We start from the raw sequence: 70,784 nt of genomic DNA, 5'->3' as shown, positions 1-70,784 counted from the left end.
TGAAGTTTGTTATATTGGCCTGAATATAGGATGGCCTCCAGCCTGAGGTGCAATCCTTGCATCGAGAACAGGAGTGAGAAGTTGTCAGAGTTGTTAATTTGACAGTTAAGCCTCATATGTTGTTCCACAGCAAACGCTGCTTTTGGCCTCACATCAGACCCTGCGTATCACCCTTCTGCATGGCCTAAGATCCTGCATCTCCACAGCTTGATGTTCAGTTCCTCCCCATCTTCCCCCAGTGTTACCAGCTCACCCCTATCCTTGTGTCCTTACATGTTCCCAACCCCCACGCAGTGCTCCCTGCACCTCCCTGGCCCCACAGCCCCATCCTAGTTCTGTCTGTCATCCCTCCCCACGGCAGCTCACCCTCCCTTCCCACATCCCACCAGCTGTGCCTGCTTCCCTTCTCACCGGCTGGGTACGGAGGCCACTTGCTGCTGAGCTCTGGACCCAGCATGGTCAAATTAACCGCGCTCCCCTGCAGCAGACTGTGGAGGTGGTTTCTTTGCCCTTTGCCGCTAATGCTGCCTGCCCCTCTCCGGCTAGGTGTGGATTTGGCAGGGAGGAGAAAGGAGCCGTAGTCTTTTCTTACCCCTTGAGACCGTAGGTGCCTTAGCCACGCAGTGAGGGCCACGGCTGCTGCGCTGTTGGCTCTGTGTGGCAGGTCTCACGTAGGTGCCTGTGTGGTATAGATACACCCTGTGTAAGCATAGAGTGGGTTGGATTTTTTTTCTTCCCCAGAACTTCATTTGTGAGGAGAGATGAGGCTAAAACAAGATTTCATTCTATATTCAGGCCAATATGTGTAGAAGACCAGTGTGTTCATTTACAAGAAAGCACAATTAATTTTATTACCAGATTCTAATTAAAGCATGTATTGAAAAATCTCTCAATCCACAAATTTATCACAACTTTGATGTGAATCAGACCCTCCTTTTGATTACCTTGGTGCCTCCGTTGAAGTCTTTGGAACTGGTCTTCATTTACTTTTATTGCAGAAACACTTTGGTCTCAAGTCTCCAAACAACTGTTTCATTTTTTCACTTATGAGCTAGAAAGCTGCTTATGAGACAGAAAATAAAATTAAGCTGATTCTTTGAAGACCTGTCCATGTTCCCACTCATGGAATTGATGTCTCCAGGCTTCGTCCCATGAGTGGGAATGAGTCAGAGACAAATCTGAAATGCTGAGAGTCCTTAAAGAAACACCTTTTCTGTCACCGGGTATTTTTAGAGGTTAGTGGTTGCATATAAAATTTGGGGGAGTAAAGGTGGTCTTACAAAACTTCCTGATTAAAGAAAGTAGCATAGTTTAACCTGCCATTTGAGGACTATAGGGTTGAAAGGCAGCAGATTGCCGTCTTGATGTGCCAGTCTTTCTCTCTTCTTGTAAAGACAAGGGGAGATTTTTGGGGAGGTGGGAGGAAGAGGCATAGACAAAGACATACTCTGTGTACACGTTTCAAATGGAAATCTCAGTCTGAAGCTTTCATAAAATGCAGACATTGAAGAGGCGCACCCCCTTCTCCCCCTCCCTTCCCCCCCACCCTCCTGTCCTGCCATGCATTGAGAAAAACGCAGGCTCTCCTTCCTCGCCGCTTTCTTCCAGGGCCACACTGGGCCTTTTGCAAGGACCCGTTTAGTTTTGCCCCAGCCCCACCTGGGTGCTGCTCTCCGCTCCCCTCCGGAGTGGTTGCCTCCCTCCGTCTCTGCTGAGCCTCAGCAGGGGAGAGAGGACAGCTGAGACCGGGGCCAAGCCGCCTCCAAGCTATCCAGCCTCCCCTCACTGCCAGCGGGGAAGAGTCCGTTTTGTTTATCGGGGAGGTGGCGTTAGGTTGGAGCAGCTGTGGCTTGGTGCTCCCTGCCCGGCTCCCGGCCGCCTGGCTCCACCTGTCCCAGCAGCTGCTGGCTTCCCCTGCCCCGCTGCCGGGGGCCGCGGGGGTGGCTGGCCAGCGAGCCACGGGCCTGGCCACTGCCCCCGTCCCCGGTGCCGCCCGGCCCAGCCGCCTTTCGCGCAGCTGCCCCGGCAGAGGCCGGAGCGGACGGCAGCTGCGAGCCGCGACACCCGGGCCTTGTGGGGTGTTGCTGCTTTTGAGGGAGAAAGGCCAAATTTTGGGGCTTTCCAGCCCTGCCCAACGCTTGCGTTGAGTGCCATCCTCCCACCATCCTCCTCCTCACCCCCGCTGCTGCAGACCTCCCACTCGACCCTTCCCGCAACCAGTAGCACTGGGTTTTGGTATCTAAAGTAGCAATTGTGCTCCAATGACAAAAAAAAGCTGTCAGCTACCCCTGACAAAGGAGGGCTGTTGAGTGCCCTGTCATGGCAGGCGCCCAGTTGCTACTATACGTTACCAGATGATGAATTTAAAGCTGCTTGCCCGCAAGACAGACGTGAGCGTCATGCACCTTCTTTAGCTGAAAGCCTCCGGTTTAATTCGCGGTTTGCGATGCCCCAGCAGGACTAAGAGCCTCCATCCTGAGCTAGCCTAAATCTCAACACTTACAGTCCCTACGTCTTGCAGGATAGCATGAGGAGGGTGGGGGTCTCCAGCGCTGCACTGATAAACCCCTAATCTATCTAATCTATCCTTAATCCATGGGATTTCTGTTGTTAATACGTCAAGTCTCTGTTAGCAGAGGGTAAATTTACAGAAGAATTTCACCTGGTGTTAGCAATCACTGGCAATGCCTACGTTTTACTAGGGTAGATACATAGATGTGCAGTAATCAAAACGAGGAGGTATGCCCGAGAGCATGAGTTTTGCCCCCCCGAGACTGTCAGCATGGGGATTGCTGCTTTTCACGCAGGTTTTCAAACATTTCGAGGCTTACAGATTTTCACTTTGATAACTGTGTGTGTGCATGTATGTTTGCATGTGTGCGTGTGTCCATGCAAACACCACAGGCACGGCTTTAGTTCCTTTGAAATCCAAAGCTGCCAAAAGCCATCTGGGTAGGTAGGCTCTTTGCCTGATGCCTCCCATAATCTGACAGAAACTTTGCTGTTCTCCATCAGTGCTTGAGGGGAAAGTTGTGAGGTGTGATTTCAGGGCATATGTGGATCTGTTCATCCTGAGCAATGCATTTTAAGAGTTGCAGCAAATAGTGTAAAGAAACCTACAGGTATTACATTAGACCAGCTGAACCTAATTTTATTTTTAAGTTTTATTCAGAAGCATCACATAGCAAGTAAACTTCAAAATCTAAGTTTAGTTACAAACTAGTTGTTTCTTATTTTTTTTTTCCAGTCCCCTTTTGCTTTCTTTTACGACCACATGAAACTTGAGAAGCCATCTAAAGCTAAATCATTTAGTGGAGTTGGGCAATTCCCAAGTGTCCAACAAGAAGGCCTGGTTTAGGCTGCGATGGCCACTGTCATTCCTGGTGATTTGTCAGAAGTAAGAGATACCCAGAAAGTCCCTTCAGGGAAACGTAAGCGTGGTGAAACCAAACCAAGAAAAAACTTTCCTTGCCAACTGTGTGACAAGGCCTTTAACAGTGTTGAGAAATTAAAGGTTCACTCATACTCTCACACAGGAGAGAGGCCCTACAAGTGCACACAACAAGACTGCACCAAGGCCTTTGTTTCTAAGTACAAATTACTAAGGTATTAAACTCTATTTATCTTTCAGATTATATTATCTATTTTATGTTGGCTGTGTTAAGCCGTGTAAAAGTATATATTTGTGTACGCCTTCAGCTGATTGCAGAGAGGATGTGTTAATTAAAGTAGCCATTGGATTGTTTCTAGAATTCTAAATTACCTAAGTTTGCAAGCTAATGTCTTTGATTTTGTTTCTTAATTTGTTTTCTGCTTTTGTTTTCTGTTTGTTTGTTTGTTGTTTTTTTTTTTAATGAGCATAGAATTTTCATTTGTATAAGGAATTGTCACAAGAAAAAAGAGTATGGACTGAAAATTTTTTGGCTATGGACTTTTACACGAGTACTTTCATACTTGCCCATATACCCCTGTTACAGTAGCTAAAACCCACCAAAACTAAAGTGTCGATTTAAGAGAAATGGCTCGCGTTTTGCTATATTTAAATTTGTCGAACTGTCTTTGTAGTGTCATGCTTTCAGTTAAAAGGTTCTGTTGCAAAGCAGCCCTTAGTGTAGTATTTAGCTGCCATTAAAAAATGAGCACGTGTGTTTTTTGATCAAAATAATTACTTACAGAATGTATCTGTGTTTAAAGGCATATGGCTACTCATTCTCCTGAGAAAACCCACAAGTGTAATTATTGTGAGAAAATGTTTCACCGAAAAGATCACCTAAAGAATCACCTACATACACACAATCCCAACAAAGAGGCCTTTAAGTGTGAAGAATGTGGAAAGAACTACAATACCAAGCTTGGGTTCAAACGTCACCTGGCTTTGCATGCTGCAACAAGCGGTGACCTCACCTGTAAGGTATGTTTGCAGACTTTTGAAAGCACAGGAGTGCTGCTGGAGCACCTAAAAACTCACGCAGGCAAGTCATCGGGTGGAGTGAAGGAGAAAAAACACCAGTGTGAACACTGTGATCGTCGGTTCTACACCCGAAAGGATGTCCGTAGACACATGGTAGTGCACACTGGAAGAAAGGACTTCCTCTGTCAGTACTGTGCACAGAGATTTGGGCGGAAGGATCACCTCACGCGCCACATGAAGAAAAGTCACAACCAAGAACTTTTGAAGGTCAAAACAGAGCCAATGGACCTTCTAGATCCCTTTACCTGCAATGTTTCTGTGCCTATTAAGGATGAGCTGCTTCCAGTGATGTCTTTACCTTCCAGTGAACTGACATCAAAGCCATTTACAAACACTTTGCAATTAAATCTCTACAACACTCAGATTCAGTCCATGCAGAGTTCTGCATCTGCACACCAAATGGTTGCCACATCGTTACCATTGGGAATGCCTTGTCCAATAGATATGGAGTCTGTCCACCCTTCTCACCAGCTATCGTTGAAATATCCACTCGGTACTACCTCATACGCAATTTCTATGCCTGAAAAAGAACAGCCATTGAAAGGGGAAATCGAAAGTTACTTAATGGAGTTGCAAAGTGGTATGCCTTCTTCATCCCAGGATTCTCAAGCATCTTCATCAAAACTAGGGCTGGATCCACAAGTAGGGCCACTAGATGATGGGTCTGGGGAGGTTTCCCTTTCCAAGGGCTCTGTTCCTATTAGCGAACCTCTAAACACCCCATCATTGGACTTTTCTCAGCTGTTCAACTTCATACCTGTAAATGGCCCTCCCTATAATCCTTCTGTTTCAGTGGGGAACCTTGGAATGAGTTATACGCAAGAGGAGGCACATTCTTCTATGACTCAACTTCCACCACAAACCCAGGATCCACAAGATCCTAGCAATAGTATAGGTCTTGGGTCTCTGCACTCGTTGTCAGCAGCTTTCACAAGCAGTCTAAGCACAACCACCACCCTACCACGATTTCATCAAGCTTTCCAATAGGATGTACAAAGCTGGCTTGTTACTGTCTATTTGTAGAAATGCCTTAGGTGACCATTTTTAACTTAGTGCCTATTATAAGACATTATAAATTCTCTGCTTTTGTACAGTACCAATCTCATGAAGCCAGTAAGAAATTTAAATTAACTTTTTAAAAATGTTTTGAAAGTGTTTATTCTCAGCTGTGTTTACTTTGTTTTTTTTTTAAAGTCTCATTGTATTGTTTTCATTTTCACTGCCAATTGACACATTTAAAATGTTCAGTAGAAAGTCATCCCAAGCAAACTCTCAACACTCATCCCTTTTTTAAAACTTTTTCAACCATACCAGCTATTCTGTTTTATTGATGTCAGTGGTGGAACTGCCACTTTTACCTTTGAATATATTTTAGTATTTGCAAAGAATCCAGTTAAACTATGTATCACAAAGGTTCCTGAAGATTTGGGAGAAAAATCCACCAGTCCCTTTCCAAACAAATCCTCTTCCCAAATGATGACACATCTGATCTGTTCTATAATGACAAATCTAAATTTTTTAAATAAATATAGAATTCAGATTTTTCTGAAAACTTGTGTGTGTATATATAGAAGTCCATATATACACATGTACATATATACAGCATTTTGACTTGTATTGAAGTCATTATAAAAGGTGTTAGGAATTTTGCCATTTTCTGGCTTAAATTTTTGTGGCCTGTTACGGATAATGGAAGAAAAAAAAATAGTTTAACTCTCTAAAATCATGGCTGAACAGAATTTCAACAGAGAATCTCTGCTTGCCTAAATGACAAATGTTTCAAGTTGAATTTGGAACTGTGTTGTTGTGCTTTCATGACTCTGGTAGAGGGAAACAGGCAAAATTAATGGCTGATCTTGAAATATAAAAGTGTTGTAATTTAGTAATGCAGAATATTTTGTCGCAGTTTTTGTTTTAATTCTTAACTTGCTGTTTTTTCTCTTTAGTAGCATAGAAAGAGTACTGCATAGGAATCTTCCAATAGTGTATTCACATTTGTAGGCATCAGTCTTCTCCCAGCTGCCACCGCCAAAGGGTGGATCAAGTCCAGCCAGAAAGTGTGTATCTATTTTCAGTTCAATACTAGTGTGCAGTCAGAGAGTGAATGTAAATTTGCAATTACCAGTTTTTGGTTTTGGTTTTTTTTTTTTATTGGAATGATCTTTTCAGTTGTGTTACATGGTGTGTTATGTCCTCCTAAGCAACAAGTTAGATGTTAATCACACTTTCTACACCTGGGTACTTGGTTAGGGACTTTTTGCCCATTGCCAAGATTTAAAGACAGGACTCTTAGGAGTGAAGTAAAAGCATATTGCTTACACCACTTTTACCTAATGCAATATATTCTATTCCCCAACCCCTAATAACCAAAAGAGGAAAAAAAAAAAAAACCCCAACCCTGTGATGCATGAAAGCAAACTAGATTTGCTGTAATTCAACAATAACATTCTTTTCCTTGTCATTTTTGTACAAGGAATTAAAAAATAGAAATCACATACATTAATATCTCTCAAACAATAATGAGGATTCATACAAGGTTTTAAGTGGTTAAACTAAATATACTTCACAGAAACAAAAGTTGCTCCCATTTAAGGAGCTCATGCTCCGGATGTTTTATCAGTAGCTCCTACTTTTTTTTTTTACTTCTAGGAGCAATATGCAGGTGTAGGTTTACTATTTTATACATATGTGTATTTAAATTTTATTACTGAAAGATAACATTTTTATAAATGTGTTTGTGTTCCAAAGGCATTAAAATAAGGATGTATTAATAAGGAAAATACCTTTTGAAATTCTGCAAGCTACTCCTAGATTTTGGGTTTAGGAGCACGTTATCTCAAAGTGGGCTTTTAGCTCTGCTTCATGACTGCTTCCTCTGGTTTCTGTGAAACAGATTGCTCGCTTACTTACATCTTTAGTTGAATGATTTGTTCAATATTGCTTTTTTTCTGTTCACCTTTCTAAAGAAAAACACAGATGAACAGAGCACAAGGTGAATGCAACTGAATGTAACTCTAGTTTAAATCAGCAACCGTAACGCATCTAGGAAGAACTCGGGTTTACTCTCAATCCTTTAAATCAATCTGAGGTGAAGATAAATGGTCGTAATTCCTCCGGTGGGCCATGTCCGGCTTGGAGCTGAGCATCTGCAACTGCCCCTGCAGCAGAGGGAAGTTGCGAGTGCTCGGCATCGTGCAGCTGGCCCAGCAGCCTGGCTGGGCAGCGCTGCTTGTCCTGGGCAGCCTCTGGCACACAAATTTCCAATCTGTAGCGACTGTTTATCAGTCTCAGTTGCTGATTAGACTTGATTAAAAAAACAAAACCCAACAGACACTTTGCCAACACCCATTTCTTAGTGCGTAGCCAGAATCCTTACTACTTTGTTCGTGCCTTAGCTTCCTGAAAAGGGATTGACATTTCATTTTGGAGTTGGGTGTACATTTCATTTGAGAAATAGGGACCTCAGACAAGATATTGAACCTCATTCAGTCAGGGTTTCAGTGGGTAGCTGTGCCGAGTGTGTTTGCCACTGAACTAGGATGTACGGTAACGTGGAAGCAGACTGACACTGTAAGCAATACTACCACCACCGGAGTGCTTTTGAGTATCACTTAGGCAGAGTTGATATTGGCTACTACTAAAATGTCAGTTTTTAAACCCTGTTTTCTCAATTTCAGATGGATTCTCGGCGGGAGGGGGGAGGGCTGGCTGATCATGCACCACTCTTTGTGCAACTTCTAAACTTCTAGTAAGGTTGTTTTTTTTTTTTTTTAAATATATATATTTTTGTGTACTTGTTGCTTGTGCTTTATTTAGTAGTAAATTTTGGAATAGAGTGATTTATTGTTAATTTGGCAGTAGCGGTTTTTAAAAACCATATACTGACTGAAACATGAGCCAGAGCTGATTGCTTTATTAAGCTAATAATGAATGTTAAGAGTACATATTTTCAGGATCATTTGCCTAGTGAGCTAAACATGTATTATAGGCCAATATTTTTTAAAATAAAGCTTGGTCAACCTCTATGTTACACATATTACAAGATATAGCACTTTCAAAAAGAAAACCTAAACCTTTTAAGAAAATTTCTTACAGGTTATGCTTTTTATTATAAAACCTTTTATTATAATTTGTTTCAAGTGCCATTAGATTACATATATGTAGGCCTTTGGTATAATGCTTTGTGTACAAAATGGTAGACATTGTAATTTTAAACAGGTACATTTTTACAGTGTTTTCTTATCAATTTGCTATATTGCACAGAACCAGTGTGTCTTTCTTAAGGGTTTTACAATGGTTTTTACTAGGTTTACATGTTTCAAACTACACTGTCTTCTACTGCCATTTTGAATACCAGTCAAAAAAAAATTAGGAGTTTGTCCTTACCAATTGCAAACTGTGTCCGCTGGAGTTCTGGATGGTAAACTATGGCAAAAATGTTTAACATGCAGTATTTGATACAGATTTTTTTTATCATATCTTATCATCGCTATGCTGCTGTCTGAAGTTAACTTAGGGCCTGATCCTGCATCTGTAAAGGTCGAGGGGAGCAGGATTGCATCCTTCGTCATGTCTGTCTCATACACTGGTTTAGCAGCTCATCCTGTATTCTTCTCAGTCTATAGATAAGCCTCTGAAATAAATGTACTTTTCTGGTATGTAGTAAACTGTATAGGCTTAGCTGCCCGTCCTGCATCCTCCCAGTGTACAGTTAAAAACCACAGCCTACTTAGCATCACGCTCAAATAACACCACAGTAGTTCAAAATGTGTTTGGATAGTCCCAAAGCTTTTAGGCAATAAGGGTGTCTTACTTTTGTTGGAAGGCAGTGTCTTTTGATAACAGTTATCTAGCCCTGGAAGTGACACAGAACTATTGCTAATCATATGTAAACACTTTTCAGTATAAGCTTCAGTGGTACAGTTGAACCAGAGTGAATGTTTATCTCCTCAGAAACACTCCTGCAATATTGTTATATTGGATCATGCTGCTAATGTAACTTGGGATACAACTCCTCTCATGGTGCTACAAACCTCCCTGTCTCATTCAGATGTATTTTTACCCATAGAAAAAAGGACTATACTAGACCTATAGTTGTATGATATATTTTTATACTGTGACTTAATTTGTCATTAATGAACTTTGTGCAACACCACGATGTATTCATAAGCACTTGCAAAAGTAAAATTTTGGACATGCAAATTTAAACGCTGACAAGCCCAGCTCTTGTTCACAAAAATAGGTGACTGCTAGTTCAAATTAAATGCGGGCTTTTTATATGGTGTGGAGTGAAGAACATACTATATATTACTAAAAGCCTTTGAATTTAAACAAAAACTGGGAAAAGTATATTGGGGAATGATGACACACCCAAACCTGACTTGGATTGCTGAAATTATATTTTTAGCTAGTGGAAAAATTGTTTGGACTTGTATGCTAAAATGTTTTAATGATAAAAGTTTTGAGTCAAAAATAGAGAAAAAAAAGAACAGAGAAAACCCTGCATTCCAGACTGAATTTGTATATGTTTCTTGCATTTAAAATTTGCTATCCTGTGATATGGGAAATCGAGTTGCTTATCATGTATATGTACTTTAAAATGTATTCACAAACTACTGTTGTATTTGTATAAAATATAGACAAAAAGATTGCATATATATTTTTGTGTATAAGCTCTGTAAAATAGCAATCACATTATGAAGCTGCAGCAGAACTTCATTTTAAACATTCACATCCAAAGAAACAGACTATTTATTGTCCACATACCCTGATTATAAAATATACCTTGCTGCTATTAAACAATAGTGCTGCAGCTTCTTGTGGCCTACAGTGTTATGTTTGCTGTACAAAAATATGTGAACTCCACAAAATATATCAATAAAATTACAGAATGGTTTTAGTTAATGAATAACTTATGCCTGGCATTTCAATAGATGATCTGCATGTTTGGGATTACAATACGTAATTACAGAATACATCCAGTTTTGCTGGGTGCAGTCATTCTGAGTTTGCAAAGGTACGACTGTCTTTCTAATTTATGACTGGGAAAATGTCAGTTTTTCAGAAAATCTTAAAGCATAAGTATCTGCGTTTCATGGTTTCACCAAGGAACAAATTGGATGATGCTACTGTGTCTGTGACAAGACAGATTTGAACTAAAGGAAGCAATTGAGTTCGCCATCATGTTTATTGCACTTTGAAACGCTGTGAGACACTGGAAGGTGAGTTTGGGGTTTCTGTAGTGGGACCGCTCGTTTGGGAGACGTAGGTGAGTGGTTCTGCATCACTTCAGATTAATGCAAGTCCTTTACATAGATTGCTATAGTTTGCAGGATAAACTGTAAGGGGGTGCCACGTGCTAGACACAGTATCTGGGTCGCCTCTCTGAAATATTTCCAGGAGGGACTCCGTTGCGTTGACCCCACAGACCTCCTGTGACTCTGCCCGTGACACTGCCGAAGAAGTCCGACTCGAATGCATGGGGGGAAGAGGTGCTACGCAACCAGGCGAGCAGCCCGCTCACAACCGCAGAAAGTTGCCTCTCTGCTGGTTCCACACAGTTGTTCCCTAGCGTAGATTGTTTGCCAGGAAAGTAAAAGGCTAGCATTTCACGTTTTCATTGCTTTTTGGAACATATTTTGTTAACATCCTCAGCATTCTCTGTGCTTTCCTGCTTTTGAGTTCCTCTCTTTTCCAAGTCTTGACTTTTTAGATTTCTTGCTGTAACCCAGTCTGAGGGAAATGATTGTTACAGAGAGTTCCTAGCTTTTGCCTTCTCCGTACATAGACATTTTTCCTGTCTTGTGATCCCTACCCCTTTCCTCTGAGCTGACTTATCACTTATCACAGGTTTCTAACTTGCTTGAGAGGGTTGGCCTTGTTACATTGAGAGTCAAAAGCTCTACAGATGCTCTATGATATGAAACGCTCTGCAAAACCATTTATTCCACACCCTCCCTGCCCTCCTCCCCCAAGAGAAAACCACCCCATTGTCTCACTGTCATAGCTGCTCTCACCCGCCATTACTGAATTAACACGTCCTCCTTCCAAACAGAAACCCTCTAGAAACTCTGTCAGCCTGTGTAATAAGAGGGATAGGGTTGCATGGATGGTATCTGTGAGATCTCTTGGTGCAGTCCCTCCAGAGCTTTCCTTGTTAAATTCAGAGCCACGGGCATCTTCCCCTCGCTCTCTCCTGTAACCACCTCTTTCCAGAAGTCACACAGGAAAGTACAGAAAAATGGTATTCTCTATACCTGGTCTCACTGTCCTTCAGAAGTGGAAGAGGAAGACTATTCCGGTTTCCCCCTTCACTCTCCTCCCTTCTCCTTCCCATGTATAAGCATGCTCTAGGATAAACAGTATTTTTTTTGACACAGCGATCTAAAACTGTGATGCAGAGCGGCTGCTGGACTAGCAAGAACTGAGCAGCTACATGCTGCTGGCTTCCCCGCTTTGCAAATCAAAGCATTGTATTAAATCGGATAGAAACTAAGTTTTCCACACTGGCAGTTGCTGTAGTTGGCACAGCAAGGGTTTGCCATCACCAACAGGCAGCAAGTAGGATAGCGAGATAAGCTCTGTTACAAAATTTAGTCTGTGCTTAAAACTTTGAGAAGTGTACTAGAGGATTAACTGCTGCTTATCATTATTAGCTGGGGCTGTTAGCAAATAGACAGCAACGCTGTATTTCTGTGTTTTGAATAACAGTGGAGATGGCGGTGGGGAGAATGACAGACCCCAGCAGCAGCATGAAGTTTCAAGTTTCTGCTTGTGTGCTATATCCCAGGTAATTCAGTATAAACTTTCTCAACTCCTAATAAAGGCATCACATCTTGCCCAGTATTTTTATTTGTACATAATTATATTTATTTGTTGTAATGGTCTGCATGTCTTCAAGAAATGAACGTTTTCAGAGAAATAAGTATTTAAAAAAATACAATTAACAGTTGGGTCCTTCAATGTCATCATCATCCCACAACCTTGTCTCCTTCGGGGATGTTTGTGTCACAAAATCACCAGCTACAAAGCTAGTTTGCCTCAAAGGGGAGTGAAGAGACATCAGCCATCAGCTGAGCACTCTGAAAACAGGACTCTAATAGTGCACACTGTGGCTGGTTTGGAAATCACTTGAATTGATCCTTGACAGTTTGCCCATGGCGCTGGTTTTCACTGTTGCACTGAACTGCAGTGTACAAAGAAGAGTGGTTTAGTGTCACTTTCATATAAATCGGTCCGATCTCTGCTTGACTTGTGTAAAAGAATGCAGAGTACCTGAATAGGCACAGTTTCTGAAAATCAGTATGTTGCTTAAACTTTTGTATATGTATGTATACATACGCATGTACATGTAGATGTGTATGTGTCTGTATGCATGGGGGGGGGAGCAATCAAACCTGGAGAATTTGAGAAATGAGTTTTGTTTTGGTTTACTTCAAAAAATTTAAGTCTAAAGTTTTTGTGTTGTACAAGTCCAAAATGAATCATGCAGCTTGTAAAGGTTTCTCCTAGTTAACAACAGTGTGTGGTTTCCCAGGCAAGTTGGAAGAGTTTCTTCCAAATACTTGATTAATCTATGAGAGCCAGCAATTTATCTCTGAGACGCACAGACTCCCGCAAGGAAGGTGTTTGTCAGCTATCCCTGTGTAGTATTAGATACGATTTCAGCAGAAAAGTTCTGTAGGCTGTGCCTTTGAAATTAAGCTCACCTCTGGCTTAGTGCCTTTGTGTTAAATCGTTACACACATGGTCATGGATAAATCCTTAAGTTCCCTCATTGAAAATGAAAATAAAATACAGGCTCTGTATGGTTAAGGGGCATGCCATAAATGAGCAACATCCAAGCTCTAACATAGGAATATCAAATATCAAACATGAATGACAAATAAACACAGGCTAAACTCCCAAACTCATTGAAGTCTGTCCTCACCTAAAAGTGGTCTCCTCTTGTTTTGTCAGTGTCTGGCTCCTTATGCCAATAAAGTATTACAGGATTGCTCCATAGTTTGTGTGCTCTGTTCACCTTAGGCGTATTTTTCTTCAGCAGTATTTTTACAAGAAGCTTCTGCTTATTCACTGATGCAAGCCTTGTGACAACATACTTGAACTGTACGACCCATTTTAATCCAGCAGGTTTAATACCCTGTAACTTAGGGCAACCTCTGATAATTTGCTATGGCCCACCAGAGCGCCCAGGCCATCATTTCGCAGCCACTGAATTTATTTGATCCTCTTGCCTCTTCCCCTCTTGGCAGCTCTCTGAAGGTGTGGTGTTTGCAGGGAGCCCCCACATTTGCTATGGCAGTGGATTTAATGCAGTCACAGAGCTGGGCGTTATCTGTGATACTGGGATTGTGCGAGCTGCTGGGAGAGACTGACCCTTTAATGCTTCACTCCTAGGCATCAGCATTAAATCTGCTGTACCTGGGAAAGCAGCTGTCACCGAGCAGTAGAACGGCGCTAACGTTACCCCCTGGGCCCTTTGCTGTGGGTGATGCATTTTTCTCATTGAAGCATTGGGGCTGTTTTCTAGTCCGAAGTCTCAAATTCCACCATTACTTTTTTGTCTTCTCCCCATGACCCAGCAAAGTCAGCTTTGCTCCAGGGGCAAGACTGCAAAAGCAATCTTGGACAATTTGGCTGAAAATACTGCGCGAGGTGCCTGCCATATGACAGCAGTAAAACTGCCAGGACAGGTACCTGTCTTTGCATGGCCAGAAGGTATTGCTATGGGTCAGAGCCTGTATTTCACACTTTTATCATTTTTATCCCTAAGTTTAGATTCTCTTAGCTTGTTTCAAGGTGCTTTTTTGCAACTGTGGTGTTAATCCACAGCAGCAGGTCCCAGATTGTTATCTCTGGTCCACGAGTGGTCAGTGAGGCCCTGGTAAATCAGCTGCAAAACCTCACCTGCTGTGCTAGTGCCTCCAGTTTAAAAGCTCAGTGTGTTCAGGTAAGGAGAGCCTTTGCTTCGTGCTCTTGAACACACGGAGTAACCTTACTGGGAAGGAAAAAAGCATCAAGCAGCTGTTTGGCAATGTGTGTTTGAAACTTGATCTTATTATTTATAAATTGGGGTTTAACCTTTTTAAATGTTTATTATTATTATGTCTCTGTTCCAAAGACCAGCCCTAAAATAGCATCACAATTCCTGCAGATGTATTTATTCTTTGCATTTGGGTTTACCTCTGACTGCTTTGATGAAAACTTGCTTGTATTTGCTATTCCAAGGTGTCATTTGTCTCACTAAAACAACCCAACTCTAAAACACGAACTGGAGCCTTTGTTGGCTTGTGCTTTCTGGTCAACAAATGGTTATTCAGTGGCCTATTTTCAGAGCAAGCCTGTGTATGGACTGGCTTCAAATAATGATACTGCTTACACCTGTGTGATTGATCCTATCACAACTGCTTTCAGGCAACTCTGAATATCATTTGAGGTCGCTGAGGTGTGACTGGAAGCAGCGTTTGGACCGTGAAACACTATATGCGTCAGGAAGAATATAGGTTCATCACCAAATCCTAATCTGAGATCACAGGGACTGACAGTGAATGAAGAAAAAAGAAAACTTTGATTTAAAACTGGGAAGAAAACCTCTCAGAAATCACTAAGGCACAGGCTAAGGAACTGTGTTACGTTGAGAGTAGGACTGTAATTTAAGTACTTAAGAGATAAATGTGACTCCTTTAGCAAGATTATAAAGTAATTCAGTAGAAACACAATGCTACCTCTATACTGTAAAGCAGTTCTTAGAAGCCACTGAACATCCAGGCCTTCAAGGGTTTGTTATATGGTCCACCAAACAAATACACAAAGAAATAAAGTAATGATTGTGGAGAAGAATATAACTATACAAACTTAAACTCTCTCAAATCAGTTCCAATCCCCAGTTCTGTCCTTCTCCTGGTTTTAATCAAAACTTTGGCTGTTAAGAACCACAGCAGTGATGCACCTTGATCAGAATCAAACTCTGGGATTTGGTATGCGTCCTCTGTTGTGGCGGGTTACATCCACGTCCGTCCTTTAAGGCCCTCGGTGTTGGGGCTGACGACTTCTGTCCAGCAACTCAACGAACAGCAGTAGTAACGAACAGTAATGGCAAACAAAGAATTCCTATATTCCTGATATACAAGTGAAATATAAACGGGTGAACCAAGCGAGACTGATTCTGTATTCCTTCTCAGCTGGAAGCACAGATTAGGGTGGGCAGCTGTTGCAGCATCAGATGCACAGGCACGGTTTACTTGTAGAAATATGACATACAAGCCTGAAAGAAAAGCATCGCTGCTGCAGGTGATGGCAACTGTGACATATTGCAGCCCTCAGAACACAGACTGCGTGTTTCCCTCTTGTCACTTGTAAAAGTTCCTGTGGCATTCTTTATTGATGACTTCTGGTTCATACAGCTTCCTTCTTCCATGTGGAAATAGCAGGGAAATGGGAACAGTGTGGTTGGAGGCTGCTGTGGGTGCCCGGTGTGATGCTGTGGGTACCCCTGGGGAAGGGTGGCTCGGAGGGAAGGGGCAGCTTGTCCCCAGCAGCTCTGCTCCCCTCCGAAAATGGCTCCCTGGGCCACACTGTGGTCCCCTCCTCCAGCCTGCGGTAATGCTGGAGCTAAACGGGGCTGTGAAGCGTGGCAAGGACGTCCTGCAGCAGTTGTGTCTCGTGGGAAGTCACTGGGCCGTGTCATCAACTAGATTACAGGAAAATAACGTTTATTAAGAATAAAAGCCTGCTTGCTTTTAAATCTGCTTTAATTTTGTTCACATTGAAAGACACTGGATGTCCCCCCTGCTCCAGTCCTCAGCAGTCAGCTTGAGACAAGACAGTAAGTTACGCTGTCTGTTTAGATCCCAAAATATGCCCCTCTTACTGTTCAAAAATTCAGTGTGTTCCCCAAGAACAATACGACATCCCTGCCGTGACAGGGGCAAACCAGAAAGGTCTCTAGCAGGAAAGGATAACAGGAAAATTACTAAAAAAGGTACAGCTGGAAGGAGTGGGGAGGGGACATGGAGTTCGAAAAAAATAGTATGGAAGGTCTGCTGTACCCTTCCGGATGAGACTTCAACCAAAGAAATTTGGGAACAGCCCTAATCCTAACCCTCTGTTTTATGAACATAGATTTTACTGCTGTGTTCTGCAGCATTCAAAATCTCTATATGTGCTCCTACAGTTGTCAGCTTAACTCAGACCCTTCATCCACGCATCCTTCTACCTACTCCTCTCCCTCAACCAACTTTCCCGTTGAACTTTCTCTTCCACCTTGGGGAGGAGGTAGAGAAAATCGTGAGTCGGGCCTGGGAAGAAGGGAGGGGTGGGGAGAAGGTGTTTTAAGATTTAGTTTTTATTTCTCATTATCCTACTCTGATTTGATTGCTAATAAATTAAACATTTCCCCAAGTCGAGTCTGTTTTGCCTGTGACGGTAATTGCTGAGTGATCTCCCTGTCCTTATCTCGACCCGCAAGCTTTTCGTTATATTTTCTCTCCCCTGTCCAGTTGAGGAGGAAAGTGATTCAGCAGCTTTGGTGGGCACCTGGCATCCACCCACCGCACTTACTCATCTAGAGAAGCAAACAAAAGGAACAGAGAACACCAGGAAAACTCGGCAGGAACTACCTGCAGAGCCAGTGCTGCCCAGAGGTAAACTCTGGAGAAACAGGCCCTGCCAATCTTTGAAGTCCCAAAGCAGAATCTGAATTGGCAAAGCTGACATCCAGAGGAAGGTTCTGAAGGGTGAGGAGGTGGGAAATAGCTTTCCAAGATACTTGTCAACATGTACAGAAAGATATTTACTGGAATATTCAAAAGCACTTAGCTGCATAGGTCCCATAAGGGTGCTCTGATGGAAGGGCAGTACAGCATGAGCATTGTGAATATGTGAAAGCAGGGTCAAAAGAGCAAAAGCCCCTCTGAAAAAAACATTGGGACCAGCAAGGCAAAATTACATTTGTTTGATTTCTGCCAGAACAGCTCTGTAAATTGAGTGATAAGTTCACTAAGGAGAAATAAAACACACACTTGTAGTAACTGTGTGGGGCATGATGGGAAGACAACCAAATCTTTATGTATAATTCTCTTTACTATATCCAATGGATGATACAGAGCAATCATTTCTCTTTATGCTGCTATTAAAGTTTCTGTCTGGCACGGGCAGAGTTGAGCAGCCAAACCAGTCCCCTTGTCCCAGTCATGTAGAAATGGCAGGTCTCTACGAACACACTTCTATATTCGGTTATTCCCACAATAGGCTCATTAAATGCTAGCACTCACCATTTCAGCTGCTCCCTCTGACAAGGACTTTGAGGTGCTTAATGCATCTGATGATCATCATCATCCTTGCCTGGAGCCATGGTGAAATGCATTTGCCAATCATTGCTTTATTTACTGCCGGGGCATTTTGTTAGAGGCATGCAACGGGCAGAACATCTTTCTTTTTTCTTGAGACTAGAAATTATGTGAAATACATGTAAGTTAATATTTTTTTTAGCTTTAAATCCATTGGTCTTGACTTTCTAGAGATTTACATCAGGGTTGGAGAAGAATGTTTCCAGGTGAGCCTGACTGGGTTCAGCTAGTTGTGACAGATGCAGTTCATTTGGGGGCAGGAAGGAGAATGGTGAAGAGAGGATAAAAGGCTTTGGAAGCCACTGTAGAGTCCTTTCTGTCAGGGAAACTTGCCAGTCTTCTGTCTTACTAACTGCCTGTTGGTTTTTCCATCTTATTATGCCATCACCCATTCCTCTTAATTGTTTTCTTCCTTTGGAGTTTTCCCCATCTGTGGATTTGCGACCCTGCAGCAGCCCCTTAGTTATCCCTGGCAAAGACAGCAAAAGCTTCTTGGGGGGAACTCCTTCAGCCAGGACTCGCCGCTTGCCTCCACGCCTGGCCTGGTGCTCCATTGATTGGGATCGGCTCTGCCTCCTGCAGCTCCTAGGCTCTGGGGGCTTTGGTTCTGTCTACAAAGCCACCTACCATGGTGAAACTGTGGCTGTGAAGCAGGTGAAGAAGAGCAGCAAAAACCGGCTGGCGTCGCGACAGAGCTTTTGGGCTGAGCTGAACGTAGCCCAGCTACAGCATGATAACGTGGTACGTGTGGTGGCTGCCAGCACGTGTGCCCCGGCCAGCCAGAACAGCCTGGGCACCATCATTATGGAGTATGTGGGCAACATCACCCTGCACCATGTAATTTATGGCACTGGGGATGCGTGGAGACAGCGTGAGGATGATGGAGGATGTGGAAGGAAGGCCCGGAGCATGGAAGAGACTGTGTGCTATTCTTGTGACATTATGACTGGCTTAGCCTTTCTTCACTCACAGGGCATTGTGCACTTGGACCTAAAGCCTGCAAACATCTTCATCACTGAGCAGGGAGTGTGCAAGATTGGAGACTTTGGGTGCTCCCAGAAACTGGAGGAGGGCTTGTCCCAGAGCCCCCATGTTTGCCAGCAAGGGGGCACATACACACACCGTGCCCCTGAGCTCCTCAAGGGCGAGAGGGTCACTGCCAAAGCAGACATCTACTCGTTTGCTATCACCCTCTGGCAAATCGTCATGCGCGAGCAGCCCTACCTGGGCGAGCGGCAGTATGTGCTCTATGCTGTGGTAGCCTACAACTTACGCCCTTCGCTGGCTGCTGCCGTTTTCCACGAGTCGCCAGTGGGCCAGAGACTCCAGGGCATCATTAGCTGCTGCTGGAAGGCTAATGCAGAGGAGCGCCTGAGCGCAGCCCAGCTGCTTCCCAGCCTCAGGGCCCTCAAGGGGAGCCTCTAGGAAAACTCAGGACTCTCACTGTTTCTTTTATTGTTGACTTTTCTTTCCCTCCGCCTTTCCTCCAACCATAATGAATTTAGCCCCTGGGTGATGTAAAGGCTTTGTTGCTGTTTTTTATGCTAAAAAAAAAAGAAACTGCTTTGTTATAAGAAGATTATAAATAAAGATATTTAACAAAACTGTGGGCTTTTACTGTGGGAGGGGATAGAGGTAAGGATCGAGACGTTGGCAAATATGACTTTCTGGTTGATCTGTTATGTGCTGCCTTTCTCAGAGAAACTGGGGAAAGTGATGTGCAGAAAAATAATTGTTTTCAAATAAGTGAAGTACAAAAAAGGGCTGCTTTTGGAAGGGTCTTTGTACATAATACCTTTTGGTATTTCCAAAATGTCAGATATGAGTAGTTCTTTACTAGGTTTGTGCGTTTGAGCTTTTCCTCTTCATTTACCAAGGAATGAGCATGCATCACAAATCAATGAATGCAGAAAAATAAATACAGAGTGTCAGTGCAGCTTTTTCTTGTTCTTAGATGTGCTTAATTTCAGTAAGTATGCTGTTTCTGAAATGGAAAATGTAAGCTACCTAATCTCCCCATTGAAATAAGGAATCTTTTTGTCAGTCTAAGGCTATGAAGAGTAAGAAGATAGATTAACAACCTATGCTTTTATAAGACCTCCATGCTACCAGGTGTCTTAGCTGCAACTTGCTAGTTGGTCTATTGTAAACTTTAGTATCTGAAATATTATAAGAGCATCTTGTGTGGAATAGGAAGTTCCCAGGCTTTGGAGGTACAGGGAGAGTTAAAAAAAAAAAAAAATTGGGAAAACGTGAAGGAAGATGTATAGGTACAAGAAAACCTCATAAATCAGGGTAAGAGGGGATTACTCACCCTTCATAATGCATGGGTCAGTATTAGACAAGATACTGGAAGTACTGAAAAGGAAGATTGCTTAAAGCAGTAATAATAATACTCTGCTGGTGCTCAAAGCATACACTATTGAACTATCCTCTGTGCTGCTTATGTCTTATCTACTATCTTTCCTAATCTGGTTGTAATGTGCCTGGGAGAGGAAGTGCTGTAGGCAATGCCAAAGACAAAAAGCTCTGATCCCTGATTTATCAGAACTGATAATTATAGAACTGTTGAGATTTCAATCCTTATCTGGTGCTACAAATATCCAAGTGCTGTAGCTGCTGTTGCCATTCTGCTCAAAGACTCTGCTTCTTTTTAAGACAGGAGAGTGATGTTTCAGTCAAATTGTTTTTCTTCTTTCCCCTTCCTCCCCCTTGCTTCCATTCTGGAAAAAAAATCCCAAAAGAATTGAGCCAGTTTCCTGATTTCTGACACGCATCTGTTCTTAGCCCCGTGAAATCCTGGAAATGAGCAACTATGTGAATTTGAGATGATTCTGTAGGTCTTTATGGTATTCGGGTTGGTCATTGAAATTAATGGTTTATAAAGCATATCTAAGCTTAACTATTTCTTGCTTTTCTGTCCCCCTTAAGTGGAACTGTAAAATGCTGGCTGGAATTAAAAAAACCTAAGGTAAATTCTGGTAATAGATTTCCTGTGTTTTCTCTGTCAAAATAATTACGCTATAGAACCAGAACTTATGTTTTTTCATGTTGTGCAACTTCTTTTAATAAATAAGAAATATCTTATAAAAGTTATCATGATAAGCCAGTTACCTTTTAAAATAAATAGCTGAGGGCATGTAAGATAAAATGTTGGGTAAAGCCATTGGCATGCCTCACCTTAACATCAAGCCTTACATAAAAATGTTTTTCCAGTCTTCAAAAGAATATAATAAAAAATGGAGTTAAAGTTTTTTAGTAGTTCCTAGATGCTTATGTGTTGTATTTATTTCGCCAATCTAGGTAGCTTGTTGCTTAAACTGCTAGAAACTTGATATTTCGTGCTTAATGATACTTTAGCATCAATAAGTGCTACTTGAGTCTCTGTGAAAAATCAAGCACCCTTCAAATTCTCTGTTATACTTGACAGAAGAATACTGGATGGCCAAGACCTGCTCTTGAAGTGTAATCAGCTCTGCAGACATCTCCGTCAACTTTATTGGATTCTCTTTCGAGAGGGAGTGAGAATTCTGCACAGCACTCAAAATGTAGGCATGTCATAGTCTGCTGTCATAATGATGATCTCTATTTTTAAGTAACTTTAAGATCTAATTTGCTTCTTTTGATTGCTAATAAGCATTGAGTTAATACTAATCAAGAAACACGTCAGGCCTGATAGCTCAGAATCCATTGTTTTATGTGATAAGGATTATTTTGCCTGTTTGCCTCACTTTACATGGATTTGTCTTGAATTTCTTTCTGCCAGTTTGTGGCTGGCCCTTGCACTCACTGTCCTAAATAACTCCACCATCAGCAAATTTGTTTATCTTATGGCTCACCCTCTTGCATCTTGTTTATGAATGTGCTGAGCAGCACAGAACCCTGTGAAACACCACTGGGCACTTTCTCTATCTGAGAGAACTGACACTTTGCTTTTATCCTCTGTTCCTATCTTTTGACTTACCCAGTCCAGGATTTTCTCTCTTAAACATGGCTGCTTAGTACCTTTAAAAAGTTCACAGTGAAGGATTTTTCAAATACCTTTGGAAAACCAAGGGAAACATATCAACCAGCTCCTTATCTGCATGCTGTTGCTCCTAAAGAATTCCAATACAATTCAACACAATTGTGAAGCACAACTCCTTCCAACTAAAGCAATATTGGCTCCTAAAGAAATCGTATCTCTCTATGTGTCTGTTAATTCCTTTAATATAGTGTCTGCTAATGTATCTTGTACAGATGTCAATCATATCATTAAGTTATTTCTTAAAGACTTCCATGGGATATGGTCCTGTAGAGAAGAGAGGCGCAGGACACCTGGTTGATTTTTAAGGATTGCCTCCCCCAAGCTCAAGATTGGCCCATCCCAAATGAACAAGAAATTGAGCAAAGGTGGCAGGATGCCTCCAAGGATGAACAAGGAGCTCCTGATTGAACACAAACATGAAAAATAAACATAAAAGAGGTGGCAGCAGGGTCAGATCACCCAGGAGGAATATAGAGACACTGCCCAAGTGTGCAGAGATGGGGTTGTAAAAGCCAAAGCCCATCTCAAATTGGATCTCGTAAGGGATGTGAAGAGCAACAGGAAAGGTTTCTACAGGTATATCAGCAGCAAAAGGAAGACTAGGGATAATCTGGGCCCACTGACAAATGGGGTAGGGGAGCTGGTGACGACATGGAGAAGGCCAAGGTACTCTTCTGTGGTTTCTTCACCTCAGTGTTTAATGGTGAGGTTTGCATTCAGGAATCTTGGGTCCCTAAGACCAATGAGAAGGCTGGAGCAGGGAAGACTTACCCTTGGTAGAGAAGAATCAGGTTAGGGAACACTCAACAGGATGAACACAAGTTCATGGGACCTGATGGGATGCACCTACAACTGCTGAGGGAGCTGGCTGCTGTCATTGTGAGGCGACTCTCAATTATCTTTGGAAGGTCATGGCAGTCAGGAGAGATTCCTGAGGACTGGAAGAAATCAAATGTCACTCCTATCTGCAAGATGGTCAAAAAGGGGGATCTGGAAAACTACAAGCCAGTCAACCTCACCTAAATCCCTGGGAAAGTGGTGGAACAACTAATTCTGGAAACCATTGCCAAACATATGAAGGACATCAAGGTGACTGGGAGTAGTCAGCATGGATTTATGGAGAGGAAATGGTGCTTGACCAACCTGGTAGCCTTTTGCGATGAGATTACTGCCTTGCTGGATGAGGGGAGAGCAGTGGTTGCTGCTCATTTTGACCCTAGTGAGGCTTTCAGCACTGCTTCCCATTACATCCTTATAGAGGAACTGATGAAGTACAGGCTAGATAGCGAATACTGAAAACAAGCTGAGCTGCTGGGCTCAGAGGGTTGTGATCAGTGGCATGAAGTCCAGTGGGAGACTGGTCACTGGTGGTGTACCCCAGAGGTCGATACTGTGCCCAGTACAGGTTAATATCTCCATTAATTGACCTGGGTGATGGGACAGAGTGCACCCTCAGGAAGTTTTGAGATAATACAGAATTGGGTATTGACCACTCGGTCAATACCTCAGATAGTTGTGCTGGTATTCAGAGAGACCTTACCAAGCTGGAGAAAACGGCCCATGGGAATCAACGCAGGGAAGTGTGAAGTCCAGCCCCTGGTAGAGGATAACCCCACGCACCAGTACAGACTGGGGGCCGAGCAGCTGGAAAGCAGCTTTGCAGGAAAGGACCTGGAGCTCCTGGCAGACACCAAATTGAACATGGGCCAGCAATGCACCCTTGCGGCAAAGAAGGCCAACAGCATCCGGGGGTGCACTACAAAAGGTGATGCCAGCTCTTCCAGAGCGTTGCCAGAAGAGATTATTCCGCTGCGCTCACTCAGCACCGATGAGACACATCTGGAGTGCTGTGGCTGGCTCAGGACTCTGCTGGAACAAGAAAGTCATGGATGTACTGGACCAGGAGTGCAGCGAAGGGCCAGTAAGCTGATTAGGGGATTGGAACCTCTGCATGTGAGGAGGGACTGAGAGATGGGACTGTTCAGCCTGGGAAGAGAAGGCTCAGGGGGCTCTTATCAGTTTGTATAAATACTGATGGGAGGCAGTAAAGATGGAGCCAGACTCTTCTCAGTGGTGCCCAGTGACAGGACAAGATGCAATGGACACAAACTGAAGGACAGGAAACTCCATTTAAACGCAAGAAAAAACTTTTTGACTGTGAGGGTCAAACACTGGACTGGGTTGCTCAGAGGGGTGGGGGAGTCTTCATCCTTGGAGCTATTCAAAACTCAACTGGACATGGTACTGAGCCAGCTGCTCTCGTTGTCCCTGCTCTGAGCAGGGGGTTGGACTGGGCAATCTCCAGAGGTCCCTTCCAACCATGAAAGTTCTGCAATTATAATAACATTTATAGATGCTTGAATTTCAGACAGCTCCCAAGTTCTCCTACAAAAATGTTTCTAGCATAAGCCTATTTTGTGTTTCCTCCAGGGACAACACACATGCAAGGTACACACTTCGATTCTTTGCAATGCCTTTGTTGTCTTGGGGTGGATCAGGTTTCAATGGTTAGAGGGGTTTTTTTGTTGTTTTGTTCTTCTTTTAAAAACCTGATGTCAGTAGATCTACCAGAGAGGCTTGACAGATTTCTTGTTCTTGATATTCTGAAAATTATAAATTACGGGGTTTATGTTGGTTCCTTAAAGGTTTTTTCCATCTAGTTTTATATTTAATCCACCAGAGTTTTATCCTTTCCGTTTTCTTCATCTGGACACAGCTTCAGGTTTTTAAAAGATGCCTTCTTGCTTCTAAAGCTGGCATAAAAGCTAATGAGTGCAGCTGCACATTGCTCTTTAACTTTGTCACACTTGCATACCTCCATATAAAATGTTAGCAGAAGGCACGTGATGCTAGCAGAGCAGTTGCAGACAATTGTGTTACAACTCTTACGGGATTCTATTGATCCAAATTTTTCTCTAAGTCTTCCTGGAAGCTGGTTTTGTTCTTTATCTCTCCTTCCCCATAAATATGTATGCAACACAGTTCCAGACAGTTAGCAAGACATAGCTGTAAGTCATGATAAACCTTAAAGGTTATTTGTACCTAGTTTATTTCTTCTTTTCGTTCCTGGAACTGATCACCAGCAGCTTGATCAGCCTAAACAGATTTGTTGAAGACCTTTGGAGAAAGCACTACAGCCAGGTAATTGTAGTTTATCAACATCTTGCTCTGTTTTCTGAGCGTGAAACATTTGTGAAACCGGTGCTGAGGATCCTTTATGACTGCCCCAATCGTCCAGCCAACCAAATATAAGGGACGTCACTTTTTCTTTCTGTGGACTAAATGCCTTGGCAGGGTATATATAAAAGCATAATGAGTTTGAAAGGCTGAACTAGCATTCATGTCCTGGTTGGCTCTGTAGGGCCTAGCAAATTTGGAACGATGCAGCATCAGCGTAAGTCTGGGCACAGTGGTATTGTAATATGTCTTTGGGCTGTGCCCTCCAGCCCTCTGCCAGCTGGGTATGCCCTGCTCAGTATCTGATGCTAAGAACAGGCTGGTACTCCTCAAATAAGAGCAACCATGCATCTTGACTGTGCTTTTAGGAAGGAACAAAGCCTCATTTGTCCCAGCTGATAAACGTCAGATCTCTCATGTCTTACCATCAACCAAGTTCCACAGCTTGATATAATTATTTTCCTTGGAAACTAAACTATTCTTGTATTTAGGTTTGGGTTTTTTTATAGCAGCAACTTAAGTACCATTTCTGGGACTCTGGGATGCCATGTTGCAGTGGCCATTTTCTCAAGGTGAGCTGTTTTTTTGGTTTTGTTTTATGTTCTCTGTTCATAAGTAGCACAAGCTGCCTTTCAAACTTCCAGCTCTGCAGCACTGAGAGCTAACTATTCAAAACCAGGTGGGTTAGCTCCTGCCTCACAGCAGTCTGGGGTAACCACAGCCCGCACAGAAACTTCAGCTGGTTCTCATCAATCTCCTAGTACCTAACTGCCAAATCTGGGCGCATTTACTAATTTCAGAAAGTACATATAAAGAAGATACTGTAAAGTGCTTGCATTCTCATGTCTGGTCATCAACAGCAGTAACTCTGGACATATTAACCATATTAGAATGTTATATTTTGTGCTTTCTTGATTATAGATATAGCATTGTCTACCGAGAGAAAGCATGAATTAAAAGTTCTAATTCTGGCCTTTATTTCTTTTTTTATAACTAATGGCATCCACCACCCCCAACCTCCCTGACGTGTATCCTCTTTTTCCTCAAATGGACATATGTACAAAACTTGACAGGATGCAGTTAAGAAAGAGATTTTATGTAATTTTATCTAATTCAAACTAAATCCCCAAATTAGAGCCAATACTAGTTAGTGCTGAAATGGTTTTAGGTCAAAATTAATTTTTTTCATGCTTTTCTTCATGAGGAAAAGCAACTTCCATGTGCTCTCTTGAGTTCTGTGAAGTTCAACAATTACTTTAGCAGTCAAGTGATTATAAGACAGACAATAAAAGACGGCTAGGAGCATAGGAAGTATACAGTTGTAATAAACAGCATCTAGGAAGAACAAGAAGGAAAAGAAAAGGCACAGAAGTGTAATTTTATCATTCTGTATTACTCTTCGCTTACTATAGCTATCACTGAAGGTTGAGTGTCCTTGGTTCCCAAATAGAAATATCAACAGACATTTCATAATATTTTTTTTTTAAAAGTAAGCATAAGCTACAATTCTGATGCTACTCTCTTTATTTGGGGGTGGGGTGGGTGGGGGGAGTATTACAGTTAAACATATTTGATAATTAAGCGGGGAACGGTTTTCTGTTTCTCTTTGACATAGCTTCTGGCTTCCCATCAACAAGGAGCCTCTGTAACCTTGCTCCTAACTTGTTCTGTTGTTTGCTTCTCTTTCCTCGGAGGCTTCTCCTGTGCTCACTTACTTCATATTCTTTTTTTTTCCCCCGCCCTTTTTTTTGGTGTCATGCTTTATCTCAAACCAGAAAGAGAGAGGTAACAATGCTACCTTCAAATGATAAAAATACTATATAACTTGGAGCTGGGCACATCCTTAATGCAGAAGGTATGATGGGAAGCATGAAGACGTAAGTGTGAAGATGTATGGGTTGCTTCTGTATTCTGTGGTAAGATATATCTGCAGCAAAGCAAACAAAACAAAAGATGTTTTACAGAATATACTGCATATATTTGTAAATTCAATGGGACTGAAGTGAATGCTTAGTATTTGACTTGTATATCAGGTTTTTTGCAGCATTAGCATCTGTGTTTATAAATTCATCCGCTAGAACAAAGATGAAAATAGGGGTAGAAAATGAATGGTTATTTTTAAAATTAGCTATACTTTGAACATTCTGCTTATACTTTATTTTAGCCATTTATCTGCTGCAAATACCTTAATGCAGTGCTCAAAGAGCCTCTTTCTATGCTTCAGTTAACCCAGCTGCCAAATATTTGTCTGCCTGTCAAATGAAAAGCCTTAAAACCAGTTAAAGGAGGCAAATGGAGCAAAAAAAGTCTACTGGCATCTATCCCAGTCTGCCATCAGCTAAGGATGCCATGGGACAATTTGATAGTAGAGGCACCATCCGCCCCTGGACTTCTCTGGGCACGAGGCTGAGTTACGCTCCCTACCCAGCCTGAAGTTCAATAGCCTGAGTGTTCAGCAGAGCAGGGAGGTGATTGCATTTGCCTTTGCAGGGCACCTGGGATAATAGGGTAATTCATAACTTAATAAATATTCTACTGCACATGTGCCAGGCTACAAAGAGCAAAGTAGGCTGCAAATTGGAAATGTAAATGTCCAGCTCTTTTTAAGTTACTCCCCCCAAAAGGGTGGAAGGAAAACCAGTTTTATTTTCGAGCCATTATTTTTCTCAACTGCTTACTTCAAAAATGGTGAAAGGGTTTTGATTCAGATATGGCACAAGTGAAGCTGACCCCAGAGACAAGTATAGAAAGGTGCACCTGAACGGAGATAGGAAAAAAAAGCTGACTGTAAATATGGGAATTGATAGGCTGGGGAGGCTGGATTTTTTTTTTTTAATAGTAGTTAATAGTATATATTATATAATACAGTAAGTTTAGAGAGATATCATATACTTTGGGCACATCCTTGTTTCTCTCTTATCTAACAGTTCCATTAAAATGTTTCGCAGATAACACAAAAGCCACAAAGCTTTTGAAGGAATGTATCATTGCACTGACATGCCACTAGATGAATGTCACCCAAATTTCACTTTGTATAGAAAGTGACAGAACTTCTCCAGACCTCCCTTAAAGTTGCCAATCCTTGTACAGCTTTTGGGAGTGAAATCATTGCTATTAGCTGTTTTCTAATTTAAAGGGGAGAAAAGGATATTCTTAAAATTTAATAAATCATTCCTGTTAACAGCTGACTTTCAGAGGAAATAAATGTCTTTAAATTTTTTGAAAACGTTTTCACGCTTGCATAGTTCATTTAAAAAGTGGTGTACTGAATTGCAAACGGCATTTGAAAAATTAGCACTACCTGACAAATCACAGCAAGAGTAGTATGAAAGAGCACAGGGAGATGAGGCAGGTGGCTGGAGGAGGCAGTGAGACAGTCAGAAACAGGGAAAGAGGAGACACCCCCAAAACCGAACCTATTTGCTACAACCCTTTCAATCAGTGAAGCTCTCATTGAAAAATAATTTTATGCTGGCACGTGCATTTCTGTGTTGTATGCTAGAGCTACCTGCCCACTGGACTGTCAGGACCCCATATGACTTAAACTAAGGTCTTGAACTTTAAAATCAGATGAGGACACTGATTCGGTTCAGAGTGGTCACCCACTACCACCAGGTTGCAGTAGTCTCTTGTTTAGTTAAAAGAAGCAGAGACTTCCCCTCACTCCCAGCCCCCCAAAAACGCAACTGTCCTGGCCCATCAAAATGAAAAACTGGCTAATTTTAAATGTTCTACAAACCATTACCAGCCCCAAAACTGTCTGTGAGGCTTTTTTCTTTCTTTTCTTGATGATTGCACTCTGCGCTAATGATGATGATTATTAGTTAGTGCTATACTTTGACAACACAAATGATTCAGCAATGTGTACTAGTACACAAGTAATGGTGGATTCTTCATTGGAAAAGAAATTTCTTTTATATACAGAAGATTTTAAGAGTAAAAAGCTCAGTTTTCTATATCAAAGGTGTGTTGGGTTTTTTTTTTTCAGGAAAGAGGAGAATCAATCCCTAGGTATTAGCATAAGCATTTGTGCCTGCCAGAACAAAGTGATTGGCTCTACCTCACAACAGGAACACTTCCCAGGAGTGTATGAGAAGCAGTTCTTCCTCTGAACATGTAAGGGACTCTCAAAAAAGAAATACACCTGCTGCAAGGGTGCGAGAAGGGGGCCATTGAAAGAACAAAGTACCTGCTGAGTGGTCTCAGAAATATCTTTCAACAGTCATAATTACTGAAAGATTATTTTGTAATATAGGTATTTTGCACTTTAAAGAAAAATGTGAGATCATAACGCTGAAAAAATTACAAGCAGTAATATTTCTTGAAATTTTTTCAGGAGGCATGACTACCATACTCAAAACCACCTTCTATGTATACCACAATAATTAATTTTATTTGCCTAAAAATCGAATGCTTGACCACAACCCCCTTAAGCGCTAATACTATCTTTTCCTCAGTTTTAAACCAGTAGACAATACTGTTCCCCTTGATCTGCATCTGGAAAACCTGTTGCTAGACTTTTCACTGTGCACAGAGGTAGGAACATTGGCAATGCAATTGTGTGCATCTACATATAGTTGCTCTTACATCATCTACAACATCTAAGTGATTGCTGCAGGGGAAAAAGACTTCTATTTTAGAGTATTTCCTGGGAGACGAACCAAACCATATTCCATATTTGTAACAATGACATCTTGTAGACTGGTGTGAAAGGACAGGTACAAGCCCTGTGTTCATCACAAGTGAAGTAGGAACAAGTTTAATAGACTTGCTTTATTCTCCTGTAAGTTGTTCTCTTAAACAGAACTGCTGGCTCTTCTATGAAAGAGCATTACAGACTCTACGGTTGTTGTTCCTGCCCCCCTACTGCAACCGCATCATTTCTATATAGTAGGCTGCAGCTGCTGCTTTGCCACATTAGCTTTTTAGAGAAGTTAGCAAGCCCTTTGAAACCAAAACTTCTTAATATTTGATGCCTCTTGGATCACTTTCATGTTACGTTGTGGATCTGACCAGCTGTTCTAAACAATCACAGTGTAATGATTTTGTCAGTGGCTAATAATTCCTGTTTCTAAAGCACATCTTTAACACCACAGTATCTCCTTTAGTTCCAGGTCCTAAGTTTTATGTTATTATTCCTGTTTCTGTCAGGTTTTGAGTAATTTAACTTGGCTAGTTCACACAGGGTCAGGTCACAACAGGAGAAGCATTACTGAATTGGCTTTAGTCTTTCTTTACAGACTCGAGGGTTGGGAAGGGCATCTCTTTGCAAGTCCCACAGAAGTCAATCTGACACCTGGATGTAATCTAGATAAAACTGTGACATGCAACTAATATCCTGCTCTAATAGTCCTGTACCATCAAGATGGTCATTCCCCCTTGCTTTAAGTCTCCTCATCGTCTATGGCAAGTATTTGCTAAATTTTGTGCTTGCAAACATTCATCATCTGAACACCAGTTGGATCAAGAATATTGCAAGGAGGAAACTAATCTTAAAGGGATGAGGAAAAACTTCTCAGAAAAAAAAAAAAGCAATGATGCAGTGATGCATTCTATATCAAGAGAAGTTTTTCCTTGAGTCATAAGGCAGTGTGAGGTCAGGATCATTCCTTAAATTATCCCTGCTCCATGATAGAGAGGCAGCACAAGCACCGTGAAACCATTCCCTCCTACTCTGTCTCGCCAAAGAATTAGATTAGATTAAACTGGTCTTTGGAAGAAAAAAATGTGACCAGTGACTTCATAACTGGGCTCTAAAACAGCAGACAGAGGGTCATGGGCAAAAATACATGTGGACTACATATATTGGTAAACATAACTGCTGCAAAATTAATCAACTTTTTCTTCCTCAAGGACAGACATCCAACCATACAAACACCCTGCTGCTGGTAGCTTCCCACAAAGTCTTTGCAGGAGACCGACATGAGGAAAGACAACTCCAAAGTCTTTATTAGCACAGTATTGCAAGAGCTTGTTTGCACTAGCGTGTACCACTAGTTCCTAAACACTCCAAGTACAAAGAGTCCGTAGAGAAGCCAGCAAGGTGAGTGTAGCAAGCCAATCTGCATCCCAGAAGCCATTTCCAATTCTGTTGGTAAAACAGCTTGCTATGTTCAGAGTCACATGGCTATTATCTGACTAGATGCAGCTTTTCAACATATGCTACAAACCATTGCAGTCTTCTTGAACTGTCTATTTTTTCAAAGTAAAACAGATCATAGAATCATAGAATCATAGAATCATCTAGGTTGGAAAAGACCTTTAAGATCATCCAGTCCAACCATTAACCTACACTACCAAGCCCACTCTAGACTAATCAAGGGTAGACCAGACTAAACCATATCCCGAAGTGCCACATCTACCCGTTTTTTAAACGCCTCCAGGGATGGTGACTCCACCACCTCTCTGGGCAGCCTGTTCCAATGCCTGACCACCCTTTCCGTAAAGAAATTTTTCCTAATTTCCAGTCTAAACCTCCCCTGGCGCAGCTTAAGCCCATTTCCTCTTGTCCTATCGCTAGCTACTTGGGAGAAGAGACCAACACCCACCTCACTACAACCTCCTTTCAGGTAGTTGTAGAGAGCGATAAGGTCTCCCCTCAGCCTCCTCTTTTCCAGGCTAAACAACCCCAGTTCCCTCAGCCGCTCCTCATAAGACTTGTTCTCCAGACCCTTCACCAGCTTCGTTGCCCGCCTCTGAACACGCTCCAGCACCTCAATGTCTTTCTTGTAGTGAGGGGCCCAAAACTGGACACAGTATTCCAGGTGCGGCCTCACCAGCGCCGAGTACAGGGGGACAATCACCTCCCTGCTCCTGCTGGCCACAGCATTCCTGATACAAGCCAGGATGCTGTTGGCCTTCTTGGCCACCTGGCCACACTGCTGGCTCATGTTCAGCCGGCTATCTACTAACACCCCCAGGTCCTTTTCGGCCAGGCAGCTTTCCAGCCACTCCTCCCCAAGCCTGTAGCGTTGCATGGGGTTGTTGTGACCGAAGTGCAGGACCCGGCACTTGGCCTTGTTGAACCTCATACAGTTGGCCACGGCCCATCGATCCAGTCTGTCCAGGTCCCTCTGCAGGGCCATCCTACCCTCGAGCAGATCGACACTCCCACCCAGTTTGGTGTCGTCTGCAAACTTACTGAGGGTGCACTCGATCCCCTCATCCAGATCATTGATAAAGATATTGAACAAGACTGGCCCTAAAACAGAGCCCTGGGGAACACCGCTCGTGACCGGCCGCCAACTGGACTTAACACCATTTATCACTACTCTCTGGGCTCGGCCACCCAACCAGTTCTTTACCCAGCGAAGAGTATGCCTGTCTAAGCCGTGAGCTGCCAGCTTCCCGAGGAGGATATTATGCGAGACGGTGTCAAAAGCTTTGCTAAAGTCGAGGTAGATGACATCCACAGCCTTTCCATCATCTACCAGGCGGGTCACCAGGTCATAGAAGGAGATCAGGTTGGTCAAGCAGGACCTGCCTTTTGTGAACCCATGCTGGCTGGGCCTGATCCCCTGGTTGACCTGTACTTGCCTGTGGAGTTCGCTCAAGATGAACCTCTCCATAATCTTCCCCGGCACCGAGGTCAGGCTGACAGGCCTGTAGTTCCCCGGGTCCTCCTTCCGGCCCTTCTTGTAGATGGGCGTCACATTGGCAAGCCTCCAGTCATCAGGGACCTCCCCTGTTAACCAGGACTGTTGATAGATGATGGAAAGTGGCTTGGCAAGCTCCTCTGCCAGCTCCCTCAGTACTCTTGGGTGGATCCCATCCGGCCCCATAGACTTGTGAGTGTCCAGGTGGCATAGCAGCTCATTAACTGCTTCCTCCTGGACTATGAGGGCTCCATTCTGGTCCCTATCCCTATCCTCTTGCTCAAGGGCCTGAGTACCCTGGGGATGACCGGTCTGGCTGTTGAACACAGAGGCAAAGAAGGCGTTAAGTACTTCAGCCTTTTCCTTGTCCTCGGTGACAATGTTCCCCCCCACATCCAGCAAAGAATGGAGATCCTCCTTGGCTCTCCTTTTATTGCTGATGTACTTATAAAAGCATTTTTTATTGTCTTTTACAGCACTGGCCAGATTGAGTTCTAGCTGGGCTTTTGCCTTTCTAATTTCCTCCCTGCAGGACCTAACAAGATCCCTGTACTCCTCCTGAGCTGCCCGCCCCTTCTGCCAAAGGCGGTAGACTCTCCTTTTTTCCCTGAGTCCCCGCAAAAGCTCCCTATTCAGCCAGGCCGGTCGATTTCCCCTCCGGTTGGTCTTACGACACACGGGGACAGCCCGCTCCTGCGCCCTTAAGACTTCCTTCTTGAAGAGGGCCCAGCCTTCCTGGACCCCTTTGCCCTTCAGGACCGCCTCCCAAGGGACTTTCCCAACCAGGGTCCTGAAGAGGGCAAAGTCTGCCCTCCGGAAGTCCATGGTAATAGTTTTGGTGCCCCTCCGCTTAGCATCACCCAAAATTGAGAACTTTATCATGTCGTGGTCGCTAAGCCCGAGACGGCCTCCGACCTCGACATTTCCCACAAGCCCTTCTCTGTTGGTAAACAGCAGGTCAAGCGGGGCACCTCCCCTGGTAGGCTCGCTTACCAGCTGCATTAGAAAGTTATCCCCCACATGCTCTAGGAACTTCCAAGACTGCTGCCTCTCTGCTGTGTGGTATTTCCAGCAGATGTCTGGCAAGTTGAAGTCCCCCATGAGAACAAGGGCTAGCGGTTGCGACACTTCTGCCAGCCGCTTATAGAATGCCTCATCTACCTCTACCTCCTGGTTGGGTGGTCTATAGCAGACTCCCAACAGGACATCCGCCTTTCCAGCCTTCCCCCTCATCCTTACCCATAAGCATTCCACCTTGTCATCACCACTGTCAAGCTCTATGCAGTCGAAACACTCCCTAACATACAGAGCCACCCCACCGCCTTTCCTACCCTGCCTATCCCTTCTGAAGAGCTTATAGCCCTCCAGTGCAGCACTCCAGTCATGAGAGTCGTCCCACCACGTTTCCGTGATGGCGACTATGTCATAGCCATCCTGCTGCACAAGGGCCTCCAGCTCCTCCTGTTTGTTGCCCATGCTACGTGCACTGCTGTACATGCACTTAAGCTGGGCTGTCGATTTCACGACAAACTGTGCCAAGCAACGCTGCCTCAAATCCAGATTGGGGAGTTGTGTGTAGTTTGGAATATATTTTTTATACTTGATGAACCTTTCCACACGTGAAGTCTTCCAAGGTGATTTCCAAAATGAAAACTGGATGCAAAAATACCAGTTTTGTTTGTGCATCCACTAGTTCTGCTTTCACTGGACCGACGCTGAGGATTTTTTGTACAGGAATTGCATGCCCCCCTCTTGGTACCATGGCCTGGATAACAACAGATGATACGGTAGGAATGTGACATGTTGCAGTGATGTACCACAGATTCGGTGTCACTAGAAATGCTGTAGCATAGTAGCAGTTAAGTATTTTTTGTCACTGTGATTTGTGTCAGAAGAACAAGGCAACAGACTGACAAAGAAATTTCAGGAAGTCATGCTCTAACCAGCTCAATACTAGAAGGCAAGTGTGTTATCTGTCAGGCGTAAAGTACACATTTAGAAGGAGAGAGCTTGCAATAATAATTACGAAGCTCATGCTGCCCACTTGAAAATGTCTCTTAATGATCAATATTTGTGGCAACACTTGTCAACAGTAAAGGAGTCCATCAAAGCACAATTGCTCTTTTCCCGAGTCATGGATCTAGTTCATGTTTTCCGTAGTTATATAAAAAAAAAGTTAAGGTAAAGAGAGCCTAGTATTTGGAGGGGGTGTGTGTGCATTTTTATATGGTGATCTTTATGCCAGAATTGGCACGAAAATTTAGAAAATTTAAAATGGACAGGCTAGGTGCAATATGAGAACTCCAGCTGCAGACTGGCACTCATGTACTGTGCATTCTGTCCGTCTGCTACCTGCAGAGAACATTAGTTGCCAGTTAGCAACTACCCAACTACACAAATCAATCTTTAAAAAGGGGATATTTTCAGTTCCAGTGGGTTTTCTGGAAGTTTCAATAGCTGAGGCAGCTGTAGACACAGTAAATACAGATGTTCAAAATCCAGAGAGTACAAAGGATATTAACAGGTACTACCTAACTGCTGAGCAAAGAACTTGGAGGAGAGTTCTGAGACATGATACAAGTGAATAACTTCAAGTTAACACAACAGGATCAACAGATACCTACAATTAAGACCAAGCAGATGCTGAAGCCTTTCTTAAAAGGCTTGGAAATAGCTTTCATTGGATTGCTGCTGACTGGTTTAGATACTCCACCATCTACTGATGATTTCCTGAGAAGCCCCGAGTATGATCCCACTTCACAATTATTTTATGATCAGAAGTTCAAACAAAAATCTATAAAAGTGTGTTCAGATTTCAGAGACCTTGGAGAAGGAAGTAATTTTCAAAGTAAATAGGAATATATTTTGGCAATACATGAATCACCACTGAAAGCAAAGACTAGAGGCATTAGGCTGGCATAACCCAGGTAGCTTGCCCACGTCAAATAATCACTATGAAAAATGACAAAACAGATTTAAGGAAGCTACTGTAAGCCCTGCCAAACCCATCCACAGGCCACCTGTGTGAAATAAGTAGAATAAATCTACTCAAAAGAACGGTGTTCACAAGCCAATCTGCAAAGCCTGGAGAGCATGTCTGTCCTTTGAACCACCCAAAGGTGCAGAGTTCAGCAATCACCAGAAGACAGCACAGGCCTCCATTTCGAGAAGTTATTACAATACTTTAGATGTTGAGTGACAGCAGGCACATGCTTGTTCAGTTAACTCTTCAGTCACACAGGTAGACTCATACCAGGATCTACTCTTGAATTATGACCTCTCTAGCACTACAAGAACATCTAGGAGATCTCAAAGATCCTGTTTGTCACACGAACAATGGAAGACAGAAGGTTAACTGATATCTAGACTAAATGGATTTAGATTTGTAGAATACTGGGACATCTTTTCTGGATAAAAAACTGTATGATTTAGCCTGTCAGAGGAAAAAAGTCTTCCCAGGCAAAACTTAGCAAGATCAAATACAATGGCATTAAGTAGCTAAAGAATCAGGTGACCATTCATTTAACACAAAGTAAAGATGTTCAAGCTAAAATTAAGCAAAGGACCAAAAACCTGACAAGAACCTAACTCCCTACACATACATATTTAATTAATAGGAACTGAATTACTAATTTGGAAGCATAAATTGAATCTAATTGGTTTTACTATAAGCTAGGAGAAAATATATGGATAACAAAATATTCAGATCATTACTCAAGACTGTTTCTGAAGGACAAACTGGTCAAAGGAAGGGAGACACCCTCCCTGCCAGTAATCTATAAAAACCAAAATAAAGTCAAAAAGCATCATGAATACACATGGAGCAATATTCTGAGTGATAAATCATGAAATTAGGTATTGAATCCTTTCTGCTACAGACTACTAAGTCATGTTAAAAGCATATCTTGCTTCTTAATAATTTACCTGCTTAATTATGTGACATGAGGAAAACACTCCTGGAAGATTCATCTAAAAAGCATATGCCAACAGTGTATTTATGTGTCCAAACACACAAGCTCATAACTAAACTGAAGTTAGCATTAGCTGGGGAGAAAAACCTACATTAAAAGCAGTATGTAACCAAAGGAAAAACAGACATAATACAAAATACAAATCAGAAGCTAAGAATGACAGAATATTCAGAAGGTAAGCAAAAGGTTGTATTGACAATGGATATCTACCCATGTGAATAGCATGAAGGAGGGTTGTTTGGGTTTTTTTTTAATAGTTTATTTCAGTGAAAGCAGGAAGTTCAGATAAATTTCTGTTCTATGTTTGTGGAGAACAACCAACATATTTATATCACTAAATTCTAACAATAGCTAAGGAAAGCCTTACACATAGGAACAGAAGTAAGGTGGTTTTTAAATCAGCAGCTCCAAATAGCTTGCATTCAAGAATTTTAAAAGCTGGCAAAGGGCACTTGTGTGCTGTTAATGCAGATTTTCCATAAGCTTTGAGAAACCCGGGGAAGCCCAGAAGGGGCGGGGCGGGGGGGAAGAGAAAAAATTCTCATAGAAAGCTGAGATGATCCCTATATTGGGGGGGGAGTAAGAAAGGAACAAGTTCAGGAACATACTGTCAACCTTGCGTTAATCCCAGGGAAAGAAAAAATCCTGACTTCTTTATATAGGAACAAGAAATAAATGAGGAAATTTTACTTAAATTACACAGCTTAAATGTACAGAGAATGTATCTTTTCAGATTGACTTTTTTTTCCTCATGCAATTAGGGCATACATTTGGTAGACAATAGGAACAGTGTTGATATAACATGCTTGTACATTGACTTGTTCAGTAGGACACTGAGAAACTGGCATAGTTGCACACACATAGTTCATAGTAACTTAAAGCTACAGGTCTGTGTCATCAATGAGGAATGTCAGACACATTTCTAATTGAATCCCACAGGAATTAGTGCTTGGCACCAAGCTATTCAATATTTTATCTGGAAATAAAGTTTACTAAGAACATTCATAAAAGCTCTGAGTAAATAATGTAGCAAGCTTGCTGATTGGGAACCATCTGGATTACTGGAAAATTGTTTCAGCATAATCAATGTGAGGTCATGCATTTAAGAGGAATGAATATAAAACACTTATAGATGGAAAACCTCCTCAGGAAGTAGTTGGAATAGCCGATAACAGAGTAAACATGGGTTCCTTATGCATAAGTGAGTTCAAAATTGTTAATATGATTATTAAATGGCTCAGAAAACAAACCACCAAAACCAAATGCTGCTTTCATTGCAGGGAGGAAGAGGCCAGAGAAACAGGACTATCACCAAGAGATTTGTCAAGTACTGATCTCCACTGGCAAAAGATACTGCTGCATTTCAGGAAGCAGTGACAGGATGACTACTTCTGTATCTGTGTTTATTGGAACTGCTGTATCAGAATATATCATCTAGCCCAAAAAAGTTACTAGTAAACCAGAGATTTCAAAGAGCAAGTGCAAGTGATCCAAGTGCAAAACAAGTCTAAAATTGAGCACCACAATGGAATAATTGGCACACACACATTATCTCCATCACATGAGGTTTAAGGACCATATGAAGACCTATTCAAGTATTTGGGCAGAGGGGTGGGGAATTATATTAAGTTCAGTGTGATGGCTGAAATTAAGTTCAGATTAAAATACCAAGGAGTCTTGTTTGAACTAGAGTAATTACTGAGTTTCCAAAGGTGGCAGTAGCATTGCTAACAGCGTGCATGTCTGTGATTACTGGACAGGCACCCCCCCCCCCCCCCCAAAAAAAAAAACCCTAGAATTAAAACATTATTTTTAAAAGATAATTGCAATGACCTTACTATAGGCCATTAATTTCATAACATATAGTATGTTCCTCCAGTCAGGCAAATCTCTCAGGTTGTGATGTAACTAGGAACAGGCACGCTCTCAGCAAAATGATGGGTTTGGGATTGACAGTTACCAGTGTCCAGGCCAAATCAGTGCCTGTTCTCATTAAAAGAACACCCTTCCAATGCCCAATCTGCATAAATATAGGGGCTTCAATAAATAAAATGAAGTCCAGTTCTTACACTCAGAAACGAATGAAACCAGCATTTTTACTTAATGCTGCTTAAAACTTCTGTTCTCACACCTCTGCTTTCAGTAGTGACTAAAAAGAAAAAAAAAAAAAAAAAGGCTTAGATGGGAATGGGTCTCACTGTCACTGGAAGCAACGAAGACCTGCTTGTATATCACCATATATTGTATATAATCATATGATTCTATATCAAAGCCCCGAAGAGAAAGCCGTAGTCTACCGGTAAAGGCAACGAGGAGCGCAGGACGCCCAGGGGGCCGGGCGCTGTGCCCCCCAGGCCGCCGGCCGGGCCCGCTGCAGGGGGTACGGCAGCCCCGCGAACCGGAGCCGCTCTCAGCTCTCTCTTTACTCGCCGTCAGAGCCACCGGGACCGGGACCGGGACCGGGACCGGGACCGGGACCGGGACCGGGACCGGGACCGGGACCGGGACCGGGACCGGGACCGACCTCACTGGAGGCCAGGCCTCCCCGGCCTCCCCGCCCCAGCGCTTCCGGGCCCCGGCGCGGGGGTGAAAGGTCCCGCAGTGCCCGGATGGAGGCGGTGCCGCTCGCTATATAAGCGCCCCGCCGCCGCCGCGCCCTCCTCTCCCCGCGCCGCCAGCCGCCGCCGCCTCCTGGCTCACCGCTGTTCGCTGGGCCCCGCGCCGCCCCTCGCCCGGGAATAAGTCGGTCAGGAAGGCCCTGCTGCCGCCGCCATGGTGAGGCGGGGAGCGGGGGGGAGAGGAGAGGGGCTGCCGGCAGCGCCGCATGGCCGCCAGGCCCGGGCGGCCGCGTGTGCCCCGCCGGTGCCGGGCCTCGGCCCCGCGGCAGGGCTGCGTGTCGGGGAGGGGGGCCGGGGGTGCCCGTAGGGTGCCCCGCTGCTGGGGCGGCTTCTGGAGCGCCTGTCCCGGGCCCCTGACAGCCGGGGGCGCGGGAGAGGAGCCCCTCGGGCCGGCGCCGAGTGCCCCCGGCGCCGGGCTGCGGGGCGGGCCGTGCCGCAGCCCGGCAGGCAGCAGGCCGCGGCGGCCGTAGCGCTTCCTCCCCGCGGAGCCTCCCTCCGGGAGCGGCGCCTGTGGCGGCGGGGCCGCCGCTGCCCGCGGGCGGAGAGGGGGCGGCCTCAGCCCGGCGGTGAGGTGGTGACGAGGCCTCGTGTACGGGCCCTTAGAGTCGGCTTTTATTAGAGGAAGGCGCGTCAGCTGATACGGCAGGTAGTGTCTCGTCGAGGTGAGAAACACCACGTTTCATCCACGGTTTTTTAAGACCTTTCTTCCTCCGTATTTTCACTTTTCTGTCACCAATTCACTTGGTCCGCATTAACGCCCAAGTACTTGCAAGCGCTTAATTGCATAAGCTCTTCACATCGGTCTCCTGAGTGGCCGAATGAGTCTTTCTGGCCAGATGCCCCTTTTTGTTCTCACCATTTTAAGCTGTTGCTCTTTTGTTGATGCCTTTGTTACTTACTTTGTGCTGAGGTTAATTTGTAAGATATGTGAAATCTGAAATGCGTTTATTTTTGAGGGCGAGGAGTATTTGGGGCTGGATGGCCTGCTGTATATAGGCAAACCAGGGAGGGATGTTCTTGCAGCTTCCCACCGTGAGATGCAGTTAGACGCTAAAAAATCGCTTCTCCTCAGAGCTGTTAGGACTTGGCCCTTCCTTTCTGTTCCCACCATTCCTTCCATGCCACCGTACCCTTTGGATATGTCATCGAGTCAGTAGAATAAAATAGTCCCATAGCTAAATTGTTCTTTATGCTCTAGAAGCCTGTTTGTAAGAGGCCGCAGATAGCGTTAGTTGGTGTTGACTGCAATGTCTGATATTTGTAACTTTAACATTTTAGGCGTTTAAAGATACTGGCAAAGCACCTGTGGAACAAGAGGTAGCAATTCATCGCATTAGAATTACTTTGACAAGTCGCAATGTAAAATCACTTGAGAAGGGTGAGTGATACCTTTTTTTTTTCCCTAAACTGGGGTAGCTTGTTAAGTAAGGAGTGATATATATGATATAATGTATTGCAAAATGCAATGTATTGAAACCAGTTGTGATTAAAGATGTTAGCGTTTGCCTGTTTGCATGTGACTTGGCTAACAAAGTCAACCCACAGTGCTTCATACACTGACAAGTAGATTCTAATTTAATTTTTGATGGGAGCTAGTGTTTGGGGGTTTTCATCATGCTGAAAACTTCATGCTGTAATGGCTAACTTATGAGACTGCAGCTTCTTCCCATTAGTTCTTGTGTGGGTTTTAATTGTCACTATTTGAATGTATAAGAACTGAAAGGCGCCAGTTTCTTGAGTGATACTTTCTTACTCTTGTTATGAAGAGTTTAGTTCAGAAGTTTAAGATTCTTTAGGAAATTATTTAATCCTGTTTAGGAACTGGCTTTGCCAGTGTTTTAATCATATAATGCAAATGTAGTAGAGTCGCTGTTTGATGCAGGATCTTCAGGCTGATAACAGCTTAAATAAACTGGTAGTAATGGCTTTTGCCTTCTGTTGTAACATGATTTTGCTAACCGTGGCGTAACGCTTCCACTTGTATGTGGTTGGCTATGAGGATAACCCTTAAAATGAATGGCAATGATCACTTCATACGCTATTCTGAGCCGACATCTTGTTTGAAATCTTCAGTTAAAAAGCAAGCAAAAAAATACTCACAAACCTGAGCTATTTTGTATTTTTGTTTTTTCAGTCTGTGCTGACTTGATCAGAGGCGCTAAGGAAAAAAACCTAAAGGTGAAAGGACCTGTTCGTATGCCCACCAAGGTATTTAACACTGTTTTCCTGTCTTAAAAATTTTTTTCTGCAAATGTGCACTTAAAACATCTTTTTTTTAAAAAAAAAAAAGTTGAGATGAAAAGCAGTACTACTAAATTGAGGGTGACCCAGCGTAAACAGATAATGACTTCACAAGTTGCTTTGACACTTGGGGCAGCTGTTTAGTGCAAAACACGTTGCATGGAAGGGGCTTTTTTGTCCTTCAATTTATTTTAATTGTGAAAATTTTTTTTAAAATTAAATTGAATGCAGGGGAGGAGTGTTAACTTCAGTAGAAATTAACTTAAGAAGTAACTTTCCATGGTAACATAGATACCATACAGTATTTTTAGGTGGGCTGATTTGATTGTAGATTAGTCATCTGTATGCATCAACTAAATACCCTGTGTTTATGCTCTTTCTTCAGACTCTGCGAATCACTACCAGGAAGACGCCTTGTGGTGAAGGTTCCAAGACCTGGGATCGTTTCCAAATGCGTATCCATAAGCGGCTCATTGACTTACACAGCCCTTCTGAGATCGTGAAGCAAATCACTTCCATCAGCATTGAACCAGGTGTAGAAGTTGAAGTTACTATTGCCGATGCCTAAATGATGGTCATCGTTGAATAAAGTTGGGTTTACAAATTTTCATCGCTGTTTGTTTTTCATATGTGTGCCAAGAGTCTTGGGTGGCCCTATGATGATTTTCATGAAGAAGGACAACAGAGATCATAATCAAAATGCTGTGTGAGGATTGTATGATATTTAAGGAAGAATATGACAGTTGTAAACATCAGGAAGATGAAACTTGGGTATCATAGTTTCATTGGAGGTTGGTGACTGTATGGATGTGCAGCACTGAAATTATGAAAAAAATATATTTTCCATAAAGGATTCAACTTTGGCTGAAATATGAGTGTATACCCAGACAAGCAATAGCATTAAAATTGATGTTTAGGTAAATTACCAAGTTTTCAGTTCTTAGTTTTTGCTATGCACTATGAACTACCACTTAGCTTACTCGGCTTCCCCCTGCCACCCCCCCACCCCTGCTTTTCACAGTCAATGGATCTTGAGGATGTTAGTTATAAAACTTCATAATTTGTGGTGAACACGTTGAATTTAGCAAGTTCTTTAGACTTCCATGTAGAGTCACAAAACTAAGCTGTGGAACTCTAGTTGTCTTTCTAGGTTTAGATTTCCATAGATATGAATATTAAACGTAAGCTTCATATGCAAAGCAATAAAACAGCCATTTTCATTGCTGCTACTTAGGTCTCTCAAGTTCAGTCATGGGTTTTTTTCTTCTCCAAACTAATCCTTAAAGGAACTGTGATTAATTCTTAAACCTACAAGACATAAAGCTCTGAGTGAAATGAAAGAACACTGTTTTCTTTCACCCATTTAAGATCAGGTTGCTGCTTCTGCTTCAAGCATAGGAGAGAACTGGAATTCTAGCAGAAGTGAGGAAACATGCAGTTGTGTAGACCTTGAAGTCCCATTTGTATTTGCTGAGACATAAAACAGTGGCCAAAACTTGAACTTTCTTGCTCAAGGGTTATTAGAGTCCCTCACCTGCCCACTCATCTTAATTTCATTAAATGTAAAGCCTTAGAAAGATTCTATCCCTCTAATTAGGCTCAAGAGCTTTGGTAGAAGGGAGAGGGTGAGGAACTTAGTTGCATTTACACACACGGATTGCAACAAAACTGTTTCTTTGGGAAATGTCTCAGAGAACTGTGTGAGCAGAGGGGAAAAAAATAAAACCCCCTGTGTCTTCCTAAAGGTCAGTTTCTGGTAATGTGTTATAAATATGAGCGGCCTGACAAATACTTTTAGCCTTAGTTTTAAAATTTTTTGTATTTTATGGGGTGCTTGTGAAAAGCATGGTAAGAACTTTGTGACGCTGGTCAGATTAAAAGGGGATAAACTGGGGCAGACAAGCAACAGACAGTAAGTGTTAACTAGCTGAGGCTGACTGACCTTTGTTATGATTAGTTGCTAACTTTCACCCAAGTCGTCTTCCCTCTGCTTAACCCAATAGCCTTGTGACGGAAAGCACTTTGAGGGATCTAGGTAGGGGAGAGCTGGCTAGCTTTGACATCATTTCTGTCTTTCGTCTTTACTCTTGGCCAAAACATAATAGCTTTTTATCAGCTTACAGCTGGCTGTGCCTCTGACTTACACGGTGCCCCTTAAACATCCCTGAAGTCCCAAAAATACCTAAAATCCCATCTACGTCCCTTGAGTAGCTGTGGCTCTTTAAAAACAAGTTGTCTGTGGTCTTTTGAGCGTGTTTCTCTCTCTTCACCTGCCTTCAACTTTTAAAAACAAGGACAAGATGCAACTTTGCATCTGGGTCTTGTACTTCAGTTTTATTTCTATAAGACCGTCTCCCTACTCTGAACAGACAGGCCCCCCGATGCAGGTTGTCCGCTCGTTCCCAGCAAAGCGGATCATTTGCTTCTTGAGGGCGATGGACCGCCGGCTCCTCTGGAGGACCCCTCGGCAGGCTTCACCCCTGCGGTACGCGCTTCGCTCCACCTGCCCCCGTTGTTCTGGCGCTCTGTAACCTGAACGTTTTGTCATTTATTTGTCTTCTACGCGGTTTACGACAATACCGCGTGGTGTCGAAACGGTTACGTAACAGGCATGACAACTTTATGTAACTGTTTTGATGGAAATACTGAGGTATCTGCGGCTCCTTCCCGGACACCCCCCCCCCCCCGCCCCCCCCAAAGCAACCCTCAGTCAGGCAAAAACACCTCTCCACTGGCCGCTAAACTGCCGCTGCCCGCGCCGCCTTACTTCGCCGTTGAAACCCGCATCCTTCCCCCGTCCCTTATTAAAAACGATAAATAAATCTGCGTCATCAGCACACGCTGCAGACGCTGCCCCCCCTTCCCTCCCCCCCCGCCGGCGGCGGCTCTCGGGCTGGCGGCCCCGCGGCTGCCGTGCGCTGTGCGGCGGCGCCCCCTGCCGGGCGGAGGCAGCCGCGCCTGTGCCCGCACGGGCCTGTCCGTCACCGCCGCTCCACCCCGCCCCCTCCCCCCCGTTCGACCAATCAGCGCCCGCCTTCCCCCCTCCGTCCCGCCTAAATGCTCCCGCCCGCCCCGGGGTGTCTGGCGGGTTCCCGCGCGCGGCAAGGTAGCGGCCGTTGGTGCCGCGCGGGCGCTGGGCCGTGGCGGGAGGCCTGGCACCGTCAGCCCGCCGCCGCCGGGCCCAGCGTGGAGGCCGGGCGGGACGGCCGCCTCCCCTCGGCCGCGGGCCCCCCCTAGGCCGGCCCTGCCCTGCCCTGCCCTGCCCTGCCCTGCCCGTGAACGGGGCCTTGTCTGAGCCGTCGGTTCGTTGAGGCAGGGCATGGTGGCTTCGGGGCAGAGCGCGGGCCTCGGCCTGATGGCCGAGTCCCTGACGCTTGGGGAGTGTTGAGCCTTTCGGGGGTGGGCGTTACAGGCGGTGGCCTGGCACTTGCAGGTGGATGAGAGTAATGCCCGACAGAGGCAGTTAGTATGCTTTCACTTGCGAGTTTCTTAGTATAACCCAATGTCACTGGTTTTTTTAAGGTTCCTTCATACTCCCAAACTCCTTTAGAGGACCTTACTTTCTCCAGAAGTGCTTGTTCATATACAGGATATGGTGATCTCTATTTTGCTCTCTGTTTTTGCCTGTTCTGTGAGAAAATGATGGACTTTTTTTTTTTTTCCCCCTCACAAGTCCCTTTGCACAGAACAATGGATGATGAGGGGAAAACCTATGTTTCTGCAGAAATATCTGATATGTTGGAATCAGTTTCTTTTCTGAATGTGGCAGGTAAACCCTCACCTATGGAGTCAACAGTATTACCTAATACAGAGGATCATGAGGTGTGGATTGGTTTTGTAGTCTGTCTTCTGATTATGCCTTTTTTTTTTTTTTTTTAAGCTTTAATTCTGGTAAATATTTCTTTGGTAAGAACTGCTGTATTCCCCTGCCCCCAAGATGTTTTGATTCTTGTGCTTACTTCTCATTGCTTACAAACAGATCATAGCCAGTAGGAAATGCAGGTGGTTGATGTTACATGATGTGTTGTGCTAAGCTTTTGAGAAGGAAGCAAAGGACTTCAGTAATTGCACTTTGAATGTAATATGACTGTACCGCTCTTTTTAGTAAGCTAAGAAAGGACATAGATCCTTGTTGAAAGCTTGTTAGGTGCTTGGAAATAAAAATCTATAATGCTGTTCTGCAGTACACTTTTGAAGCTAGTATAGCCATCTCTGCTTTTTTTAGAATGATAGGTTTCCTGATGGACTTCCCTCAGGTGACTTAATTTTGTATGATTAGGGGAGTGCTCGTCATGGGAGGGCTGTAGAGGCATCTGGTAAATCCATCTGCTGAATGAACAAGTTGTCCAAGTAGGGACTTTGAAGCTCTGTGAGGAAGGAAGGAATGCTGGGATCCCTCTAAAAATCTCCCTGCTATTACCACTTCACCTGGATGGGGAGACCTTTGTACAATGGTATGGGATGGAAAAGCCCGCCTTAGCAACTAAGAACTGTTTCATGGTTGTTACTGTGAGGAAGAGGAGGGGCTAGTGCCTGGATGGTGGTGATGAAGTGGTCTCTTGAGGCTAAGAATGTGTCAGTGTATTAACTGAGCATGCTCCATAGGAAATGGCAGTGCGGTACTGCAGAAGCAGCTGTTAGAAAATACAGCTCGAATTCAATACAGAGGGAGACCAGAAGGTGGAAGCAGTGCAGTTTACACCTCCAATAGTGTGCTCTTGCACTGGGGGACGGATGACAAAAAAGGGTTTACTTAAGGACATTAGGAGGTAAAGAAGCAAATAAAAGCTTAGGGTCTGAACTTTACAAGGAAGGAGAAAGTGAGGCAGTAAGATAAAATAGGAAGTACTGCATCAGAGATGTATGGTGATATGATCTGGGGGTGTTCTGTTTAAAAAGTGGCCAATATAACTCTGTATGTTTTTTTTAATGAATAGGCATATCAACCTTTGAAAGTCTTCTTGAGAGTGAGGCCCTTTTCTGTAGCGGAGCTTGAAAGCCATGAGTCTCAGGTTAGTTGGAGAACCTAAGAACTAAGTTTTTCTTCTCCCTCAAAGAACACCTAATATTGTAAGCCAGGACTTTCTTTTAGAAAAGCCGTGTACTGCTTCCAAATAGAATTAGTGGACACCTGGATAGACGTGATTTTTTATCACCATTTTTACTAATTTGCATGGTGCAGACATGCACACCTGTAGCTCAGGAAATGAGGGAGCTTCATGGAAAAGATTATGCAATTCTTGGAGTAATTCAGGTATCTGACCCTTGAGTTTGTTTGGAATGCCTGAATAGTCTGCTACCTTGTCTCAGTGACTTGCTGCTCATCCTGTCAAATTTTCTATAACCTCTACAGCTTATACTGTCAGTCAGATGCTTCAGCATTTTACACATACATACATGTGCACATGCAAACACACAGAAATACTCCTTTCTCCTACCCCCTCCTCCCCCGCCATCCGTTGTGAATACTGATGCAAAGAATTCATTTAGCTGTCCTTGGAGGACAAGGTCTCTGCAGTGCATCTCTCAGCCCTCATGTTTGCAGGGTCTCACAGGCTTTCTGATAGACCTCTTATTCCTGACCTGTTTGGAGAAGGATTTAATATTAGTTCTGACTTGCCTTTTTTAAATGTATTCCTGCATTTGATCTGCCAGAGTTGGAACCTTTGTATTTTTTCACTTGGATTTCTGCCCCCCCCCAACTTCCATTCACCTTTCCTTAGGCAGTTGTTGAGTGGTATGCACTACCACAGTGCTTCCGGTTTGGTATCATTCAGCAATCTGAGCTGGCTGTAAGGGTAAATTGATTTACAAAACCATATTGTTTTAAGAGTTGTTTATCTCATTCCTCTTTGGAATGGGAAATTTCTGACCACCTGACCATTGGTGAAACTACTTGTTCTTAAAGGCAGGGAGGGAGGAAAAAAATAAGTTTTGAAGTCTGTGCTAGATTTTTTTTTTAAAGCTCTTGTCTTCATGTAGTTCATGACGAAATAGTTGATCTTCCGATATATTAGCTGCATAACTTGTCTTGCATGCTATGAAGGCTTTTTCCTCAGCCTCCAAAACTATACGTGCTTGAAAGATCTTCAGTGTTTTCTGCTCTTAACCAGCACCTGAATCTGTGAGGAAGATGCTTGGCCACAAATGAAAGAAGAAAAAAAAAACCCAAAAACACCAACCAAACAAAAAAAAACCCTGCAAAAAACCCAACCAAACACAAAACCCTTCCCATCTCTATAATCAATGGGAGATCAACTTAATTTTTAGGTCCTTTTTTCCTTCCTGCCACACATAATTTTCAGGAAAGAATCTTTGTTCCAAATATGCAAGGAGAAAAGAAGAAAGTAGAACCCAAGCCCTATTTCTTACAGCTGTAGACTGATGCTTTAAACAGAGACGATCAACAGGTTAACTGATCTGTTGTTGCTTATAGAGATAATGATTTATGCAAGTAAAGCTTAAGAGATCTGGATGAAATTCTGTACTCTTGATGCAACTGCCAGTGATTCTCTAAAGTCACCTGCTGGAGAGCAGGAAGTTGTGTTCTTTGGGTATGATGTGTACAGTGCCAGAAATGGTCCAGCTCCTGCCAACTTGTGGGGTTAGCTGAGGGGACACAACAAGAGTGATGTGTTACCAGCTGGATTCCAGCTCTGCAGATCTGACTACTTTAAGGCCTCTGCTCATGAGTGTCTGTGAGACTGGTGGCAGCTGATGGCACATGCTGCAGATGTTGGATTCTTCTGTAGCTCTCTAGGATTTAGTACATCTGACCTGCATTTCTGTTCCTGGCAAGGTGGGAGGAATGTTAAAGAGTATATGGGTTTAGAGCCTGGCACAGGGAGCAAGTGATTGGTCTAAATTCAGTACCCAGCTTAGAGCTTCTATAGCAGTTGATAAACAGACTTGTTAATTGAGACTCCTAGGAAGAGCAGTACTTCTGTACGTGCTACACATGGGTTATTAGTCTTACCGGCTCTGGCCAGCCTCTGAACATAAATGTCAGATTTAGTTACAATCAATCCTTGTGGCTGATGAGCTTCAAGATACTGTTCAACTACATTGGTAGTTCAGTTTGTATTTTTGGTAGCCTGTCTGGTATAAAAAATTTTCCTGGGATACTGCATTCTACGTTTATCTAGCTAGAATGTGCTAGGTAATTGCATCTCACCTTTACTTAAGTGAGAAATAGCAATCAAAATACTTGAAACTAATTCAGTTTTCTTCATTACTGATAACACCATCTGTCAGTCAAAGGATAATGCTTCAAACTTATTTTATTTATGGTGGTCATAGCTTGTTTCACACTGAAAATGATTGAAGTGGAAAACCAGTAGATTTCTAGATAGCTTTGCTTTCGTAGCTAGGAATGTGCAAGCCACAATCACAAAATACCAGGGTTTAGAAAGTGTTTAAAAAAGAAAAAAAAGTTGCTGGAAGGAAACCTAGGAAAGTTTTATACCTCGTAGAAAACTCCAGATGATTGCCTTAACTTTGTCTACACTACGGCTTTCATGTGAAGTGGGTGTCTTTCTAGTTGTTGCACATATCAACAGAGATTATATGTAAATTTTGCAACTCTTTGTAGCTCTGGTAAATAGATGAAAACACTAATTTGTTAGGTTTTTTCAGATAGCTTTCTTCCTAAATAATTTTGTGTGGTGTTTTGGTTTACCTTGTCTTGTTTTTTAAGGGTTGTGTAACTATTGAAGATCCCCAAACAGTAACTCTTAATGCACCCAAAGAGTCTTCTGCAATGAAAAACAGTGAAAGGGGCATTGGCTATTCTGTGCACAGGTTCACCTTTTCTCAGGTAGGCAACCATTTTACTAATTGTTGGTTACAGTTCGGTTTTTTGCACTGCAATGATAAAAACTGAATTTTCTACTATATCATGCAATGTGATTTTTTTTTTTTCTTTGAATTACATGTGGTGGTAGTTGCCTTAAAAAAAAAAAACAACAGACTGCTTATTATTTACTGTTAGGCTGTCAAGAAAGCTGTATTACAATGGAGGTGCCTTTTAGATGAGACAAGGAAGCTTCTTCGGTAGCTCTGTTGTTTACTTTAATTAGATGCCACAGAAGCTTCTTGTAGGCACAGACCTATGGTGGTTCTGCTGTTCCTGCTGATGCCCTCATCTGGGAAGTGTTACAGGAAATCACCTGTTTAAAGGCACCTACGTAAGCATGTGTTTAGGGACTTACTTTTGAAAGGATAGCAGCCTAACTGCTTAAACCTTCTATACTGGAAGTAAGTTTCTCAACTCTGTTGCCTGATGCAAGAACTTCTGCTCTTGCAGTATCAAAACATAAACAAGCTTCAGGCATTGAGTCATCTAGACTGTTGTAATGCTGATCTTCTCATCAATTGTGGGTGACTGGTACAGAGTGAGGAGGGAGTTGTGCATCACTAGCAGATGATCTTGAAAGTATCCACTAAAACGGTATGTGCACAGTAGCATTCCAAGTAGTTTATTTTAGAAGTAGGAAAATATTAAAAACTAAGTGCAAGCCTCTCAGAATTAAGCAGGCATGCTATGAGTACCCAACAGAAAACGTGGAATCAGAAGGGGTTCAGGCAAGACAGAAAACTAAGCTAGTATCTCCTACTCAGCTTGCTCTGAAAAACTAGTCACTGTTAATCAGTGACAATATTTTGATATATTAAACTTCTTTGTGCCATTTATCACTCTTTTTTTTTTCTTTCTCTTCTTCCACCCCTCCGCCCCCCTTCTCCAAGGTATTTGGACCAGAAACTACTCAGAGTGAATTTTTTGAAGGCTCAATGAGAGAGATAGTAAGAGCATATGTTAATGGAGTGAACGGACTGGTGTTTACTTATGGGGTTACAAATGCAGGCAAGACATTCACTATCCAAGGTATAAAATGTTTGCCAAAAAGCATATATAACAACCAAGTCAAAATCCAATGAGAAATTTTTATGACTGTCTACATTTTATCTTTCCTTATTTTTAAGGGACTTCAAAAGATTTTGGTATTTTACCTCGCTCACTTGATGTGATTTTTAACCACATAAGGGGAAGACATTACCTGAAGATGAACTTCAAACCGTATTTGAGCAATGATGTTAAGAAACTAGAAGATGCACAAGTTAAGCAAGAAGAAGCCATAAAAACTGCTATTCTTGCGTCACTGAAAGAGGTCAGTGACCAAATACTTCCTTGTTACTAAATGAAGCTTCTTAAAAACTTCCTGTCTAACAGACTATCTTTAATAGAATCTCTGTTTCATTATTGAATCTTTAGATTTATCTAAATCTACAGTATGGATACTTGGTGAACCTTGGAATAATAAGGCAACTGGCTGTTTTTGGAGCTCAGGGTGAACTGGAAGAACTTTCTGCAGCAGGCAGCACACACTTCAAACCAAAAAACATTGCAAAGCCTGGATTTCCATAGAGGAGCAGTTCTTACACTGTGGTGACATTAGCCCTTGAAAAGGCTCTGAGAGCTGACCTATCTAAAACCCTCTTCTTGTTAAATTAATCTTTTGGGTCAGGTTCCCAGGCTAGATCTCTGGGCAGTTGCTCAAATTCCAGTACTAGCTCAGGAGAGTTGATGGCAACATCTCAGCAGGGGCAGCGAAGGATGCAGAAGAGTCCCTTTTGGTGGAAGACAGTCTTAAGGCAGATTAAAAAGCTGGTAAACATGTCATTTATGTAACTTCATAAAGAAACTTTGATGCAGCAAGTGAAGTGAGATGCCACAAAATGAATTTCCTAAAAGGATTACAGCCTGCTTAGAGGATTGTATGTATCTTGAACTCTGGTCTCTGAAGACTGTAGGTAGAATAGAGGAGTCTTTACTGTGGCAGCCTGATGTTTTCATTATCTAGTCATTTCTGTTTCCAGTGTAAGAAATGGGTCTCACCAGAAAATGGGCACCCTTGTGTGTGTGTGTCTTGTTCTATCATTCTAAGCCCAGCTGCAAATTGTCACAAGATGGCTGTCTCTTTTTACTTGCTGTTCAGAACATTTTTAACCTGAACTGTGAGCCTGCTATGTTTTGGGATTATCATTCAGAGCAACTCTGAATGAATTCTGGGAAGTATAGAAGTAATGATTGACTGGGTTTTCTTTTTTCTGTTGTCTTTAATGCCAATGTTGTTAAAGTACTACAGTTAGCTCTGAAAGAATATCCTTCTATGAATCAAATTCATATGTAAAGTTCCACTCTAAATTCTATTGCTTAATTTAAAGTCTGCAAACCGAACTTTGTTTAGTCTGAGTCTGGTTAACTTTTGAGGGAAGACCTCACGAAAAATCTAAAAGATGCTAAAGAACGCATATTTATTTTGAGAGTGTCTTAAAAACTCACTTGCACTGTGTGTATATGTGCAGGGGGTGAGGGTCTTAAAGAAAAATTGAGATGGTCAGGAGGATAATAGGTAAATATTTTTAAAAACTTTATGGAACCTGCAAGCTTGCAAGAAGGAACAAGCAGGAGCTCAAGGTCTAGAGCAGGAGGTCCAATATCTTATTTTGAAGATAGCTCTATACTTTACAAATATCCCTTTTTTTTTTAAATCACAATCTGACTTCATTAATAGTTTAGTTACTGAATGTTGCAGTAGGTGATCTAGATGCTGATGCACTATAGTGAAAATCAAGCAAGACTCCACCATCAGGAAGGAAAGGGAAAAATGCAGTTAGAAAATAATACATGACAAGACCTTGCTTATGTGTTACAATGCTTCCATAGTGATAGTTCAGCCATCCCCAGTAGTGAAGCTGTGCTTCTTGATAGCTTGTGAATAGCGTCACTGTTCAGATGTTCACTGAAGCTTGTAATCTGAGAGCAGATACGGTTTGGTGGGCTTGGTTTTGGTTTACATGGATTTCTGCAGGCCCCTTTCCCAGGCTCAGTTTACATGTCATGCAGAAAAAGCCTGCTGTTCCTTTCATTCTCTCAGTTTAAACTGCTCTGAATTACTGCAATACCCTTGTATTTAATGTTCTACTGTTTATGTTCTCTATACAGTACTGCTGCAAAAAATCTTGCTTGGCATGGTTCACACCCTCTCCTTACCTTTACTTGTTCTATTCACTGGATTAAATACTGTTTTTTACTGGATTAAAAGCTGCTTTACTTGCATTCCTATTCCCACCTGTCCTTGTATTTGCTATTAAATGTCAGTTTCTGTTACTGGCAAACAATGTCAGTTCCTGTTCCCACTTGTTTTCAGGCAGTCATCTTCATGTTCTTTTCTGTATTTGGCCATATGATTTGAAGAATGGTATAGCAATATAGCTAATTCACTCAGTTTTGTTGAAATACCTGTACAAAAACTTAACATGTGCACAAGTACTGTGGTATTGGGTTTTTTACATTCCAATACATTTTTGACATGCATAGATGTGCCATGCATGTCAGTCCCATACCCTGCTTTAGAATTCTGCTTTGTACTTTACAAATGGAAAGAACAGAATCCAATGCTTGTGGTTATACTTTTTGACTACTGGAGCAACATAAATGTATACAGTGCAATCTTTGCAAAATGGTCATTTATAAAATAAATGCTATTTATGCTATTTATCTTTAAAATGGAAGATCTGAAAGTATGGCTTCATACTTTTGTGTTTGTAAAAATTCTGGTTTGGATATACCAAGTGAGTAACATAGGCATCAGTAGATAATCCATAATGAACTGCATTCTAATAGCTAGAACATGAAGGTTTACTTCTTTGAATCTGTTCCCCCTCTTTTACTGTAGGATGTCCCTCTATCAGGATTGGGTTTTGGGAAATCAGGGTGAATGTCCTAATGAAAATTTTTATCAGCACATAAAATATGGGAAGTAGTATGTGGAGATGTTGGAATCTCTAAATAGTGGGAGTTGCTACTTCATTACAGCAGTTTTCCTAGTGGTAATTTGAAGCCTATGCTTTGACAAGTCTTGGCAAGTTTTTACATAATTTTGTTGATGTAAAGAAATTCAGCAAATGTGTATACTTAAAGAAACTGTGCTGTTATCTACACAGGATTTTTAATGGCCTTTTAATTCAGTCTGAATTAAACCGACATAGACTGTTGGTTTATCAGCTCTTTAAGTCCTTTATGAAGCTATCATTTCACTCTGTCTGAGGTCTTAAAGTATGTTTGACTCAAAATCTCACAGACCTGGCATAAGCCTGTGATTTATGAAAGTGATTGGCAACAATCAAGCAAATTAGGAATCTCTGCTGCTTTACTCTCTTGCCCACCACCCTGCCATCTGTCCCTGAAAGAAACTTACTTCTCCAGTTCTTTTGTTTGACTGAAATATTCTTCAGATTTGTCCAATAGTTCGTAAAGGCATTCTGGGCTGTCACAGTCTGACAGAGGATCTTGGTTCTCCCAGAACTGTAAAGTAAGTCTACTATGTTAGTAGCAATTGGCCTCCAAAACAGGTTGCTGGGAGTAGCAGAGAGCAGTAATTCTTGTGAGGGAAAGAGCATTTATTGATTTTTAGTTCAGTGTTGTTAAAAGCATTTCATTTGCAGCCAGAGTAAGGGGGGCTTAACACTTAATACTACTGCAATATTTAAATCTTAAATACTGGAATTACTGTCATTTTTTACTTCTGCTAATCTCGTAGTCTGTTCATGTGGATGTAATGGTCTCTTATTTTCTCAAGGAGACAGAAAGCATCTCAAATACTATTACAAACATGTGTGATGTGGAGTCAGCTTCTTTCAACTGTACTTCAAAAACTCTTCCTTCTGATTCACTAGGTAAAATAAAGTGGAAAAATTCGGGGGGGGGGGTGAGAATAGAAATTTAGGAATATAAGTGGGTAGTTATTGGTGGATTAAAAAAAATCTCTGTTCTATACTACAAAGTAAATATATATAGCTTTTAACCAAATTTTAATGGCTCAACTCGGGAGAAAGAGTAACAATGTAAAAATATTGATAGTTTTGCCCCTTTTGGGGGAAGGGGGGGCTTAGTTCTGCAAAGCTAATGTCTAAGCTGCTGGAAGGTTGTGGTAGAGGGGGACAATAGCTTAGAACGTAGGCATGTTCTGGTTACAGGTGACTGCTGAGAAGTTCAAATGTTCTTGGGTAAACTCAGTTATGCAGTGCTGTATATCTGATTGTACAACACAGATATATACAAGCCTCCTGCTTTTAGAAGGTTCTATATGCTGCAATTAAAATTTATCAATGAGTTGTTTGATCATTGAACTCTTTCTCTGTTTTGAGTTAGCAGAGAACAGCTTTGTTCCACTTGACATATATAGGAGTAATATACACCAAAGAACACAAGCGTCTGTGTGGATTTCCTTTTGTGAAATTTATAATGAATATGTGTATGACCTATTAAATGTATTATCTACATCAAAACCTCAGAAGCGCAGAGTCTTAAGAATTTGTGAGGATCAAGGAGGGAATTCTTATATTAAAGGTAATAATATTGTTTTATGACCTTGGCAGTTTCACAGAATTTCTTTCATCAGAAACTTATGTAAAAGGTCTCTTTTCACAGACTTAAAGTGGATTAACATTCAGAGCACTGAAGAAGCCTGCAAAATACTAAAAATAGGAAACAAGAACCGAAGCTTTGCTTGTACTAGAATGAATGAGCAATCAAGTAGGAGGTTTGTTCCTCTAATTATAAGCATACTATGTCTTTTTTTCTTTTAAGGGGAGGGAGGAGGGGAAGGGAGGAGAAGGCTTTAGAATATGTTTGAAATGAGCCACTCTTCAATAGTAGCTTGACTTTCCTTGATTATTCTGGTTTTATTATGAAAGTCTTCCTGGAAGAAAGCTAGGAGAGGCCGTATGACTTTACTAATATGTGGACTTGGGTTCTTATTCATGGCTTTGGACAACCAAAAAGACCAAGTCACATTAATTTGAGTGCCAACGGGGCTATACACCTTGGCAAATGCTAGTGGTGCTGAGTGGAAATGGCTGTGTGAGGATGTTGAAAGAAAAGCTCAATAATTCTTCATCACTGGCAGTATAATTCTTGGAAACCTGGAATCTGTCAGTAGGGGATGTAGGAAGGAGCAAGTCATGCAGTACCTTTCAGTGCTGCTAGATTATCTAGGTGCTTTTAGATTGCTGTGTTCTAGCTGAGTTTACTTGGTATCTTAAGAATTAAGCCCCTAGCTTTTACCCAGCTCTGGAAGATGGATCAGGGAGAGTCTAGTTTGATGGAATGGGTTGAACTAAATAAGGAGGTAGTAAACTTTCTGTTGAAAGTGCCTTCTTACTTGATTTTAATGTCCTCTTATTAATTTGTCCTTTAAGTGTGGAAGGGCCATGTTGTATATTTAGCTAATAGTAATCATAGTGTTACTAAGCCTGCTTTTTATCTGATACAGAACAGCATAACTCTTGGTTTTTAGAGAAAGACAGCTGCCATTAAGTTTTATCATAGAATCATAGAATGCTTTGGGTTGGAAGGGACCTTGAGAGATCATTGAGCCCAACCCCCCTGCACTAAGCAGGGACTGAACCTGTGAACTTGGCATTATTAGCACCATGTTCTAACCAACTGAGCTAACCTGGCTGGTCATGCTGTGATTCCACCTGAATTTCACTTGAGCCTAAAGCAGTGCAGAAAAGAACTGTGTTTTTCTGGCAGAGTTTTGTGCCTAGAATGTCCTCCTTTTGCTCTAGGGAATATGCTGACTTCCACTGAGCTTGTTTCTAAATTGTGGCTTTGTTTGGTTTTGCGTGGTGTGTTTTGTTGTTTGGGGTTTTTTTTTTGGTTGGGTGGGTTTTTTGGGTTTTTTTTTTTTTTAGAAATTTCATTCTTAAAATTTCATTCTTAAATTGTGGGTTGGTGCTGAGGAGTAAGGCACTGCTTTAAATATATACTAGAGAAGTTTGTCTTCTGTGTGTCCTGATTTACTGGATAAACTGGGGACAGGGCACTTGTGGTTCTGGGATTTTCTTTTTGGTTTCATACAGCATGTCCACTGCCTTTGTAGCTTGATGTCTAAACCAGAATAACTGGATTTTCAAGTGTCACAAATTCAACCTTTCTAGAAAACATAATAATTTCAAAACTGAACAAATAACTGTGTATGAAGTAGGAGAAATTACAGGACTGTCGAACCATAACTTATTCCTCCCACCCATTTATTTGTAAGAAGTTAGTTCCTCAGATTTACTGAGTTCAGATACTGTCTAAAGATTGTATACAAAGTGACTGCCTGAGTACTCATCTTCTGATCAGTAGACTTAAGTGAACCGGCTTGTTCTTTCTCCAAGACAGCTTGTAGGCTTCATGTGATATTTTTCCCTTCCCTGTATTGAAAGAAATGGAAAGTCACAAAATACAACTTTTATTGCGGCTTTTTGCTGCTAAATGAATGCATTGCGAAGGTAACTAATGTAAATTAGTGAATTAATTCTTGTTCTTTCTTCAGCTCTGAAATTTCTGTAGCATACAAATTTTACTTTGCTTCAGTGACTGCTTAATTTTCATAATTGTGGTTATTAAAAAGGACTTCTTTCCATTCCAGTCACAGTATATTTTCAATCAGGCTACTGAAGCTAACTGATGAGCATCAGCCGCATGTTCTTGGAGTTTCAGAGTAAGTGAATGCTTCAGCTGATTACCAGAATGTAAATATTTTAGAAAAGTTGATAATGTATAAGCATGCTGAACTGGTGAACTTTCTTTTAATAAGTCCTGTGAGAGCTGAGAAGGAAATCAGAACTCCACTGGTTGCATAAAACTGACTGGAAACCTGACAGGGACAGCCACAGAAGTGTTTCCCCATCTTTTATTCTGTTAAGGTTTGGCTGAGGGAATCTGTTAAAACTCTGTCAGTAATACATAAATTGAGGGAAATATTTGTATATTGTCTTACATAATGGGGAGGTGGGGACAGAGTAGTACTGTGTAATACCACACTATATGTTCCGCTAATCAGAATTCAAATGGCTGGCTGATAGATGCCAATCTCTAAAGTTGGAGCGCAGCAGCTAGTGCTGAAGACCCAAGGTGCAAGCTATGCCTGTGTATCTTTCTACTTTGGGACCGGACTGGAGTTTACAGGTTGAATGTTTCTAGGAGCACATCAAATGTGCTGCAACAACACAAATTCAAGTCTGTCATCCCAAAAGAATGCAGGTGACATGCTCTGGCACTGATTCATGCTACAATCTACAGTAAGAAGTGATTTGCTTAAAAACTGTTCTCCTGATCTAAAATGCTAATGTAGGCACACCATGTGAGAGCAGTGCTAAGTCCTTACACCTCTCTGTTCTTTTGTGATTTAGGGGAAGTGGCTTGGAGCTGCTTGAAGCCATTTAGATAGCTTTTTTGTTTCTTTTTTCCCTGATTAATTTTCCATTTAGCTTGATATGGAAAAATGAGGACAGTCCTGTAACAGTGTTTTAGTTCAGTCATAGCTCCTACTGAGTTTTCTCTTGTCTCTGATAAGCAGAGTTGGTAATAAATATACCTCACTGAGATAACACCTTTTAATGTCACATGTTATGGTGATAAATACTCTAAGGAAAGATAACTTGAGGAAATGACTGCATCTGTATTCCTTGCTGTTCTGTGTCTTGGTGTATTCCCCTGGCAAAGCTTGCAGCAGCTGTTAGATGAATGACAGAGTTGGTGTGTTGCTTAAGGAAGAAAAAAAGCTTGTATCTTTGTATCTTGTACTGAGAAAGATAAAGATCATAAGATCATAGCCTTTCACACAGTTGAAATATGTGCCTTATTAATATGTATAGTATTAATATGTACTTATTTCAGCTGTGTGAAAGGCTGTGATCTTAAAAAGATATTATTTTATGTAAATAAATGTGTAAGTGAGTAATAGTTGGGTTACATAAATTGTCTAACTTTCAGAGCTTCCCATATTTCAAGGGCTTTCTTTATATTAAGTAAAAGTGATGAAATTCCTTGATTATCCAGGATGATTGTCTCTGATGGTAACCTATTGTACCACAAGGGATAGCTCAGTGGCCCGAGTTTAGCAGCAGTTAATTGCTATAGCCAAAGAGCTTTAAGGTGATCTGGGAAGGACTTCTGGCCTCTTATTTGCAATAGGAAACAGTGTTCTATATCCAAAAGAGGCAGACTGGAGTGTATTGAAGTCTACTACTATCTTGCAGTCCTCTTAATGCTGGAACTGGTGAAGGTGACAGTCAAAATGCTTCTGTAGTATAGTCCCACTATGCAAAACTATTTCAGAAGTTCCTCTTGTCTTGTCTGGAAGCACTCACTTTAGGATTGCAACAAAATTTGGGTTTCTAAACTGGATTCTTTGTCAGAAGGCTTCCAAAGTTTTAAATGAACCCTACAAGCAGACTTCTTCGAATGTGCCAAATAGACTGTCTTAGGAGCAGCCACCTTGTTCAAGTATCTTTATATACAATGGGAAGATAGGTTAGTGCTGTTATCCTAAATACCTTGCATAGTGCATTCCAGACAAAATGTCAATGTTAAAGTACAACTTATTCTGTGATCTAGGTAGGCTGAAATGAGTCACTCATTTACACTTTAGACATATAAAGAAATAAAAAGACATGCAGTTCTATTTTCATACTGTTTAGAAATAAGTTTGTATGTGTATTCTGGATAATTCTTTCATGCAGGTTGTCTTTCTGTGACTTGGCTGGATCAGAGAGGTGTAATAAAACACAAGCCTTTGGAGACAGACTAAAAGAAGCAGGAAACATTAATAATTCTCTTCATATCCTTGGAAAATGCATTGCAGCATTGAAGCAAAACCAAAATCCGAAGTAAGTGACAAGTTGTAAACAACATGCTAAGTTTTAGGTTGAAACCCTAAGGATCCCTTTAGGTTTCTGCAAAGTGATTCACATGGTCAGAGGAAGATACAAATCTAGATGTCACTGGAAAACTTGAAATGAACATTCTTTCTCTAAAACTGGGTTGTGTGTGGGGTTTTTTTTTTTTTTTTTTTTGGAGAACAAGAAAAGGCAATTAGGGGCAAACTACCAAGCTCTTTTCAGTGTGTGCATATGAGCAATAGGCTTTGTGGACAGATCTCCTGTTTTGTCCTCTTCCCTTCTACCTCCAAATTACACAGGTGGACTCATCTGACAGTTGACAGGTAATCCTGTACTTAGCCTTTGGCTTGTTCCAGGATCTGTTTTTCAACACTAGGGAGCTGTGATACAGACACTCTTTACTTCTCTTACTTTTAAATACTTTAACTTGTAGAGCTTATGAGATCCAGGAAAGACCTTGCTCTTTGCTGTGAAATAGCTTAGGCTTAAATATGAGCATCCTACTGGATCTGTTTCCTGAAAGAGAAACAGAATTAACCTAAGTTACAGTATTGCAAAGGCCTCTTACAATTTTTTTGTTCCACAATTTTTTTTATTCTTTTCTCCATGAGGATGAAGCCAAGCTATATTCCGTTCAGAGAGAGCAAATTGACTCGTCTGTTTCAGCCATTCTTTTGTGGAAAAGGCAAAGCTTGTATGATTGTAAACATTAATCAGCATGCTTCCACATATGATGAAACACTACATGTAATGAAATTTTCAGCTATAGCCAAACAGGTAAGAGTGCATCTACTTTCTCTGCTATTCTGCATTCTTTGTTACTGTTGGTTTGTGAAATGATCAGGTTGTATGCGCTTCAGTGTGATTAGGACATTGATGCATCATATTAATTCTTCTGCATGTAGCTTCCCTCTAAAAGGCCTCTAGTAGTCTTGCCCATCGGCAAACTTACTTGTGGTAAGAAGTTAAGATAGCTGCAGCTGTCTGTGGCTTGTTCAGTTCTACACCACGGACATTCTGTGTTTGTTTTTGTTTTTTTTTTAAATAAAGTTAGGGCACTTTCAGATATGACTGGTTATACCATATATCTGAGAAAATGCAATAATTTGGTTCAAGCTTTTGATGAATTGTTCAACCTGTGTGCAGTTAAGCGTCTGTTGCACAAGATGACAATTGTTCAAAACTTCTTGGACAGCTAGTAGTGGTAGTAGCCTCTTACTCTGTAGTCTGAATGAGATCTCTTGTGCCTGCATTGCTCCTATCTGGCTAAGTGCAAGTAACCCATAACAAACAAAAACAGAAGACTTTTTTTGTAAGGTAATGCTTGAAGGTAGTGTCCTCCTCTCCTTTGAAGGCAAAAAACCTGCTAAATCTACATGCTTTCGTGCTGCTTCTGCTAGCTCTGCTTGTAAGCCTCCCATTAAGTTCAGGACTTGGGGTCTTGTTTGGTCTTAAGTTCATTCAGCTTCCCTAGAAGCTGCTTCTTGCAGAGAGTGGGATGATGAGCTATACAGTGTTTCGTGGCATAAATAAAGTCCATTTCTAGTGTGGAACCATGGATTAGTTCTGACATGTTCCAAGTTTGTAATGGCATGTCTAGTATGATCTGAGAGAAAGATTTTTCTAACTCTGTTCGGCTGCAACTTTCATCATAAGACAAGAGCATGCACTGAGGATCAGCTTCTCTTATATGTTGTCCTATGACATACACACTTGAAATCTTTATGTAACTAGCACAAATTGTTGATCCCTGTCACAGTATTTCAGGAAGGAGCAAATGTTTTGAGGATTTGCTGCTTTTCATTAACTTCCCAGGAAGCTACTCCAAAACCTTGTGTTTTAGGGGAAGAGAAAACGCCTTTCTAGACAAGCATGTTAAGTTTGTTAGTAGATAATCTTTCTCATTTTCACTTTGTTAGAACACCTAAGTCTTATATTTGTATTGATAGAGGGGTTTTTTGTCTGCTGAAAGCCATGTAAAATTTCATTAATGTTCTTGTAATCATTAAATATAGTGTAAATACAACAATGCATTCATGCTCCTTCTTCCTAGTATTCTGATATCTGCAATATTGACAGCATTGACAAATCAATGCATTCAACTCTGGATTTTCCAGGTAATCCAGACAATCCTACCCAAAAGTTTTGGTTACTTTCCACCCAAGCTAGTTGGAGACGATGGCAAACCTATCATACACTTTGATGCTAACACATCTGTAGATGACTTTCCTGACAGTACTGAAACCTCCGTAGAAGAGGAAGTGGACATCACCATTCTGAGTCATGAGGTAGATACACATCTACTCAAAACTGTACCCAAGAAAGCCATTGCTATTAGTCCTAGTATTAGAATCTTTTACCATGAGAGATATGCTGGAAGCTGTGTCAAATGAGAACTGTAAGCATCTGCTCAGTGTCTGGCAGGCCTAGACTTAAAGTAGTCTAGTTCGGAGGGAACAAGTGTGGTTGTGGAAGGCTGCCTGCAGCTTTCTAGTTAGGTCAAGCGCTAAATTTGGAATTGAACTGATTGCTCAACGAGAAGAGTAAGGAAGCAGTATATGTGTTCAAAACAACATCATTTAGTGGTTTGTGCTCTTTTGGGAACAGCAGGAACAAGTTAAGGTGTGGTATTTTAAAAACAAAGCTACACAAGCTAATAGCAATGAACTGTAAAAATCAAGTAGGCTTTATGCTAAATGGTTGTACAAATTAATGTTTAAATGCCAAAACAGTAGTAAACTTCTTGATAGCAGAAATCATCAAGATGGAGAAAGGTTGTCTTTGCAGTAGAAATTAATGTTTGAAAATATTTTAAGCTTTGGTGCAGCCCCACTGAAAGTATAGGCTTGTAGAAATGCCCTCTGTGGATGACTGTCTCTGAATATTTCATTTGACATACATCTGAATATATGTTTCTAGCTTGTTTTCTGAACTGAAATATGTTAAATTTAGGATCTCTTGAAAACTGCAGAGAACCTAAAGGAGAAGCTAGTTGCAGAAAGGCAAAGTAAACTTCTTCTGGAGGTGAAGATACGTAGAGAGATGGCAGAAGCAATGTTCCGACAGCTGTTGGAAACAGAGGAAGCCTGGAGGCAAGTCATATTGCAGTCCTTTTCAAGACTGAAAGGATTCCACATATATAAATGCATACATTTTTATATATATACACACACATGTATGTATATACTTATATATGTATATGCAAGACATGCATACTCATGTTATTTAGAGAAGTTAGGGCTGGACAATTTCAAAGCTTCTGATGAAAAGGGAAGAAGGACCATTAAAATAAACTCTTCCCATGTACACTGAAAAAGTAATGCGCTTTCTGTGGAACTGTTTTATTTGTAATTACTGGAGATTGTCCTGACTTGTTATTAGTATTTAGCAGATGTGGAATACTGTTACAGGTATCCCACTGAGGCTTGTGATTGTTCCAAAACTTACACTTGGTCATGTTAATAAAGCATGCATGTGTTTAAGGTAGTTTGAATTGTATCTCCTTGAGCTCTCCTGGATTCTTGCTCCTGGATGACTTATGAACCATTGTTAGTGTACTATCTTATAAATTACTGTGGCTGCCTGCACTGATGTTACTAATTTGGAGATTTGTTTTCAAGTGTGCCCAGATTGCTCAAGCTGCTTTCACTTCCTCTTAACTCTTCTCTTCTTGAAATCAGTTTCCTGCTGTTTGAATTGCTAACAGAGACTAACCCCAAGTTAAGCTGCCAGCTGAACACACTATGGTTTAACACCTGCACTGACTTAAAATTGTTTGGGTGCCTTTGGCCAAACACATGAAACAGTAGGGATGCCTTTTCTCTGAGGTGATGTTCTATGTTGCTGCTGGGGCATTTTTTTAAATTGTGACAGGAGTAATGTGTAATGTATTGAAATAATAAGGCAAAATGAATTTGGTATTTATCTTTAATGGAGAAAAAAACCCCAAAACCCAATGTGAAAGACATGTCCCAGAAGTATTCTTCAAATATCAGGTCTAATTGGGTGTAGTCATATCTATCACTACATGTTGGTGGATTTTTTTTTTTATAAAACTTCTGTTTGACAGATCTTAAGTATGTGTTCTTCTATAGCACTTTCCTTGGTATATGCCAGGTAGAAGTTATGCTTTGGTGCAAGTCTGTGGGATCATCGAGAATAAAAAGGAGGAAAAAGGAGAAAAGTACTTCTCGGTCTCTTAACTTCACAATTTATGATTAGATTAATAACTTTGATATTGCCAGTTGAACACATGTAGTCAAATTGTAATAGCTGGAATGCTCATATATTAAATAAAACTAACATGTTCTCCTCAGCAACCGCTTGGAAGATATGAAAGACAGTTACGAAGAGAAACTGGAGAGCAAATTTGAAATGTATAAAGAGGCCATTAAGAAACATGCATATGTGTGTGCAATGGAACAAATTGAAGATCATTATGTTCCCATAGAAGAATTTCTAGCTGAACAAGAGAAAGTTGAGGTATGACTTGACTGCTGCTACAAAATGTGTGCTGGCCTCTTGACTGTAAATTTTGCTTTTCCTTAACAGACTCATTCAGGAATCCTAAATGTAACACTGAACAGTCAAAATAACTAGCAGTTCAGCCTGGCTGTTCTGGTGTCCAATGCTAGCCATAAGGATAGAGATGTCTTCTAACACTACTGTAGCGTATACCTAAATGTCCCGATCTTTGAGGGCACAGTTCAATTAAATCCAAGTCATCTTTATCTCTGTAGTGCAATGATTGGAACACCTAGAGGGATGGTGTATACACCAGTCTGGCTTTGTGGAGATCATTGGGATTGTAGGGTGTAGAGTAAAAAGCTGGTCTTGAAAGGGCTGGTGGGGAATTCAGTACAGGGTAGCTATTGTAATCATAATGGATCTCTACTCTGAAGGTCTAGAGGAAGGATTGTGGGATAAGAAACTGTAATGAGAAATCAAACTTTATGCAGGAGAGAACTTAATCTCCTGAATATACTTATACGTAGAGCTGCTCAGAGTTGGCATCAGTAAGTTCCTTTCCTTTTGCAAGTGAGCCATGTGCAACTCTGTCAGTCTTTACTTCTAGCCTCTGTGGAGATAGTCTCAGTCTTCTCAGAAGGTCTGTAGTGGAAGAAAAGAACAATTGTGGTATACACCAGAGGTGCTTTCTCGCTGCGCTCTCCTGTCCAGGAGCCAATAAGACATCTTGCTCTACTGGTGGGCAGGTTCCTTTCAAGACATGAGGGAAGTGGGTTTCTGTGGTAGTCTGTGATATATAAACACTTCTGCTTTTACAGCTCTCCATTCAGGTGCTGACAAGCAACACTGTATTGTGTAATGGCCTCTATTTTTCCAGCTCCTTCGTGCTTGTCTTGTTTTTATGTTCACTTAAGCCCTAGTTACACACTGTGTTGGGGTGGAGGAAAACAGGTTTAATAGTGCCCTCTGTATTTATAGCGGCCTCTTACACTGGCCACAAGGCTGCATAAGGGAAGATTCAAAGAACAAGATGGTCCCTAAGATGTAAAATTCTTGATTGACAAAGGAGAGCACGACATGAAATATGAGTGGAAGCTTCAGAGAACCATAATTAGATGAATAACTTTTCTTGATGGTGACTCTTGTTTGATTTCTCACTCTGAAATACCACCCTAGTGATCTGACAGGTACTAAAACAGAGATTGAGATTAAAACTTAATTCTATTAAATATATTCTTCCTTATTTAGCAAGACAACTGGCAACAGTGTTTAACACAGATGCCCTAAAGTTTCCTTTCTGCTGTATGGCTACTTTTAATACAGTTTGGAAATCTTCAGACTGGAAGAGTTGACTCCTGTGTAAAGTAGCTTCCTCCTAGAAGGTCTTGTGATCTGAGTGTTACTCCTTACTGTGATTTCTCAACCATAACTATCACAACTTCCACCTGAAACAATTTTAAAACTGAATATATATGTATAGTATAATTGAAGGACATGCAGTAGTGCATGAGGTTAAGCAGAAATTTAGACAGATTCTACTATGTGTCCTTTTTTTCAGGATAGAGAGAGTAAAATACTGCAATTGGAAAGGCAACTTCATGAACAGTCAGGGAGGCTGTTGGCTCTGGGAAGTCCGAATTCAGATATACTACCTGCTGAAAATAACCTGGAACTAGGTAGGAATCTAATCCGGATATTCAAAGTTCAGTTTACTTTTGGTATTGTGTATAAACAAGCAAACTTTTCTTTTGCCTATAGATCTTATGAATAAGATGATGGAGAGAGCCAATGAAGGACTGCAGAAACAATGCAAAGAGAAAGAAGAGGTACCTCTTGCTTAGTATTTAACAAATCTGGGGATAATGGTCCTTAACTCTGGCATGGCTCAACCCTTAAAGATCTGCACTGTAGACAAAAGCATGAAGATTCCTGCAAATGGGCATCAAGTTCACAAAAAAGCCCTTGTCCCATTGTGGATGACTTTTGCCAGAGATTGGCTGCGTTCTGGCTTTACTCTAGTTTGTAAAGGCATCTACTACTGTAACAAGTCACATGGTGAACGTGATGCGAGTTGGAAGTAGGGAAGTATGTATAACCTCGTATTGGAATGTGTTGTAAATATTGCTGCCATAGCCTCAGTGCTTTCCTTCCTGAAATGCTGCCTGCCCATGCACAGGGGAACAGTTACAGAATCTGGTGATACTTTAGATCTAAAGCCAAAGTAGTGCCTTAAACCAGTCCTTTCTGTAAGTACTGAACTCCACTATCCCCTTAAACTTAAGTAAAGGGTAATGTCTCTGTTCTTCAAACAAACAAGATCCTCATGTTCTGAATAGCATATAGAGGTGGAAATTAGGAGCTTCAGGCTGTGTTATGGAAAACAAATACTAATTATTTTTAGGTATGCATTTTTAGTCTGTACCTTGAATGAACTTGTAAGGCTACAGTTAGTTTCCCATGTTTAAAGAGGTTGGGGAGGAGGGAAGAGACAAGCCTTGTTCCTTTCACTAACAACAAATAGGAGTAGGGTTTGGAGAAACAGTTCCAGCTGGTTCTAATAAACCATGTAAATGGAAAGTGAACTTAAGTCATTTTCTATTGAGAAAGGGTACTCCAAAAATAACTTTTTCCTTACCAAGTTTAATGTCTTGTGTTATGGCCCTGGCATTTGTTTTCCATTCCTGTTCTTGAGCTCTACATCATTTTCCATTTCCTATGTCAATTTCAAATTTTGATGCTAGAAAGAAACTTTGGCTTTTATGCTTGATATGGGGATACAGTATTGACTGTTTTGTGTGGCTAGAAAGTGGTACAATGATGGGATTGCTGCCTGACAATAACTGAAGTGAGAGCAGTTTAAAGCACTTGGTTCCATCAGTGCCCTTCTGCTGCTTTGCCTCACATATCTGTGCATGTATGATGAGTAATTCACTACTTTTCTTCCCTCCCATTCAGCCATTAAACATGGACAAAGGTGGGTTTTTTAGCAGTCTAATTATTGTTCCTCCAACCTTGTAGAAGTAAATTAATGATATAACATTAATTTTGCTGGTTCAGAGTTCTTTCCCTCTCAAGACTTAATCACCAATATTCCCATCAGAAAGGTGAGGTCTTCTGTTGTAACTGTGCTCCAATACATTATATGAATAGTGTTAATGAGATGAGAGCATTCTTTTAACTACCCTTACTGAAGAGGAGCAGACTGTTCTAGAAGTAGCTTAGTATGTGTGGCTGTTCTTTGATTGACAGGTCTATGTAAATCTAGTAGCTTCAGCACAATAGCCCTTGAATGCTCCAGCTGTATTTTATCACCAGAAATGATGGGTTGGGACACAGGGGGTTGAGAGAAGCAGGCTTAGCCTTCATTGCTTTGATCTTGCAGTTTGTGCTGTTCAATATTAAACACAAATGCTTACAGTGTCTGTATGAGTTTTAGTCATAAACAAAATTCATGTAAAACATGCTGTCTTGAACTTCAGTGTGTATGGGGTTTATTTTCAGCTTATAAAATCTCTGAAGTTTAAAATACAGAAATTAAATGAAGCCCTGCTAGAAGCTAATGAAGGCTACAGAAAAATGGCAGAAGAGAACAGTCAACTGAAGCATACAATCATGCTCAAGGTTTGTCAACAATTTAAAAGCAACTTTCATATGGCTTTTATCTATAGTTGTACTGGGTGTTTTTGCATCTTTGTACATGTAAAAACACTGCTCAGTCTTGAGGGATGGGATGCCATCCAGAGGGACCTGGACAAGCTTAAAAGTGGGCCCATGTGAACCTCATGAGGTTCAACAAGGCCAAGTGTAAGGTTCTGCACCTGGGTCAGGGCAACCCCTGATATCAGTACAGGGTGGGGGATGAGGGGATTGAGAGCAGCCCCGTGGAGAAGGACTGGGGGGTACTGGTGGATGAAAAGCTGGACATGAGCCAGCAATGTCTGCTCACAGCCCAGAAAACCAACCATATCCTGGGCTGCAGCAAAAGAAGCATGGCCAGCAGGTCGAGGGAGGTGATTCTGCCCCTCTGCTCTGCTCTGGTGAGACCTCACCTGGAGTACTGCGTCCAGCTCTGGGGCCCTCAGCACAAGAAGGACATGGACCTGTTGGAGCGGGTCCAGAAGAGGGCCACCAAAATGATCTGAGGGCTGGAGCACCTCTCCTATGAGGCCAGGCTGAGAGAGTTGGGGTTGTTCAGCCTGGAGAAGAGAAGGCTCTGGGGAGACCTTGTTGCAGCCTTGCAGTATTTAAAGAGGGCTTATAAGAAAGATGGGGACAGACTTTTCAGCAGGGCCTGTAGTGGTAGGACAAGGAGTAATGGTTCAAGGGGTAATAGTTTTAAACTAAAAGAGGGTAGATTCAGGTTGGATATAAGGAAGAAATATTTTACAATGAGGGTGGTGAAATGCTGGAACAGATTGCCCAGAGAGAGGTGGTAGATGCCCTATCCCTGGAAATATTCAAGGTCAGGTTGGACAGGGCTCTGGGCAACCTGATCTAGTTGAAGATGTTCCTGTTCATGGCAGGGGGATTGGACTAGATGACCTTTAAAGGTCCCTTCCAACCCAAACCATTCTATGTTAGCATAATGTTTTTACTTAAGTTGTTTGGTATTTTTCTGTGCCTAACTTCCTGAATTATGGGCTCGGAGCCCTTGTGTTTCACTCCTTGACTTTGTATCTTGTAAGACAAGACTCATTTTTCAGTTTAAGTGAAAGACTTGGTCAATAGGGTAACTCTGTGCTGTCAACTCTTGCTAATCTAAAGATGCCACAAATTATTCTCAAGCAAAGAAAATACTACTTGGAACTGTAGTCATGAAGTGTTTTGCTGAGGGCAAGCAAGCTGTCAGTGCACAAATGTTAGTGCAACGAGACCTAAGTTTCTGTGGTTTTAAAGCTATGCTGACACTCCTGCAGAGGTGGCAAAAGCTGGATAAGTGATATGGGCAGGTAAACTACTTAATACTGAAATAGAAAAAATCTTTCCTTCAAAAGCAGGGACTTCATAAATTTGACAGCATCTGACCTCAGACATCAACTAGATTCCTAAATAAAACACGAGAATTTTGAACTCTTGACAGTTTGCATCTATGTCTCATTTGTAATCTGCAAATGAAGCAAGGCAGGTATAAGACTGCTTAGTGAAGTTTTTCTTTGAACATCAAATTACCTTCTGCATGCCTTTTAGTCTAAGTCGGAGACTTAAAATTGTTCATCTTGAACTTTGTTTCTTCATTGGTTCTAAGACATGGGAAGGTGGCTTTTTGTTAACCACAAGGATTAGAGAGCATCTTTAAGACTGCCCACATCTGTATTCTGCCCACTCAAAGCATGTACTCAGTCCTAGTTAGCAGACTTATGACTATGAGAGTTTTCATTTGACCAGTTTTGCTTTCAGTAATTGCAGCTTAAGACAGGAAAGCCTTCTTTATTTGGTTCTTAGAACAGCAGCAATTCTTTGCATAGTGTGGCTAAGCACTTTAGTATCAGCTTCTTCAGTCAGACTTAAGTCTCTAACTAGATCTGATGGCCCTGTAGTTTGCTGTTCTCTAAATTACATAGAAGTAATTCAGAAGAAATTCTGGAGCCCTCAGCACAAGAAGGACATGGACCTGTTGGAGCGGGTCCAGAAGAGGGCCACCAAAATGATCTGAGGGCTGGAGCACCTCTCCTATGAGGCCAGGCTGAGAGAGTTGGGGTTGTTCAGCCTGGAGAAGAGAAGGCTGCAAGGAGACCTTATTGCGGCCTTTCAGTACTTAAAGGGGGCCTATAGGAAAGATAGGGACAATCTTTTTAGCAAGGCCTGTTGTGACAGGACAAGGAGTAATGGATTTAAACTAAAGGAGGACAGATTTAGACTGCATATAAGGAAGAAATTTTTTACAATGAGGGTGGTGAAGCACTGGGACAGGTTGCCCGGAGAGGTAGTGGAGGCCCCATCCCTGGCAACATTCAAGGTCAGGTTGGACGGGGCTCTGAGCAACCTGATCTGGTTAAAGCTGTCCCTGCCCACTGCAGGGGGGTTGGGCTAGATGGCCTCTAAAGGTCCCTTCCAACCCAAAGCATTCTATGATTCTATGAAATGGGTACTGAATAGCCATTTGGCATAATAATAACAGGGGTGTTTACTGGTATAGTAAAATAATCTGAAACAGAAAATTAAGTGAAAAAGACTTTGGAGTGTTCACATACCTAACACAGCCTTATCCTCATAGGATCAAGAAATGAATAGTCTTCAGAACTGGGCTAAACGTGTTCTGGAGCTTGAAGAAACAGTGTCTTCCCTGCAAAAAGAACTTGATGAACGGAAAAAGCATTTCTCTATAGAGGAGCCAAAACAACAAAAACCCAGGCGAGGTTTGTTGGCTAACCTGAAATCCACAGTAGCAGCCACTACTAGTACCCCTCTTGGTAAAGGCTGGGGGAAGTATGAAGATGCTTCATCCTCTTCAAGAAAACAAGTACTGTTGGCTCATAAAGCAAAAGAATAATATTTGATTAATCAGTGTGCAGTTACTGGGCTTCTTTATCGATCTTAAACTGTTGGTAGCTTTTTCTCACTCTTGGATGCCATCTTTACTGTCATGTTAACTGACAGAAAAATGTTTAATACAGAACTGTTTTAATTGAATCAGGGTTGAATTTGGAGCTATGTAAGTATAGACCTAAACTTGTGCTTTTACTGTTGATATAGGGATGTGATTTGAGAAATACATATATATGTGTATATATATATAAAAAAAAATTAATTCTTGAGTAACTGCTATCATGGTCATCTATACTGATGAATGTGTGATTCATGCAAAGTGGGATGTTCCTCAGCTCCTGCTTATTACCTTTTTAAATAAAGGATTTTCACTGTTGGTTCCTAGAAATCAGATGGCTTGTAAGCTTAATCTCAAGTAGTTAAAATAGCTTGGTTCTTCAGTTAATATTCTGGCTTTGACTTGGAAACTGCCATCTTGGGACATAACTGAGCAAATTGCTAAACATAAGGCCTCAAAAGAGGCAACAAAATGAGGTCTTATCTGGCTCCTTGCTATTTTTCAGCTGACTTGGCTTTGTAAAGGAACTTGTTTTAATATCATTTGAATTTCCCCTAAGAATGTGCATTAAACTTTGAAAAATCT

General features: G+C 41.9%; 4 protein-coding genes and 1 non-coding gene across 5 annotated transcripts; all 5 read left to right on the top strand.

Annotated features, from left to right (window-relative positions):
• Positions 1-3,364: 3,364 nt before the first annotated feature.
• On the top strand, positions 3,365-5,493 carry PLAG1 (PLAG1 zinc finger). Its single transcript, XM_009482864.2, has 2 exons — positions 3,365-3,606; positions 4,195-5,493. Exons 1-2 carry the CDS (start codon positions 3,365-3,367, stop codon positions 5,456-5,458), a joined length of 1,506 nt encoding a protein of 501 aa, XP_009481139.1. The 3' UTR covers positions 5,459-5,493.
• Positions 5,494-18,198: 12,705 nt separating this feature from the next.
• On the top strand, positions 18,199-19,245 carry MOS (MOS proto-oncogene, serine/threonine kinase). The gene has a single exon (XM_009482865.1). The coding sequence runs from the start codon at positions 18,199-18,201 to the stop codon at positions 19,243-19,245; it is 1,047 nt and encodes a 348-aa protein (XP_009481140.1).
• A 20,028-nt stretch (positions 19,246-39,273) lies between these two features.
• RPS20 (ribosomal protein S20) lies at positions 39,274-42,059 on the top strand. The gene is made up of 4 exons (XM_075705198.1): positions 39,274-39,365; positions 40,487-40,586; positions 41,343-41,416; positions 41,835-42,059. The coding sequence occupies exons 1-4, from the start codon at positions 39,363-39,365 to the stop codon at positions 42,015-42,017; spliced, it is 360 nt and encodes a 119-aa protein (XP_075561313.1). The 5' UTR covers positions 39,274-39,362; the 3' UTR covers positions 42,018-42,059.
• Positions 41,198-41,262, top strand: LOC142593086 (small nucleolar RNA U54). The gene has a single exon (XR_012830887.1). It is a non-coding gene; the product is annotated as a small nucleolar RNA U54 (small nucleolar RNA).
• A 3,080-nt stretch (positions 42,060-45,139) lies between the features above and the next one.
• On the top strand, positions 45,140-70,145 carry LOC104026296 (kinesin-like protein KIF20A). The gene is made up of 18 exons (XM_075705986.1): positions 45,140-45,271; positions 46,387-46,461; positions 49,146-49,265; positions 50,195-50,333; positions 50,432-50,616; positions 54,091-54,187; positions 54,663-54,860; positions 54,942-55,053; positions 56,935-57,006; positions 59,030-59,176; positions 59,800-59,965; positions 61,306-61,476; positions 62,141-62,280; positions 63,505-63,670; positions 65,214-65,331; positions 65,414-65,481; positions 67,157-67,276; positions 69,870-70,145. The coding sequence occupies exons 1-18, from the start codon at positions 45,140-45,142 to the stop codon at positions 70,143-70,145; spliced, it is 2,502 nt and encodes an 833-aa protein (XP_075562101.1).
• The last annotated feature ends 639 nt before the right edge of the window (positions 70,146-70,784 follow it).

The sequence above is a fragment of the Pelecanus crispus genome, chromosome 2, assembly GCF_030463565.1.
Source record: "Pelecanus crispus isolate bPelCri1 chromosome 2, bPelCri1.pri, whole genome shotgun sequence".
NCBI classification, from domain to species: Eukaryota; Metazoa; Chordata; class Aves; order Pelecaniformes; family Pelecanidae; genus Pelecanus; species Pelecanus crispus.
This window is presented reverse-complemented; position numbering and strand designations above follow the sequence as displayed.

Excerpts from the sequence above, each read along its gene's own strand:
- PLAG1 (XM_009482864.2), top strand. The coding sequence starts at position 3,365 with ATGGCCACTGTCATTCCTGGTGATTTGTCAGAAGTAAGAGATACCCAG. Across the intron at positions 3,607-4,194 it reads TCTAAGTACAAATTACTAAG|GCATATGGCTACTCATTCTC; the intron begins GTATTAAACTCT and ends CTGTGTTTAAAG.
- MOS (XM_009482865.1), top strand. The coding sequence starts at position 18,199 with ATGCCATCACCCATTCCTCTTAATTGTTTTCTTCCTTTGGAGTTTTCC.
- RPS20 (XM_075705198.1), top strand. Across the intron at positions 40,587-41,342 it reads TGTAAAATCACTTGAGAAGG|TCTGTGCTGACTTGATCAGA; the intron begins GTGAGTGATACC and ends TTGTTTTTTCAG. Across the intron at positions 41,417-41,834 it reads CTGTTCGTATGCCCACCAAG|ACTCTGCGAATCACTACCAG; the intron begins GTATTTAACACT and ends CTCTTTCTTCAG.
- LOC104026296 (XM_075705986.1), top strand. The coding sequence starts at position 45,140 with ATGGATGATGAGGGGAAAACCTATGTTTCTGCAGAAATATCTGATATG. Across the intron at positions 54,188-54,662 it reads TCTTCCTTCTGATTCACTAG|CAGAGAACAGCTTTGTTCCA; the intron begins GTAAAATAAAGT and ends GTTTTGAGTTAG. Across the intron at positions 67,277-69,869 it reads AGCATACAATCATGCTCAAG|GATCAAGAAATGAATAGTCT; the intron begins GTTTGTCAACAA and ends TTATCCTCATAG.